The sequence below is a fragment of the Salminus brasiliensis genome, chromosome 5 (assembly GCF_030463535.1).
Source record: "Salminus brasiliensis chromosome 5, fSalBra1.hap2, whole genome shotgun sequence".
Classification (NCBI taxonomy): domain Eukaryota; kingdom Metazoa; phylum Chordata; class Actinopteri; order Characiformes; family Bryconidae; genus Salminus; species Salminus brasiliensis.
The window spans coordinates 7,088,588-7,157,000 of NC_132882.1; the positions used below are offsets into that span (position 1 = coordinate 7,088,588).

Below are 68,413 nucleotides of genomic sequence, written 5' to 3' on the forward strand. Positions count from 1 at the left end.
GGTGTGGGTATATGAAGGGGATGAAGACCTAGAGAAGCTGGCGTTACCATTATCAGGCTAATAGAAATAACTTAACAGGGCTAACATTTAAACCACAGCTACTTGTAAACATCCTAAACATTGTTAAGCATCATTATGTGAAACTATTATTGGCTGCCTTACGCTCATGATTCTGTGAAATGTGCTCTTTTATCTTAAACAAGCTAAAAACATGAACATGTACTGTCTGTTTGACCAGCAGCCGTGGTTGACTTTTCTTCTTTGTTGTACAAAGCCACACCCCTATCCCGCCCACTTTCCCGAGACAACCAGTTAGATCAGTGGTTATTATTATACCAAATCAATGTCTCAAAATGAGCTGTTTTTCACAGAAGAGTAAATGGCAGGCTAATATAAAACCCTGACTTATCATATAAACCCTTATTTAAAGTTTTATTGGTTTATTGGTTTCATGGGTGTTTCCCAAAGTACATAGGGAACTATAATACACTGGGAATTATAGTCTCTTTTAAATAATAAAAAAATGGCAGCTGCCCTTTTCACTGACCAATAGAAAATGTCCATTCCTTGGAAAATAACCTTGCATTTGTTTATATTAAACATAAATGCCATACCTTCCTGTATACTGTTGGACATTCCAGGGTTGTTTCAGCCTTAACAAATACATCCCCTTTCTGATGTCTGAGACACGGAATGTGGATGCATTCACTATGCCTGAGTGGCTTAACAAGTCCTGACCCTGCACTCTTTCCTCATTGCCGCGAGATGCTGTGATCAAGTCAGAGATCGGCCTGATCTGAGGCAGAGGAAACACACACTTACGCTGCTCTGTTCAGCCGGAGACAATCGATGCTCAGTGTCAATATCAGGTGGACTAATTTGCTGTTGAATGTGCCCAGTCATTTCAGGGTGAACACTCAATTTGGCCAGATGAGTACAATCCTTTAATCTCCTCCAGTCCCTTGAGTGCAGAACTACTAAACATGCTAATAAGAGTAGACAGATGTTGGGGGATCAGATTTGATTCTTTTAATTGCTATCTTCTCCTGTTTCCCCCTTTTGGACTTTAGTCCCTTAATGGTTTACAGTATCCTGTTAGTGTGTGTAAGAGTGTGCATGTTTTTAATACTTCTAATTGCTTACAATGGCTGTAAATGTGTTTGCTGTTGCTCTGTAATCCTTCCCCTGTCAGCTAAGCATCAAAGCCCATGACAACACATGAATCCCCAAAATGAGGGTTAAATAAAGACCTTGAACGCAGCACTTTCTTCTCAAAATGATCCTCCTCCTCCTCCTCGTCTTCCTTCTCCCGTTGCGGAGCTAAACTGGGGTACATCCTGCTTTGGCAGAACAATCCGTGACATTTACTGTTGCACGTTTTGAAGGGTGTCTCTGGCGATTTATGGGTAGGTTTGGAAAATGAATTCAAAATCATGGGATTATAGCACATGAATGTATTCTAGGACCCATCACAAGGGGGCTGACACTAAGCTGTCTCTCAATCTACCAAATAAAACCCACCAATTTAATGAGATCTTGAGCTGTGCCTAAAATATAATTAAAAACGTTGACACGGAGAGCAATAATAATGCACTTTGCTTCTCCATTACTCACAGGAGCACAGGAATTTCGGTTTTGATATATACTGTTAAAATGCTGACAGCATTGCTTAACAGCTCCTTCATTAGACCATCAAACCCAATGAGCATGAATCCACTGGGAGTTCTAGCTTGAACTACTGTATAAATGTACTGACAGATCATAGAATCTGTGTTAAATGAAGCTACAGTTGCAATCTGACTTATTTCACCATCATTGCAAATGAGGTTTATTAGCAAAATGAACAAACGTTTAATAAACCAATCAAACAAGGCCAATTTAAATAGCTCACAACACAACTAATAGAACAAGTGCTCTTTCCAAATTCAACACAGAATACCACTTTTAATGACGACTGCAGGCTCAGAGTTATTCAACCCTCTGAAAAGAATATCTCATAAAACACACATTTGCAAATAAGGTATCAAATCAAGGGCTTAATGAGTTGAAGATAAAACATCCCAAATACCTGGACTGGCAAGGGGTGTGTTGACTGTGATGGTTGACTGCATAAGTCTACTTTGCAATATTTCTTGCATAATTTTGATTGCAACTGTAGCTAAACATTTGTAGCTAAATATTTGACTGCCATATTCTATGCATATACACCTTCACAGCAATACATTGTCCACAAACTTGTTTTTCTTCTCTTGGACAATCTAGTTAGCCAACTCTAGCTAACCAGAGGATAACCTAGATGAACAAGCTGGACACTAAAAACTTTAATACTCATAACGTAAAGCTTAAAAACAGAGTTTGTTTGTCCTTCTACATGAAATTACTTAAATAGAACTTAGGAAACTTCTAGATTCTAGACCACTAAGCTAGTTAACAAAGTTAATATCGTCGCTGTCCAAGGAAAAACATGCATCTCCAAAGTGGTGACTTTACAGGAGAAGGTACATCTTTGAATGAAAGTTAATGTTAATAACAGTATATTCTAAGTAATTTAGAGTATTTCTATTGGTCTATTCATCCAGAAGTGGAGAAGTCATTAAATCATGGAGAAAACTAAAAATGAAGACAGAAATGAAGTGCATGCTTTCCTTTGGACAGCAGCCATATGATAGTCAAGGCTACACACAGATGTTGTGCAATCTCTAGAAAGAAAACCTTTTTTGAAGTACTGTATTATTTAGTTAAACTTTAGTTGTACACAGTTTGATATTGTAACACTAATAAAGCTGGAACAACGCTGCCTTCCCCATGGCAGACTGGGGTTCGACTGCCCACCTGGGCAAGCACACCATGCTACACCAATAAGGGTAATTGGGGAAGACTCTGCATTCATCTACCTGTGTAACCTGTGTGAGTTATCTGTAAGTCACTGTGGGTAACAAATAGCAGACAAATTCCATTAATGCAAATAAACATTGTGAATTAAAATTACATTCAAATTTGAGATATATTGGTAAATATGGAAAATTTAATTAATTAAGGCAACATTTTAAATTCTAGACCAAACCTATCCAGAACACTGGATTGCACTGAATTCACTGAAATTGCACTGATTTTCTTTTTGCTAAAATATTATTTACTTAGACAAAAAAAAAAGTCTGACATACCACAGCAGAGATAGATCCAGCAGATTCAGACATTCATCGCCTATGTAAAGGTTTAGCTTCTAGCAATAACGCTGGCCTGCTTTGACCATCCATACGGAAAAAAGACAAGAAAAGGGGAGATCTTCATGATGTTCATTATAATAGCCATACAGAACACTGAGAAATTTTTTTACCATGCAGTATATCAACACAGTGATTCGACGGGCTGAGTTCTCTATAGAGATCCCTATATGGCTGTTTTTCCCCTTAAGGTTGTTGTGTTGTGTTTGTCGTGTCCATGGCACTATGGCGCCCGAGCCATTCGACCCAAGGGCCGATATTAAGATATATATGGTGAAGTTTCACGGTCTAGTCTGGTCTCCATTTCAGTGGGCGATGGCCAGCACTTTTTCTGTGAGCACAGACATAAAGCGCATTGATAAATCATTTGTACACAGGCACCTCAGAGTTGCATCCAAGTCCATAAATCTCCATGCACAACAGAGCCGAGCCTTCGCTCTGTTTTCATTTTGAATTGTAACGCGTTCGAGACGGCTGTATCCAAGCCTCTGACGCAAGACGCTCTGGCCACTTCCTTCACATGTGCGGTTTTGCCTGCCCTCTCCGAAAAGGGGGAGATCATGTTGTTGCCAGTTTTCCTTTTCTTTTTATCCCCACAGTAATCACATTTCCGGCCTGGCCTAAACGGTAGAGACTCAATCATCTTTATTATCTTTCTTTTTTTGTCCTTGCCACTTCTGAGACCATGTGAACCTTTTCTTGGCATATTTACTGTCGTATATTTAGAAAAGGCCACTCCAGGCTTGTTAGTGGGCAGTGGCAGTCAGTTTCTCTCTCTCTCTGTCTCTCTCTCTCTCAGGCACGGCGGTTTGCAGGGCCCAGCGGGCGAGTGGGTGATGACAGGTCCTGGTGGCCGGCCAAAGCGCGCCTGGCGCTCAAAGTGCCATCACCCAGTCGCCTCCTGCCACCACCACCAGCCCATATGGGCAGAGAGATTGCTCTCCACTGGCGCTCCCCCAGTCATCCATCACCTCGGTCCACATGCCCAGCACGCCGGCCTAGGCACCACGCTGACTCCGATCCATCAGGATTTACTGTGAGTGACGGGAAGAGAGGAGACGAGCTCTCAGTTTATCATCTCATACAAAACAAACAAAAAAAATGCAGTGACTGTCATTGTGAGATCACACACAGCGACTCACTGACTGACTCGCTGCTGATGTATATGATACAGTACAATGGGACTTCATTGTGCGATTTCTCAGAAATTGCCCATGCGTCCTCAACCTAGTCGTTCTCCTTCACATACAATATAAACACATAATGAATGTATTCGTTTGTTCCACATTCAGATACAAATTTCAGTGCATATTCAACAGAAACATTAATATAATACAATAAATAACAACCATAAATAACATTAGACGGCTCTTCACCCTCAAAACGAACAATGACAAGACCGTTTAATCTAAACAGCTTGCTGAGAAGTCCTGACGAAAGGGAGTTCTTCAGGCTATTTAGAACCATGACAACTCAAATGACCATTTGAATGTTCTTCTCTATATATATCCCCAAAAAGGGTCGTGTGGCGCAACAGATAACACCACTACCTGGCACTGAGCTACCACCCCATGTGGGAGACTGGGGTTTGATTCCCAGCCTGGGTGACTATGCTGCACTACACCAATAAGAGTCCTTGGGCCAGACTCCTAACACTGCATTGGCCCACTGTAATACAAATAACCCTGTAAGTCGCTCTGGATAAGAGCGTCTGCTAAATGCCATAAATGTAATGTAAATGTAAATATAATACCACATTTTGCTTAGAGTGTACAGATTGAGAAATGAAGCTCTGCTTAACCCTGTTAGATCTACTGTAAAGTATACTGAGATGCTAACATCTTAGGAGACACGTTAATTAACCTGTATATAAAACATCCATAATAAACATCCTGACTTTTATTAGCTAAAGATTACTATTCAACCATTTGAGTGCGACTCAACTATGTGACTAATTCTTCAGTCAAATACTCTTTGTAGGGTCTGGTACCAAAGTCTGTATTTTTAAGGGTAACAAACGAATTATGCTGGGGATACTGTGCACCAATTCACACCAAATCAATCAGTGACAAATTTCAGTTCATAAAGTATAACATACAGTCAGGGCAATAGCGAGCCGAAAGCTCTCAAGTCTCAAGTGTGGTTACGTTTGTCAAAACCTGACACAGTCAGAGGTCTCTGTAATATTTGTAACTCAATATGCAAAGCTGGCCATGGCTACATTTCTAACCTGAGCAAACACCTGGTCGAACAAGTGTAGCAGCTCAAAAGTTTACTGAATTTGATAGTCTAAAAAGGAATTCCAGACAAAACTGTGGCCGCTAATGTTAACAGCATGTCAAACATTACAGCCAATGCTGAAGAGGGTGAATAGTCTATGGGCATGATAACAACTCTCAATTTCTTCGCTCAATACACATAAACCACTGTGTTTACCTTGAGCTGGAACTTTTCGTTTCAGGTCTCTGAGTCAGTGCAGACTGGTATAATGGTATAATTTGGGTCATTTAGACGCAAGAAACAGCAAAAATGCTTAGTTGATGTTAGCAACAGTAGACTAGCACACACACCCACAGCAGTTTTTGCTTCTGCCTGATGGAGGAGACTGTTCTCACTGCTACCACTCTTGGATTTCAGAAAAGTGTGGTTAGTGTGGTGCAACAGATGACACCACTACCAGCCAGGGATCTACCACACCATTCTCGCAGTCTGGGTGACTTTGCGACCCTACCCCAATAAGACTCCTTGGGCAAGACCCCTAACACTACATTGGTCCACCTCTGTAATACAAGTAACCTTGTAAGTTGCTCTGGATAAGAGCGTCAGCTAAATGCTGTGAATGTAAATGTCTTTTATGACTGAAATGACTTTTAAATTACAGAGAGAGTAAAGTACTACTGACAACTGAGAAGCTTAAACTCTATGGAACAGCGACTTGAATTCCTCACTCAAATGATTAGGGTTGGGTACTGGTACTGTTCACATTTGACTCGATATCAGTACTGGTACTGGTACCTGGAATTCGATACTGGTGCTGGTAAAGTACTGATTTGAGTTTAAATGTGAATGTTACCCAACCCTAGTGATTTGATTGAGGAATTCAAGTTCCATAGAGTTTAACATCTCAGTTGCGGCTAGAAGTCTTTTCGGAGAACTTCTAGTTCTTTTCCCTTTTTTTTAAACTAATTGGACCCATCATTTGGACAACATGTTCATACCAAATTCACAGTGTGTAATTCATTTTCCATACCTGAGTTTCCCCTTGCTCTACCTTCAGAGATGATTAATTTGAGTTGGCCGCTGATCACTTAAATGAAGGCCTTAATGCTTCTTTCCCTGATCCGAGCCAGGCGAGCTCTGAACCCAAGCTGCTCTTGCCTTGTTTTCCACTGTCTACATTAATATTTGTTAAATAACAGATTGAGAAAACAACATATGGCGTAAACATTCAGATTTTCCACTCAAGGTTGTCGCTGTGTCGACTTTCAGTGTGTTCCATAGCCTCGCTTGCCAAGGCGCTTTCCTTTTTTTGTCCTTTTTCCTCCCAGCAGTGGATTCTGACTAAGCCTGTACGAAGAAGGGAGTGGAAACACAGAGAGGCACACTCCCCGCCCCCACCCAACACACACACACACACACATGCACACATACCCATCCATAGCCCCTTACTGGACTGGCGGCCCCACTCTCTCTCCCCCATTTGAGCAAGCTGTCAGTTTGGATCGCTGGTAGTCACTGAGGCTGAAGCTTCCCCACTGACTGGAGAGGAGTCGTTGGCCAGGCTTTCCTTGTCACTGGAAGTTAAAGCAGTCACTGATCCTAATGCTTACACTGTTGTTGCAGCATTCCGATTTTTAATCGCTGCGTGACTTGTCAGCTTTAATGAGGGCAGCAGGGATAGAATTATCAGCATACCGATAACGAGGGTGTCACAAGCTGCCAATTATTTCCTGTTTCAGGACATTATTTCCACAACTCTTGTTTTTTTCACACCAGCTGACCTAATGAGGGGAAATGTCTCCCAAACTGTTTGGGTTCTATGGCATGAATTAGCTCGAGGCAGAAAGGCTCAGGCTAAGTTGGCCCTTCTCGGAGGTGTAATCAGTGTATATAGAGTATATAACCACTAGAAAACCACTAGGATTTAAGTAAGCTTGCTTAAAAATGGACAATCATATGGAAGGAAAAGGAAAGCACACTTTATCGCCTTTGAATAGCAGTACAATGGAATTCAAGCTCTGCATTTAACCCATCTTTGGCAGCGAACACACACCTGCACTCACACTAGTGAATAGGGCAGTGAGAACACACACCTGAAACAGTGGGCAGCCACCTCAGCCGTTCGGAGCAATTGGGGGTTAGGTGCCTCGCTCAAGGGCACCTTAGCCATGGATATCCCCCACTTCCTGGAAAATCCAGATAATTAAACCAGCAACCTTCTGGTGCCAAGCCCACTTCGAATTCGTCATGTTATATGAATTAAAGACAGTAATTGATAAACATATTTTTGATAAACATATTTTTAAGGTAGCTGAAAAACTGACAGCAAGACATTTTTTAAATGTTCTACAAACATGTGTCACATGGATACAATGACTTAATCAAAAAGGCTTTCAGTAAAGAAGCAGTGAGTAACTTGTTTGTTTATTTACTATTGTAATGCTTCAGACATGACAATGCTGTCAAGAAAGGTCAGTCCTCCCATTAGCATCTTAACAACATAAATGGCTAATGGCCTGTCAGTATTACAACAAACCATTGCTAGTGACTTGGTGCCATAATGAATAATGTCTCTGAGTCAATTCTTATTTAATGAATAAATTGTTATTTTGGGATGCCCTAAGATGACAAAAGTAGTTTTCTTGGTGTAATTGCATGATGAGAGTTTGATACATGGAAGTGACAAACCTCAAACTGCCGTTCCTCCTTCAATCTGGAAGAATCAATCCAGACCTGTAAAACAGGCCAATTCCAAACCCCTAAAACTGTTACATCACAGTCTTCACTCATTACATTTACACCCCCAACAATTACCTAAACCCCGCCCACTGGAGAAAGCTCTAGTCATAGCTGGTGAAGCTGTAAATTGTGACAGCAACTTCAGGAGAATATGGTGTTGTTGATACTAGAGAGCAGCTCATCACCTCCAGACTCTGCTAGTTATGGGAATAGATGTTGCTATGTGAATCAGGCCTCATGATCTCGGCTTGTGCTGTGCTAGTGTTCGCAGAAGGTGAGCTCAAACTCGGCATGTGACGACTAACACTAGCCTTTTACCATCTCTTCTCTCCCAAACATAAACTGGACCACCTCAGCTGAACCAAACATCAGGAGGGAAAACCCTTGTAAGACTCAAGAATGATAAACCTGGGGAAGTGAGTAGGGGCAAGGCCAAAAGCTGGCTGGCTACAATCTCTTCAGCTTGCTAACAGCACATTGCGCTGAGAGGACACAACCAGAGGACAGCATTTTCGGTAAGACTCGGAATCGACTGCAGTGTTTTTTTGTCACAGTGTTAAAACTATATTATAATAGGAAGGTTCTGTGAGTCGTCGTCAGTGCTGTGAACCAGCCAATTAGGGCAAAGCTTATTGTTTTTCTTTTCCAAGCCCTCCATAAAAGGAAAATCAACGTTTCATTCTGTAACAGGGTCAATAACAGGGTTGTAAATAGACTAATTAGACTTAAAATACACCTTATTTACCACATTAGACCAGTCCTGCTAACAGCTAGTAACAGTATGTCCACTTTCTCAGACCAGACGACGGCACCAGTCGTACTCTTTGCACTTGAAGGGAGAGGACGGAGGAGGATCTGATCTGATACCGTAGTGAGGCTGAATGTTCTCAATGCACAGGAAGAGCATGCTCTGAGACCATCACACGCAATCATGCTCTCATGAGGCAATCGCGTTTGAATGGTTCACCAAACCCACGGCTCAAACAATAACGGCGGTGCCGTTTCATCAGAGCTTAAAAAAGAAGGTAGAAAAAAGAACAAAAAGTGCTCAAGCCATGTCAGATCCTGTATTTAAAAGGGTCAATGAATGAGGAACATTCATGGCTCGTTTCCATATTTTCTGGTCTATTCGGCAGTGGTTGAGGAATCCCATCAGTGCATTTCATAATTGTGCAGCAGGTTTGTTCAACGCTATTTGGCCTTATCTTGCCTACAAATAGCGTTTTGGATTTGGCTTTTAAAGCTGTTGTTGATAGAAAGCTCAATTTAAGTCAAAATGTTATTTATTGCAGAGTCTATGATGGTGTTTATTTTGAACAGTCTAAAAGTTCCCAGGATAGATGAGTATATTATTTTGCCATGTATATGTGTGGACAGGACCTTAGCTTTTCACTAGTGGACTGGGTGTATGTAAAGTTTGTAAGTGAAGTCTGTTATAATATCTGTTTGTTTGGAATCAGCCTGTTTTGCATCTCTGTTTTGCTTATTCGGGATTTTCTTTTGAAGGAGGAACAACAGTGTTTGTCACTTCCATGTACCGAACTCTCATTATCTAACTATGATAAGAAAAATACATGCTAGGGTTCTTTAAACAGCCATCAGCCGAGTCTACCAATAAACATTTAATTTACTATGCCAAACACAGCAAATCTCCTTTAACTAGTCATTCAATTATCCACTTTTATTAAGCCAAACCATCCTCAAAAGTGGAGGTTGGGGTTCATGACCCTCCGGTTCATAACTCCCCCTAAGTTTCAAGAACCTTTCTCACATTTCTCTGTGCAAGAGGCAAAGACTGGACTATGGGATGAGTGTATCGACAGTTATATGACATCTACTAACCGAGGATTCAACATGGCATTGCTGACAAACAAACAAAGCCAACCTTCAAAATGTGCAAGATTTTCTGGGACCTTTGTATATTATCAGCTAATACGTACATCATGTCAAATTACATAAAAAATAACAGCTTCATGTTGTAAATATGTTTCTTCAAAGTTACAGCAATTATTTAATTTTTCTCACAAATCAGGTAATTTCCAGTTCGCATCCAGTAGCCAGGACTCCTCCTATCGCATGATACCACCGGTGCTAGGAGGATGGAGGCTAGCATGTACTTCCCAAATGAAGTCAAATGAAGATCCACAGCATCTTTTCAAACTGCAGCTAGCACAACATCATTAGACAGCTGAACACGCTTGGAGAAGATAAATAACTGCCAGTTCTGTTACATCAGCTAACAGACACCTACACTGGCTAGCAACAAACTGAGTGATGGGGGAGAGGGAGAGCCACCCTTCCCTATCAGAGAGAGCAAGGCCAATTGTGTTCTCACAATTCCAGTTGGTTCATCCATGTTATGGGTGGCTGTGGCATCACTATGAACTGGCAGCATTTTTTGTTTTAACCCCTTAACACAGAAAGGCTTGTTACTCACGAAGGCAGTAACACTATTCAGTTACTACAGAGACTTTTGAACAAACTGATGGGGCTATTCTTTGGTAAGAAAAGTTTGCTGGTGAGTCATAGGTGTTAGGGGTTAAGTCAGCCCATGTGACATTAGTCAATATCTGTTTTGGCTTAAAGTGGCAATGCAATATCTTTATGTGGGAGATTTTATAGAAACATCATGTTAACCACTATTATCAAAGATTACAGATGCTATTATTTATTATCTTTATGACAACCATGATGCAACCAACAATATTTAAAATATCCATCTGCACTTTAAGGCCATGTCATAATGTCACATACTTATTACCAAACCTTTGTGAGCTATGAGTTATCAGTTTGCTCAACCACGTTATTAGTTTTTGTTAGTTTTATTTTATTTATAGTTAAATAGATTTTTTTTATTGTATATGACACTACTCTACAATGACTTCTAATACATTATGAAGTTTAAGGCTACTAGGCTAAATATTGATGTGAAGTGCAGTAGTAAATATATATAAAATATAAAATAATATAAAAAAATAATATTAAAATACTAAAAGAAAACAACTGATGTAAATAATTTACATATTTTTGATGAGTTATGGCCAGTAATTAGACTGAATGTAAATCTGACAATCTTTTCTTAAGCCTGACAGATCTTTTAGCAGTTGTTATTAAAGACAACATTAAGAGGTCAAGGAAGGATGAAAGGTCAATTGGGAAAGCAAAGCCTATGTATAAAGTATATGGATCATATTCTTGCAATAATAATATTTAAACTACAGAATGTGTGACTGACTGAAAGGCCAAGCTTGAAGTTCCCATGCCGCAGATTTCAAAACACAGATGAGCTTCCTCATATTAACCCTTCTATTGTTTAAGAGGGCTACTATGGCCAATCAACAGAGATGCCTCTACAGACAGTTGTGAAGCCCCATGTCTCTCCTTGTAGCCCTGCTTCCACTCTCCTGTCTATTAGCTGGTTGTCTGTCTGACGTTGAGCTTGCGGACTCCCTCTGGTCTTCACACTAGAAGCTTTCTTCCCAGCAGGCCTCTCTCCAGCACTGAGTAATGGCTGAGTTTATCCGAAGTGCGCAGAAATGAGACAGAAAAATAGTCCCCCTCTCGGCTCATTTTTCCCCCTCCACGAGGGCGCTCCAGGAAGAGCACAGGCTGCATGTATTTTTAGGCGGGAGATCATCAGTCTCTGTGGCTCCATTTCAGAGTACTCAAGCAGGGGTTTGGCAAATTTACACATTTGCCACTATCCGAAAGCTCTCGATGTGCTGTGCTGTTTTTCATGTATAATAAAAGTCCAGAGTCATTCACAGTATGCCTTCATAGAGGAGTGCAGTGTTTTGGTTGGGAGGTACATTGTGTTGCAATGTCTTTGAATAATGAAGTTTCCTTGACTTTTATCTCTAAGTGATCAGTTCAGTCATGGGTTCGATTTTTCTTGAGTTACCACATAAGAGCATGTTCAGGTCAGGTTCAGGTTCTTTCTTTTTACTGGGTCTGCTCTTTGTTTTTACTCTTACTACATAACAAGATGAATAATGTAGTAATGTCTGAATAAAATCACTTTTCAAGATTAATAGTAAGACTAAAATTAGCTTGTGGTTTAAGTGATATATATAAAAGCAATATCCCCTATCCTGAGTCAGCGCAGATGAAAGGCTGTGTCAGAGGCCATAAAAGAAAGAAGAGGACACTGTATACAGGAACAGGGTATACATGACTTCACTGCTTACTTCATTCTCTAAGAATGACATAGCATATTACTTTACCTATTTAATCGTTCATAAAAATTATATACATAAAATATGATATATTGATAGAAATATGATCACCTGTGTGCTTAATAATCTAAGAATACACCTGCAGTTTATAAGAGGTTAATATCTTAGACTGTCAGACACTATAATGCAAAACATATAAATAGCAGTTGGGCAAATAGCGGAGTGGTCACCCTACTGACTTTAGACTGTGTTTAGTAGTGTCTAATCTTAGAGTTATCTTTAAATTATTAGTCTATTCTAACTAGCCGAGGTTTTTCTTGGGTAAATAGCAAAGCACTTTTGTAAGTCGCTCTGGATAAAATGCCTTAAATGTAAATGTAAATATCTGCAGTATACAAGCATAATGGTATGTGCTCCATTCCCTGCCCTTAGATAGCGTCCACATTTTAGGTGACTTACCAAATACATAATGGAGTTTTTTTTTTTTAAATATTAATAACTCTTAAGCTTCATAACTGAATAATAAGTCTGCAGTTGAAGAGGTTTGTATTTATTTCTTTTTTAATGTGTTGTTCAGTAAGTGCAGAATAAAGATATGTATATTTAAGAGCCCATAGTAGAAAGAGAGGGCACTGCATGGTAATATATGGACCCACTGCTTCTGATATATATATATATATTTTTTGTGACCTCTTTATCACAATAAGAAAAAAACTTTAATTAATTAATGTAACAGATTCAATAATTCTAAATCAATATTCAAAACTGGGTCTGGGCTCCTATGGGTGAAGCGTCATAACTAAAGAAATAGTCTGCAGGCTAAGGTATTCATATTAAAAACAAAGTCTATCCTTTATCACTGAGCAAATGCTGAAGCAAGACTGTGTCACAGGCCATAATAGAAAAGCAAAGAGGCACTCGGGCCAGTGTAGACACAGAAAGGTGAAAGGTCAGATAGAGGCGTCAGAGTTGGAGCTGTCTGCCGTCTCTCTTTGTATTAATACACAAAATTCATTAAAGGAGGTCTGGGAGAGCCCCCTTTGGCAGCATATTGCCCTGTCTCTTCCTGCCTTTGTGTGATCAGAAGAACCATGGTGATTCCTTGCTTGGCTCCCAAAGCTACAGGGGGAATTTCTCTCAGAACCTGCCCCTTCAGCTCAATTCCTCACCGCATTTCCGAAAGCTTTTCATTCGTATCCCCTGGAAACCGCTCTGCATTCTTTATACTCTGCTTCAAAAAAAAAGAAGAAGTAGGGGTGGGGGGGTTAGCCCTTACACGTTTGGCTATGCCCTTTGATCACTCGTTTATCTTTAAAACAGATGGTTGTCCACTGCGCTGTTTATGTCAACACATGCCCATTTGAAAGGGCGGCCCATGGCCGTGCGATGCCGCTCTTGAAACCGATGAATCGCAAAAAGGTAGGAAATAAAGGGGTGAGCTGGCGTACGTTAACAAAGCACTTCCCTTTTCTCAGAGCCCCGGGGCTGTTATTTGAAGCTCCTTTCCATAATATCCATGTCGGCAACCTGGTTCTTTACATAATATTTCTAAAACATTATACGCACCTCACAAGAATACAGTGAAGATTATCTGCTAATCTGATTATTGTTCAATTATGAAGGCTCTCTGGCCTGTAAATCCCCGGAGATTTGGTATTCACGTTTACAGTCCCCGAAAAATGATCTAATTTTGATAGTGCTTGGCAGCTATTGAATGGCATAAGGGAGTGTATTCTGCATTGCATATGAGCTGGAGGGTGTAATTCTACCTTAATAATAAAAAAGTGTCTGGGGAGTAAAGTGGGAAGTGGGTGGGTGGGTGGGAGTGTGATGGAGGGGGGTTAAGTTAGAAGGCAAGCGTAATCTCTCAATCCATATTTATCTGGGGAGACTAAAATGCTTTGCTGGAAATCAACGTCAAAAGATTGTCAGAGGCTGTGAAGCAAAGCGAGGTGTGTGGAAGAGACTTTGATGTTATGTGGAGGGGTTATTATTTTTACATATAGTATTTTACATATTTTTTGCGATCCTCAGAGGTCAGAGTTACTGCCGGTGGTGATAAACGTATGTTGTAATTTTATGTGAATTATTTCCCCCTCATAGTTCACTAAGAGATGTTGAGGAATTCTGTCAATAGTGTAGATTGTAGACTTTCAATTGAGCCTCTAAGTAGAAGAGGTAATATTTTACAATGTTTTGAATTTGATGGATTTGAATTTGATTCGCTATTTTTGTTGCCTTGTTAGATTATGTTTTTACACTTTTTATTAACAGATGGAAACGTTTAGATGTGTCAATGCAGACTGGAAATCAAACAGAATTCATTATGTCAGTAATATCAGATTTATGCAACGTACAGATGTATATTAAATATCTGTTATAATAACTGCTCCTTCCTTTTTGTTGCCATTACAGCAGATAATGGTATAATTGAGATATAACTGACATACGTTATAGTGAGTCTCCCAACATTCAGGACAGTACTGATTTCCTGCTGACTGAACTGTGCTGAATTCCACTGTAATCAGTTACAGTGATTACCATGTAAATTGTATGTTGACATGAGCTGTGCTGCTTGTCATAACCTGCTACTACCAATGATACTGCTAATGATGGTAAATCAGGTGAGCTGCTGCTGCTGCTGCTGTTGCTGATGGAGTTGAACACATCCTCCACGCTGTGCTGGCTGGACCGGTGGGGCGTCCAGGAGAAACCTGGAGGAACCGAGCTCCATTCTTCAGACTAGCTCACCGACAAGATCTCACTACTTTCTTTCTTCAGAATGAGAAACTTTTTTATGTTCATCTGCATCTGTTCTGATGGGATCTGGAGCTTCTACAGTAGAAACTCTCTTATTGCTGAGAGAGATGGGTTTAAATAATGTGCTTAGATGCCAAATGTCCGCACAGCACTGTATGCATGTATGTATACAGTTCTAAACCATCCGACTGTCACTCCATCTGATAGGATCAATGAGCTCTGGAAGAACGTTCGTTGAGGGTCATTAGTACATTGTACGTTTCACTATGTCTTCTTGATTGACAGTGCAGCCCTGTCAAGGACATCCACTCTATAGCCTGTTCTCCGGTTGCTATGGCGGTGGTGCAGGCAATTTAAGCAGCATCATATCCGCTGGGGGCGCGTTCCCGTCCGTAAGTGGCTTTGCGAAAGCTGACGCCTGCCAGCCTCGTCAAGGTTGTTGTCGCCGGTGACTCTTTAAGCGGTGACAGGAGGTGTCGGAGATGAAAGTTCCACTGGAAAGAGTGACAGGGGTAAGAAGAATTACGGCGGGATCGACTTCTACAAATGAGTTTTTAAAATGTTGCTTACACGAGAACATGCCGGAATATTACCTAATCAGTCAAATCCTCGCAAGCTGACACCTCTGCTGAAGGCCTGATGAGTCCTCGTGCTCCCCTCTCAGCCTTGCCTCAGCCCTCAGGGAGCACAAGAGAGACAGAGAGAGAGAGAGAGAGAGAGAGAGAGAGAGAGAGACCACAAAAAAAGAAAGAGAGAGAAAAAAAAGACTGGGGTCCCACACTGGCTAGCGAAAAACCGAGGTCTTCCCGATAGCCCTCCTCAATTCCCCTCCGCCGCTTTAGCTGATGCGCAAGGCCTGACTGTGCCGGGACACGCTCCCTTCAATTAACAGTGCGAGTGGAAATCTGCGTGTTTTGCATTTTGCAACAATATGTGTGTTAAACTGAAGGTGATTTTAATAGGATTTGCTTGCAGTTGGTAACCAGAGATTAGCAGCTTTACATTGCTGAGGCTCCTATCAACCCATGTTTTAATCTGGACCGGATTAGCAGGAGCAGGCTGTGGAAAGTGAAAAGACAAGGAATACACCCCCTCTCTTCCTTCCTCGTTCAACTGTGTCGCTAAATTAAACTTGGTATCTGACACTGTACACCCTCAAAAAGGTACCAGTCAAGGGTTCTTTGAAGACGTGCTGTAAAAAAACCCCATTTCAGGCACCTTACAGAAGAACGAACTCCAGTCCGTCCACAGCCAAACGTGAATCGTCTGTTTTACCTTGCTGTTTAAGAGTGGCTTCATGTTTGTTTTGTTCTCTAAATGTGCCGCAGGCATCAGGCAATGTCACGAGTCATGAGGTCCCAGAAGCTAGCTGAAGCTCTGATGGTCTAAACCAGCTTTGGCTTAGTTAGGCCCATCTCAGCCTTTCATTGGCGCTTTTGACAGTACAATAGCCAGCTAAGAGAAGAGAGGATGGAGAGTTACCTCTTGAACGGTGTAATTTGCATCTTGGATCCCACTTCAGCCTGCCTTTTTTGTAGCGGCTGAGATGCTGAAGCACCCTCAAAGTAAAACCTTCAGGAAATAATCGCACGTGGGCGCACAGCTGACGGCACCTTCAGCCGTGCCTCCGCCATACCTGAAAATCAGCCGTACTCCGGAGAAGTGATGGAGGGCTTCCTTGATGTACTGTAGGTGCCAAACAAACACAGGCTGCTGATTTCATCGTCCGCTGATTGGGTGTCTTTGCGTCTTCAAGGCAATCTGCAACAAACAAACAGTCGGTAAGCTTTCCTTAAAGTAGGAAATCAACAAAAAAAGAGGATGTCTCTTGTGACTATAAAGCACAGGAAGTAGGCAATCAAATCCTCAAATATGATTCCATGGTTCCGATTCTGATTCTGTGCATGCCAATTTGCTTTCACTGACAGGGATTTCCGAACAAACGTTTGGCAGGCTTGATTAAAAGCCCTAAAATCTTATTGCATATTTTTTCCGCAAGCTGAATCCGGATGGGGTCCTCTCACGGCTGTTAAATATATAATTCCTTCTGTAATCAAATTTCCACTTGTCACATAATGACAGGTAATCAAGTGTAGCCTTTTGCATTTTAGATGCTTGGACAGACTTATCTAACTATATTAAACTCTGCATAAAAGATTCATGATATTAATGATGTTTCGATTAAAAAAAAATCTCCGCTCTCCCACAAATGATCTGGAACACCTACTGTTTATTTGTTTTTGGTGAGCTATAGATTGTTGCCTGGAGCGTTAAATAATTATGATTAGGGAGGGAGGGGGGCAGAGGAGGGGAGGGGAAAAATTTGATAGTATTAAGATCAGATAAATTAATTTGTAATGAAATGCGCTCGTTTTGCATGACAGCTGGCGAGGCCCATTCAGAGGCCATTGAGAGGGAAGCCTTGTGACGGCAGACAAAGGGGACTATCATCCACAGCGTATATGGCGTTCACTCTCAGAGAGAAAGGCCAGAGCGTGCAAGTGACACACCAACAAAAACCTGAGTGCCCCACACTGTCTGGGTCAATTACCACTGATTACAAAGCCTTGGACATGTGTTCGGCCCTTTAACCATGTTTGTACGTCCCTGTGTGTACCTGAATGCTCATATTGGCCGACTCGCCAACATCCCTGCTTCCAGTTTCATAATTGCATGTGTATGTGTTCGTACAAACAAGTATAAGAATTTGCTTCCCGTTACTCAGTAGGTCATATGTTCACTTTTGCGTCTGCAATCCCATTCTCTCTTAAAAATAAAGCTTTGGAAAAGGAAAGTTTGAAGAGATGCCGTAGCAAAACCATTGTTGTCTTTTTGACTTTGTTTACTCTTTCAAAACGACTCTTTATGGATATTTAGGAGGAAAATGACCTGAAACAGTTACAGTTACACTAAATAGACAAAAGTATAAGGACACCTTATTATAAAAGTAAATAGGACACCTTCTAAAAATCAAGGGAATTAAAAAGAGTTTATCCTGCATTTGTTGGAGTAACTGTCTCTACTGTCCAGGGAAGAAGGCTATCTACTAGATTGTGGAGATTTACTGTGAGGGTTTATTGTTGATGCCAAGCAGCAACAAGAGCGTTAGTGAGGATGTTGGATGATCACCACCCTACCTTATCCCAAACTCATCCCAAAAGTATTGGATGGAGCCCCAACCATCATTTCAGACAACACAGTGCTACTGCTCCACATCTCAATGCTGGAGGCTGAACTGAACCTACTACACCTAAACCTAATTCTAAGCTAAACTTATCTTAAACCTAACCTAACCTACACTCAAACCTAATTCTAACCTAAACCTAACATAACCTTAACCTACTACACCTAAACCTAATTCTAACCTGAACCTAACCTAAACGTATCCTAACCTACACCTAAACCTAATTCTAACCTGAACCTAACCTAAACGTATCCTAACCTACACCTAAATCTAATTTTAACCTTAATCTAACCTACATCCCAGCCTAAACCTAAACTTAACCTACTACACCTAAACCTATTTTTAACCTGAACCTAACCTAAACGTATCCTAACCTACACCTAAACCTAATTTTAACCTTAATCTAACCTGCACCTCAGCCTAAGCTTAACTTACTACACCTAAACCTAATTCTAATCTTAATCTAACCTACATCCCAGCCTAAACCTAAACTTAACCTACTACACCTAAACCTAATTCTAACCTTAACCTATCTTAAACTTAACCTAACCTACACCTTAAGCTAAACTTAACCTACTACACCTAAACCTAATTTTAACCTAAACGTATCCCAACCTACATCTAAACCTAATTTGAACCTAAACCTAACCTAAACGTATCCTAACCTACACCTAAACCTAATTTTAACCTTAATCTAACCTACATCCCAGCCTAAACCTAAACTTAACCTACTACACCTAAACCTAATTCTAACCTAAATCTAACCTAAACTTAACCTACGACACCTAAACCTAATTCTAACCTAAATCTAACCTAAACTTAACCTAACCTACACCTAAACCTAATTCTAACCTTAATCTAACCTGCACCTCAGCCTAAACTTAACCTACTATACCTAAACCTAATTCTAACTCAATTTGTCTTTTACTACATGACAGGCTGGGTTTCATGTATTTGGCAAAACAGCGCCACCAGTGGACAGGAGGTCCTCGTAAATCATAAAATACGTACAAATGTTAGGAATTTCTAGGGGAGCACTTGTGGTATATGAGCAAATTCTATTAAATCTGGTTTCTTGATATAAAGCTTTTAGAATACACTTCAATCAAGTCTTGATTGCTTCATTTCAAACCAAAGGGTGTACAAGAGCGAAACTGCAAAAACAAATGCAATCTCTGTTGAAATACTTATAACCCGGACTGTGAACTCAAGCTTCCCTATCCTTAACCAGTTATGATATGGATGTTGACAGTAAAATGTAGGTGCAGTGCTGTTTTCACAGTGGAACAGTGCAGCTGTGACACCACATTTACAGACTCATCCTTACTCCCGCACGCTCTTTCGAGACGAATTTAGCATAAGCAATGACCGGAAGACTTTCTGACACTGGAAAGCTAAGAAAAACAAAAGGCTGGAACTGAAGTGACTTGTATCATTATTGCCCCTAATTCCTAGCCTCATTGCACCCCATCCTAATTCTGTCTGCATCTGTGGCGAAACCATGTCCTCCCCGTTTACCAGTCATTCTGGAGGCCTCAACGCTTAGCCACTCTGACGAGATGGACCTTCCTGGTCTGTGCCCGGCAGAAAGGGCTTTCGCCTCAGCTCAGCGTCAAACCATAACCTTTCTCAACTTGAATTACGGTGAGGAAGTTCGGAGTGTGCTGTGGCGCTGTCTCCCAGCTTCATCCCTCCACTGCTGCTGATGGGAAGACCACATGTGTGCCCAGTCCCCCGCTGACCGCTGCCACACACTGCACGCTACGCAGTGCTGATGTACCTTAGCGCACACACACACAGACAGATGTGCATATACCCATGCATGCATGCACATACACACACATTCAAACACACACAGGCACATAAACACATTAAGCAATGCTGCAGAAGAAAAAAAAAAAAGATATGTGAGGGTGAAGAGCCTTTAAACGGTTTGATCTAAAGGTAGGTTAAACACTCTTTACACTCACACACTTCGTTTTGCAATTAATGTTGGTTCCTTTGTGGTATCCCTTTGTAGCATCTATTTTTTAAGCATGTAGGCCATGGCAATTGGCAATTGGACCTACAAGATCTCATAAGGTTTGTACATATATGACTAAAGTGTGAACCAAGACATTCATAACATTTGCATGATTCACAGGAAGCTCAGCTTGACATGTACTCAGAGGATTGAGTAAACAGAGGCACACCAGCATTCTGCTTTTCTTCAAACAAGGAACTAATGAAACCTTCAGTAAGATTTTCACTGTCTACTTTTGTATGTTTAGGGTTAGACCTGAGTTAGGTTTAGGTTGAGGTGTAGGTTGCATTATATTTAGGTTAGAATTAGGTTTAGGTGTAGCAAGTTTAGGTGTAAGGTTAAGTATATGTTGGGTTAAGGTTAGAATTAGATTTAAGTGTAGTAGGTTAAGTTTAGGTTAGGGTAAGATTAGAATTAGGTTTAGGTGCCGTAGGTTAAGTTTAGGTGTAGATTGAGGTGTCGTAGGTTAAGTTTAGGTGTAGGTTGAGGTGTATGGGCTTAAGTTTAGGTTAGGTTAAGGTTAGAATTAGATTTAAGTGTAGTAGGTTTATTTTAGGTTAGGGTAAGATTAGAATTAGGTTTAGGTGTAGTAGGTTACATTTAGGTGTAGTAGGTTAAGTTTAGGTTAGGGTAAGATTAGAATTAGGTTTAGGTGTAGTAGATTGAGTTTAGGTTAAGATTAGAATTAGGTTTAGGTGTAGTAGGTTACATTTAGGTGTAGTAGGTTAAGTTTAGGTTAGGTTTAGGTTAGAATTAGGTTTAGATGTAGTAGGTTACGTTTAGTTGTAGGTTGAGGTGTAGTAGGTTAAGTTTAGGTGTAGGTTGAGGTGTAGTGGGTTAAGTTTAGGTTAGGTTAAGGTTAGAATTAGGTTTAGGTGTAGTAGGTTACGTTTAGGTGTAGGTTGAGGTGTAGTAGGTTAAGTTTAGGTAAGGTTAAGGTTGGAATTGGGTTTAAGGTGTAGTAGGTCAGGTTTAAGTTTAGGTGTAGTAGATTAAGTTTAGTTCAGGTTAAGGTTAGAATTGGGTTTAGGTGTAGTAGGTCAGGTTTAAGTTTAGGTGTAGTAGATTAAGTTTAGTTCAGGTTAAGGTAAGAATTAGGTTTGGGTGTTGTAGGTTAAGTCTAGGCTTAAGCTGAGATATAGCTTAGGTTACGTTTAGGTTAGGTGTAGGTTGAGGTGTATTAGGTTAAGTCTAGGTTAGGTTAAGGATAGAATTAGGTTTAGGTGCAGGTTAGGTTATGTTTAGTTTGGGTTAAGTTTAGTTTGGGTTAAGATTAGAATTGGGTTTAGGTTTAGTAGATTAAGTTTAGATGTAGGTTTTAATAATTGATTCAAATATTAGTGTTTTACTGAGCAAATAAAACCTAGGATTCCTAAAACCTTTGCGCAGTACTGTATATAAATCTATAAACTGTCATTTACAAAACTTGGTGGAAGTAGCACAGGAGCTTGGGCGAAAAAATAGTAATGCTTCTCTCTGAAAGACTAGACTGGGAAACGAACACTTTGGAAATACCAGCATCTACTGATGTCTAGGAGCCACAGGTTTATGGTAATTTGTCCAGTTATTCATGCCATGTATAAAGCGGGCTGGGAGTCACTCTTTTAATGCCCTCTAGTTAAAGGTGATATTCTGAACTTTATTCCCAGAGTTATTGTTTCACTTCAAATCCAATTTGCTTGAAAAACAGCAAAAACAGCAGAAATGTGCTTTATGTTCCTACAAATATTAATGTTTTCTTGTGCCATTCCAGCATTCATATAAAGTACATCCATAAGGTAGTAAATTAGAAAAGCACATACCAAAGGTTAACAAGCCCTAGTGGGGAGAAATGATTTGGTCGGTAACAATAACTTCATGTCAATGTGCCATTGGTGACCTTTTTAAGACAAGAAGTTACCTGAACTTCGGTGTGTGTGTGTGTATGTGTGTGTGTGTGTGTAACAAATAACAAATAAGCATGTATTAAGAACCTTGAGACTAATTAACCTCTCCACAATGCAATGGCAGTGTGTCAAGACAAGTAATCTCTCACTGTGCAGAGCTAGTTTTCACATGCTTCTTGCAGATTGTGCCAGTACGCCTGAATTTTGCTTCACAGATAATGGTATACATCATAGACATTTGATCTGTGCATCAGGCATTTTCAGAGCCAGAAAGGAGGACCTCCTAGGATGGTTTAAGCCATGGAAGAACCCTCAGAGTCTTCTAAGCCCTAAATGTCTGTTGAATAAGAACAAACATGTAATTTTAGATTGAATTTGTGCAGTACAGTAGTAATTATCTTATTTATTATGTAAAGTATAGTTAAAAACAAAAAGGTTGAAACAGTAATCAAGCAATTGATTTTCTTCTCTCGCTGGTGTCTATGTAGATACAGCTAAAAGAACTCTCCTATTGGTTAGGCCTACAGACACTGGACACATCATAAGCTCCCCAGACAAAAAATTAGTCACCTTGCATGTTAAAGGTGGTGGTAACTTCAGCATTCATAGATTGAGACGAGGTGGTACAGTGCAGTGAGGGTCTTGTTGGATGTTCTCAAAGCAGATGTTAATGATTGCATTTGGGCATGCCAAAGATCATAGTGTGAAGGAAGTAGCTGAGTCTGCAGGTGTGTGGAAGCGTACGGTCATACAGGTCTACCAGCAGTGGCAGAAATCCCAGTCTACAGGAAATTCTCCTGATTCTTGAGCAGAAATGAGCAAAGGCCTTTTGTGTACAACCCCATATGTTGATGGTCTGCAGTTCCCTGCGGAGTGTTCTTTCAGAAATTGGTGGCGAAGAACCTGCGCTGACTTCTGTGAAATCCCTGTGTGGTCCCTGTCCAGCCCAGTTATGCCTTTAGGCCACAATTCTGAGAAGAATTTCCTGTAGACTGGGATTTCTGCAACTGCTGGTAGATCTGTATGACCATAAGCTTCCACACAGCTGCAGGTTCAACTACTTCCTTTACACTGTGACCCAAATGCAATCACTCCTTTTAGCCAAGCATTAACTGTGCTTTGCGACCTATTTTCCACACATCCAACAAGACACTTGCCACACTGTACCACCTCTTCTTAATCTATGAATCCTGTGGCACGTATTAATAGCCTGATCATCATTGTACAGCGCCATCTGCAGGAGCCTGAAGTTACTACCACCTTTTCTTTCCAGAATATTATTTTCCAATACACGGGACCAGTGGTGCCCTTCTGTGCAGGACTCTTTACTTAACAAGTCATTGTAATATACAAGGTAAAATACAGGATATGCTAATACGTCTAATATAAGCTTCAAATAAAACCAATGTAATCACTTTCACAATCGTCAAATATCCAAACCTTCAACATCTATAGTCAAAAAACACATTATTGTCATCTTAGCGCTAACAAACTACTGGAACCCATAGAGACAGACTTTGTTCCCTCATTTCTAATCTTTGGAGGTACAGTATTATGGTTGAAGCTACTGAAATTTCGAATGGTGCTTTGATGTATGTTCATTAGTAACATCTTGTGTTCATGCAGTCCTTGTCCATGTCTTTTCCAATCCAACCGCATTGATCCATTGGTCCTTTATGGCTTGCCTCTAATTCTTCTCTCCTCATAATGGACATCCTTTTCAACATCCTCATTTTTGATGATGCATTAAATTTCCTAAAATTGAGCTACTCCGCTAACCGTGTGGCCTGCCAATCACTCGCAATCAGCGTTTTTTTCTGCTCCCTCGTTCACTCATTGCTGGATGCGTGGAGATTAGGACCCTCTCTGCAGGGGGGCGCGGGGCACTCAGCGAGAACCAAGAGCCTGGAGGAAGTTTTGCCTCTTCTGTTTGGAAACTTCTCCACGCGCAGCCCATCACTTCTTCTAACGACTTGTTAAACACAGCTGAGAAAAGCTGCCGTGTTCAAGAACCTAGCTGCTTACCCTGCTCCATCATTAGGCACTAGTGCTTTGCATCTTAAAGCTGTAGGATACATCACATTATAGCTGCGGATGCATGATATGGTGTTTCAGGTCCTGAGGTCAAGCATTAATGGACTTGATACATGCTAGAATGATAAGTGAACTATTTAAATATTAATTTGAGACCTCCACCACCTCATGTTTGGTGGTGTAGACTGGAGAGACCTTTCCACAAAGCTGAGAGTGCTTTCAAAGAATAAAAAATAAACAAGAACAAATAAACGAACTGTTAAATGGAATTTAATTAGGTCAGTTCTTTTCTATCATCACACCCTTCCCTTTTTTTAATTCAAATGTAATAAATTAGTGACAGTGCATAGGCTACTTGAAAAGCTCTATTATACTCCCATACAGTTAATGGCCCTAATTCACCATTAGTAGTATATTTTCCCCTACGAGTGCAAAAAAAGGGACCATTCAGCATCGTTTCCCTTTGCATACCAAAAGTCATTCAAACGAGGGGACCTTTAACCAGGACCAATGCACCATTCATGCCATTTTAATTACAATGTTAAACCATTATTTGTTTCAACACCTGGTTAAGCCATTCAGGCTTGTTTAAATCCCCCCTTTTTTATCCCAGGTGTGTAGGAAAGGCTCAAAGGGGTGAATAGGTCTGCCACAACAGGAACATAATCAAGTCGGCGAGCTCGCTGCTGAATGAGCTTGTGGGATGAGATCAGATGGAACACACTCCAGTGCTTAGAGACAGAGTGTGAGGTGGATTATGCTTCAAAAGAGGATTTAGTCAAGGATGTGCCCTCAACTTTTTTTTTTCACTCTTTCTCTCTTCTCATTCTGTCTTTTTTTTTTTCCTTAGTGGTAAGCGTCATGAATAGCACCTTTTCTCATCTAGAGCAGTATTAGGAAACTCAATTGCTAGCTTAAAAGCCGTGGGCTTTGTTGTGCATTTCTCTGCATATATCTGTGTCGCGCCCAGGCTGATTGGAAGCGAGCAGCCATGCTGTTTGGTCACTGCCGATGGCTCTGCTTTTGGAAAAGGTCTCCAAATAGCGCCCATTCTCCCCCTCACCTCACCCTCTTTGAAGCCTGCGCTACACTCCGGCAGTGTGCCTTTGGAAGTTATGATGTCATTAGCGGGGTTATATTGGAGAACTTGACCCCTGCCGAGACTTTGTTTGCACCAAAGCTAGCTTACCTGGTTAAGGTGTTTGTTCGAGGATCATCCCGTCTCAAAAGGAGCCATCAACCGGAGAGGCAAGAATAGGACACAGAGTCATGCTAATCAAAATAGAAATGCAACGTGGAAAACACATTAGTGTCCTTAATACACCCATTCAGAGCCTGCTTTTCTTTATGAGTCACTACCTTTTTCTGAGGGTCTTACGCTCTTTGTATACCTCTCACAACCCCCTCTCGCACATTATAGACGAGAACCCACACAAAGTTCTGCTTAACGAATTAACGTCCGCTAATAACCCTTCACCAGCCTCTTGTAAATGGATTAAGCTCTTCTTTGCACTTTCTTCCAGCAAAATTTAATTAAGATTTAGATTGGGTTTGGAGAATGTCTTGGCAGATCCACACTACACTCATGATGTGTCCTCAATTTTGGCCCAAAATAAGTTAAGCTGCTTGGCTAATAATTAGGCTATCTACATTTAAGTGATTCCAAATGATGCCTCATCCGTGGGTAATTTAATAAGCGGGTTCTGGTTTATGGCCATGGTGGAACTATCTTACCACATTTGAGGGGTCATGCTAAATTGCAGGAATACCAATCTATTGAAACTATGTAGTAATTATGAAGACATACCGATTGCCTGTGTGAATCCTGTAATGCTTAATTACATTAAGAATATGCATATAATGGCTTTTTAGGTCCAGGTTAAAAACAAAAAAAGCAAACAAACAAAAACTGCTCTCTTGACTTGGCAAATTCATTAAGCATCCGTGCCATGTCGGAGTTTTTCTATCTTTGCTTCTTTTTTTTTAACTCATTCAAAAGGTGTGTGTAGGGGGGGAACCGCCAACCCAGTGTTAATTTACTCAAAGCAGCAGGGGAAAGCAGGCTGGACACTGACCATTACACAGTAGGAATGAGGTGTCCAGCTGACTGTCCTTTTAATCGACAGCAGCAGGCTTAAGGAATTTAACAGCATGGGCTTTTTACCACAGTTTTAAAACAAATAATGTTTATGGAAGATTTACGAGGCTGTGGAATTGTTGAGGCTTTTCTCCCCTTTGCTTCATTTAATTAGTCCCTCCTAAAGCCTGCCTTAAGGAGGCGGCCGAGCCAGTTGGAGGTGTCATCTTGATTATTTTAGCGGGCGTATTGTGGAATGTTTTTTGTGCTCCGATGTTTCCCCCGCATTTCTTGCACCAAAGGTCTGCAGTTAAACAGGTTAAAGCAGCGGGGTTGATGTAATATTTCCCTCACCTGGCGACGTGTTCCACCCTCAGCCATGTTAAAGTGAATCATGGGCCTGCAGGGTTGCGTTTGGATTAGATATGAAACCCAAGCTATGTGGTGCAAATCGAATAAAGACGCAGAAAGAGGACATGCGAGCGTAGGCCTGCAAAGGTCACAGAGCACTTAATAGTGTGTAACTAGAGTGGTCTCTCGCTCTTAGCTCTCCTGACTGCTGCTGCTGAGAACCAGCCAAGAACCACAGTACAGTCAGCAAAGGAAGATCCACTCCGTAACAGCTCCAACAAACAGCATGGGAATTATCAGGATGTCCTTGTGGTGAGGACAGGCCAAAGAAAACCACAATTGTGAACCTATAGAACCCCCAGAATGACTTGAGGAAATCTGCACGTATGGATCACAAACTTCAGAATTTATTTCCCATGCTTGGCCAGAAAAGAAGTGTAACTTGGTGAGCTCAAACGAATGGACATTTCCGTGTAAGTTGTGATCTATGAGTCTGGATTTTGGGCTGTTTCAGTTGTTGGAACATTGATGTACCAGAGGTTTTTGTAAAGCCATGTTCAGATGGGATTAGCTTTACATGGGGAGTGATGTAATTCTACTGCAGGATGTCTGTAAAAATCTTTGACCACATCTAAGGGGTTAAGAAATGACCGAGATGGGAGTGGCTACTCTCTTCATGCACTGCCATTACCTAAATCACCATTACCAAAAAAAAGTGATGATAACCAATCATAACCCACTTCTAGTAATGATGAATTTTTAGTTTGAAAATAACATACATTTACATCTAAGGCATTTAGTAGACGCTCTTATCCAGAGCGACTTACAAAAGTGCTTCACTATTTACTAAAACCTCAGCAGAGTTTGAATAGACTAAAAGTTCAAAGATATCTTTAAGTTCAGACTCTACTAAACACAAGTCAAAATGGAGAAAATTAGCAGCTACATGTTCGTGGCATGTATGTAGGCTATAGGCTATGCTGCCACAAGTATCACCTCTGAGAAGTCCTTTGGTCTTCTGGATTTGTCTAAGGTTTGCCACAGACTTAATTGACCTGAGGTCTCTAAATACCTCTTCAAGCGCCTTCATACTTGAGACAAAATGCAAAAAAATCTTATTTTCCACAAAATAATGACAATAATATAACTAATATAATAAATATAATATATATAAATATATAATAAATAATATAACCTGAGGTTATTTTATGGTTGGTTTTACAGAAGGTAAAAGGCACCGGAATATTTACTGATATGGCAGATTGGGACAGGACTAAAATCACTGAGAAACTCTGGTAATAATTACATTATCCCACCTGTACCTCCTCATGTAAAACTAATCCCATCCCAATAAGTCTTAGGACTTAACTACTAATTTTGGTTCTGGAAAGAACCTTCCAACTGAGTAGTTTACTCTGGGGCAGCCATGGGTTAAATATTGGAGAACCTTGTTTGGGACCAGAAGGTTGCAGGTTTGATCGCCTGGACTGGCAGAAAGTGATGTGTGGGAATGAATAAACAGTGAGTCCTCCTTCCTCAACATTCACAGATGACATTTACATTTATGGCTTTTAGCTGACGCTCTTATCCAGAGCGACTTACAAGGTTATTCGTATTACAGAGGTGGCACAATGTAGTGTTAGGAGTCTTGCCCAGGGACTCTTATTGGTGTAGCACAGCATAGTCACCCAGACCGGGAATCAAACCCTGGTCTCCCACATGGTGTTGTTGTAATGCAATGGTAGGTGGTGGTGTTATCTGTTGCGCCACACCAACCACGAGGCACCCTTGAGCAAGGCACTTGCTACCTGAGCACTGAGGTGGCTTCCCACTGCCACAGATAGGAACGCCAAGGAAGGATGATCTTTTTTCTTCTTCCTAAAGAACCACTAATTTAAAAGGTTCTTAAAGTGGTTCTTCTGTAGCAATGCTCCAAATAACTCTTTTAGCTGCTTGTAGAGTTTAGGTCTCCAAGAAGTGAAAAAAAAATGAAATGGTTTTTGTATGGAGGCCTGGTCCAAGAGTCAAAAGTGGCTCTTCTTCCGGATTCCAAAAATGAGCTGTGAAGTAGGCATTATGGATGATTGGACTAGGGCCGCTGCTGCTGCTATTCTCCTTCTCTTGCCAGACTGGGCTCGTCTCTGAGGAACCCCTGCTGACAGCGCTTTCCCAAATCTGTCCTGATGCTCCTAGTCTGTCTCTGTTTGCCCTGGGGCTAGCAGACCCCTGCTCGGCCACTGATCCCTCTGCCCTCAGCTCAAAGCCCGCTGAACCATGGAGCAACCCCCAACACATACACACACAATATCACAGTGGCCACGGCGGAACCCGGATTGACAGGTCGCAGACCGTGGATGCTTTGGCCACCAGTCAACTAGCATCAGCCTCCACTGGTTGTAGGGCACTGCTGGCATGAATAGGACAAGACCCACATTGCCCGTGCTGTAGTGTGAGTCAAAAGCAGAGACATAGCAGAAAGCTCTTACTCTGATTAAGGGCCATTGACCTTATTTCATTAGTGTCTCATTTACCATCATTTCTGCCTAGTTTTTTTCTTGACCTGTGTTACTTTTCTTAAAGTTTTCAGGGTCTAAACACTGTTGGAAAGTAGTATGCTTATCATCTACACTCTAAAACGATGAATTTTATACTATGGAGGATCTGAGGAACAAAGCATGCATGAGTATTTCTAGCAGAATACTTTAGCGCTCTATAACTTGTCCTGTGCAGTCTTAATGACAAGAAAACCTGTAAGAAAAACAAGCCTTGCTGTAGGTTTCATTTCATATAAAAGCTCTATACATTAGTGTCAGAAGTAACTGGACGATGGTATAGTCTTAGTCAAAGAGGACCTCGATTGCTAAGGCTGACTTGTGACCTGCATCTCCACACACCACACATTCACTCATTCACTCAGTTAGCAGAATCCGTCCATCTCAGAGACCTCAAAAGAGAGGCATGTGCCAAGCAGAGAGGCTGAGAGACAGAGAGGGGTCCCACAGCTCCCATTAAAGCACACTGGGGAGTCCTAAGTGTCACCCATGAAATCAAGATGTTAGGGTGTGACAAACAGGGGAGGGACCGCAAGTAATTCTCATTATTGTTAAGTGCTCTTCGTCCTGCCCACTGCCCAGGCCTGGCTGGTTATCTACATACAGGGGCCAAAAGGGGCAACAACCATATGCCACTCATTGACACATGCCCACTGAACTGGATGTTCACTTGCAGATTCCTGCTTTTTTATACACTGCAAAGTGTTTGAACATGCCCTTTGATTGGCAATTAGATGACTTTTCAACTGCAGAACACGAGGGAGAAAAGACCCTCATGCATAATGTATGAATTTAAGACTATTCCCCCACATCTCGAGACCTCATTTGCTACAACCAATGCCCTCACCAGTTCTCATTTGAATAATTACAGAGCACATAAAATATTACCATGTATGCAGATTTCCGATAGCCCAAAGTCGTTTGGCGATTAGGTCCTGCTGCAGGTCACAAAACAATGTGTCAGCAATTAAGCCAGAGGAATTCTATTCCCCTTCTCCTGTCTTAATCACATGCATGCGTGCTCCGGCCTCTTAGGAGGCGCTGGCAGAAGCAGACGAGCTTCTCAGTGGCAGCTTCCTTGATGGCCATAATGGCTTAATGTCGGGATTTGACAGCGATATTGGAGAGAAGCGGAGTGACTCTTTGCGCTGCAGCGTGGCCCAGAGGCTTTCGCTGTCACCGTTGATGACAGTAACTTTGTCCATGCAGATTAAACTGGTGTTTACAGATTTGCTCCCGCAAACCCCACCCCCCCACCTCCATACACCCCCCCTCCCGCTGGGACCCAGTGACACGGACTGATGACGGATCCCAGACAGCACCAGCCTGTTCAGACAGCCAGGCTTGCGTCTTCAGCACATCAAGACAGCTAGCGCTACTGCTAACACCGCTGCCACTCTTTTCACACCCTACAAAGCCTTGGTTTATGAGGCTGGAGCATAAACACTGAGAAATCTGGGGTTCTGTACTGCAGCTCTAACAAAGTTCCAATAAAAAAAAAAGAGAAACTCTTTGCTGCTGTTTCTGAGGACGTTTCATTAAAATATAAAACAACTGATTTCAGAGGAATGTGAGCACCTTCATATTGTCTGTTTTGTAGATTGTCACTGTATCTGCAAAACAGCAACTTTAAAGGAAAAGGAAAAAACCTTTTTAACTTTTAATGGAAGTCAGTGTAATTTTTGGAGCATTTCTATTGGTCTATTCATCATACAATTGGGGCACATTGTAAAAAACAGCGTCCAGATAAAAATTAGCAAAAAATACACATACAAGGTTTTTGCATAACAGCAGTGACATACTTTATATAAATATACAGTCTTATAAATTAAGTCAGTAAAGCTCATCTAAATATATAGAGATTAAACGTTAATAAAATACTTATTTCTTTCCTATATTTTGTCACATATGTGGCATAGGTATCATAGAACACATGATCTTTACTCACATTTAGAGGATTCACAGCATTTAAAATGAAGTCTTCTGGCTGTTTAGATGGCCATTGTTCAATGGAGGTTGTTACAGCTGGACTCTGGGGGTGGGGAAAAGTGTGGTTAAAGTTTAAAGCCACTGCAGATTGTTTTCACAGATGCTTTGCTGTTTTTTTCTGTAGGTCCACTTCAAAAAGCAGTGGAATCTGATGCGCAGCGACGAAGACTGTGGCTGCAGCCTGAAATCAGTGAGAATCAGCTGAACATAATATTTAACTTTGAAAAAACAAGCAAAAATAGACAACACAGAGCGGGGTATTTTCTGTCCTGTCCCAGGCCAGAAGAACAAAGAGAGGTCACGTGGTCGGGCCAGTTAACCTTTTGACCTGAAGCGAGTGATTGGGCTTATAATAGCAGGGATGGATTGTGCTCAGCGCATCCCTCGCACGTTTCCGATCAGACTGCTTCCACCTGTTCAAAGGGGAATGTGCACTGTCCCACACTCTGGCGTGACCCCTGGGAACAGCCCTCGGAACTACACAGGCCAGGAAAACAAGTCCCTTGAGTACCGTTGGTTGAAATCTGACCTTACTTGTAAACTCTTGCTTTCTGGCTGTGCTGTGAGGTGCTCCTTCTACCATGTAGGCCGTGTAAGAACGGTGTGGAAGATCTTATCAAAAATAAATTTTAAGGGAGGGGGTGGGGGGTTGCCAGATTGGCCTGAATTGTCTTATTGAAAACATGCTGCTTTGAATGAAAGCTCTACTGTAGTCTTCATCAGCACTGCGACTCAGCACACAAAACGAGAATGGAATCAAAACAAAGGCAAAAGAGAAATCAGCTATGCAAATTATGCCAATTAATCAAGAAACGAACGTAGCCCACAGAAGACAGAAGCTCGGGATGCAACGTGAGGCCGAGCGGCAAATGCTAAGCCGTGCTATTTGCATTTATTAAACTTTAACTTTTGAATTGAGCGTGGATTATGCTGATTTTCTAGTGCTGATCTTCATCCAGAAAGGCTACTCCATCTAAAGAACACTTTATTAATTGAAATTTGCTATTTGTAAAACTCATAATCTGGAGTGGTGTTTCGCAACTGCAAATTGAATGTAAATGTGATATCCAGAACAAATGTTATTCTTTTTTTTTTCTCAGCAAATCAACACCATGCAAACATGCATTTATCAAAAGGCAATCCCCTCTCATTTCTCCATGAATTAACATAGTCGTGCGCCACAGTACCAGCACTGCTGATTTGATACAGCTCATTATGAAGGCAATGAAAACATGCTTATTTTATGATATTAGCAGAACGAAAATTATATCCCTCTCCTCAACAACAACAAAAAAAGCACCCACTGCCATTCTCTGCACAAACTCAATCTAGCTATAGAGGGAGAGAGAAGATAGCGGTCGAGAGAGATAGATGAAGACAGAGAGAGAAAGAGAGATAGAGAGAGAGATGGAGAGAGAGAGGTGTGAGAGGGTTTGTATGAATTGGAGCAGAGCGCTGTCTCCCTGCTCTATCTGGGTATTAATTTCATGCCACAAACAGTAGTCTCTAAGCGCAGCGTCGTTGGAGCTGTGGCCCCCGGCGACGGATTGATCCACTTCACCGCCACAGCGGGGGGGTGAGGATCTGGAGGGGATCAGCAGGGCTCCAAATCAATAAGGTTAATAGATGTGGGGGCCACGCAGTCAGAGGTGAGCAGCCTGGCATTTTCCGTGCCAATGAAGAAAATTCCTGATGACGAGATGTCACATCCAGGGCCTGCATTAACGTCAGCCTGATTACCTGCAGCCGCAGTGTCAGTTAGTGGGTTAGTCAGGGGCTGCCCATTAGCTGGAATTATCCTTACCACAAGCCACCGTCCTTAGACCACCCCCCACCACCACCACCACCACCACCACCATCATCCCTCTTTCATCACACACACACATACACACTTCCTACAGGACTTGACTTTGCCATCACTTCCTCTGGCCAGTCCCCTCTAAATTGCCCAGCCATTTTCCACTCCTCTTTATAGCACTGATTTCTATACTACCAACGGTTTCATAATCACTTGATGCGTAATTTGCTCTAATTTTGAATTTGCAGTTGAGCACCCCCCCCCCTCCCTCCCTTTAAAACACTCACACTTAAAAAGCCTTTGTAGGAGCTTTCACATCCGCTTTTCGAGAGGACATAATTGGACTGAAAATAGGAGGGTTAAAAAAAAGAAACTATTGTGGCTTGGGCTTTAGTTCAACAGCAAGCCAAGACCATAGCGAGGGGTCAATGGAAGTTTAAACAGAAGCATGACTAATGACTTTGCTGTACGATGCTGTGCTGTAGTTGTAAATAAAGTGTCCTGTTGATACCTCCCTAGAGAAACGCATGAATTCACCATTTCTGCCCTTCATTTCCCCGAAAATCTGACAGTAGCAGAACAATTGTCCCATTCTTTTAATTAAAATTAAGAATAATAGAGGAAAACGAGCTCATTTAAAGCTGTAAACAGCGACTAGAAATGAAAAATAATCGCAAGACACAGGAGAGAATGAGCTCGCACGCCGACTCGGCATAATTGTTAATAAACTGAAATTATCCATTCATGTTTGCGCCCCTACATAACGAACTCACAGTGTGACGATCACTCACCTCGTGGCAATTAAAGGCTAGCCACCATAGAGTTTGCCACGCAGGAAGTTTTGCAGTCACTCCTCTCTCATTGTAATGTACACAATCCCATTTGCATGTTTGAATGGGGCCTTTTCATGTGTTTCAGAGGCACATAGTTCCTGGGCCTTGAATGGGTGGAAATGCAAATTGGATGCTTGCTGCTCTATTATGCCTGCGATTCTGCCTCCTCTACCTGGCTGAAGTCTACACAGAGGCCTGTTGTGGCAGTCTGGAGGGGGGTGACATGCCTCTACCACACCTTTCATTATTGCTTGCTAGATGACACAATAAGAACAAAAACCAAGTCAAGCTCGCTGGTAGTTGTGCTTGTGGTTCTCCTAATGCTTTCCTGGATTTTCCTAAAGCCTGTAGAAAACAGGAAAATGGCCAGAGAAAAGTAGCTGTAGAGGTAAACCCTCAAATTCCAAACCAAAACATTGCATTAATGGTATGGCAAGTTCTGCTATTTCAGCATTTTTTGCATTTCCTGTCCCTCCACCAGCAGCACTTCGTGGTGACTTTGGTCATTGTTATGCAGTGCCCTCCTCTTAAATAAATGCTGTGGGATTAAAGCAAAGCCCAATAAAGGGAATTCATTTGCCTGTGACAGTCGTTTCACAAGCGTCGCCGATTTCAGAGGATAATCGCTTCGCCGGTTTATTTAGATAGCATGTGTAACAATCCACGTCTTTGAACTTTGCCTGCCACTGAAGTTTCCGAGGTTTGCTGAGAGGGAGAAATAAAGGAAAGTCATTCTTGAGGGATATTTGGTATCTCAGACTCTGTGACATCTTAGAGTCTTCTCATGGCATTAAGGCGAATGTCAAGTATTATTCATTAATCAAAGGTCCTTTGAAGTATGGAAAAATGGCTGCCTTCATTCTGTAATGCTGCCTATCCAAAGAGGCATGGCACCAAATGAAGAGGGACGTTATCACGCCTGGCTTCTGTTCTTTCAGCTGCCCCTCCTCATGTACAACAGATTTTAAAAAATTCCTGTTAGATTGAAATATAGTATTGTGTCGTTTATCATTGCTGGCACACAAACCCTTGTCGTTTTTTTCTTTTTGACATAATTTTAATCTGACAGTGTTTTCTTTTTACATTGTGTGCAAATCTCATGATGAATAGACCAATAGAAACACTCCAAAATGACATGGAATTACATATTTTTACACTGATGTCCATTGAAAGTTAATAAGGGTTTTTGCTTCTCCAGTAAAAATACCATTTTGGAGATTGGAAAGGTTTTATTTATTTGTTGTTGTTTTTTTATGTAAAAGCAAAGATATGCGGCTGTAATGTAATATAATGATGTCAAATTTCATAACATGACTCTATCCAGCCTCAAAAGTGTACAAATTAGGAAAGTGGAATGCAAATCACATTTCCGTGGTTACAAATTTCTTCATTTCCATAAAGAAGACAGAATTCCTGCCTCGTTTAACTCAACAAGCCGTAATAGGCGACCGTTAAATTTAACAAGGCCGTGTTTTCTCTGTTCTCCAAGCCAGTCCATGTCGGCCTCTCCCAACGGTTTGTTTAGTCTCTGTGTGTGACTGGAAGCACTTCAGAACCAGTGACCAGCAGCAGGTGAGGACCGCAAAGTGCTTTGAAGTCCAGGCTCCTTATTGATCGTGTGCATATTCTAAAAATCAAAGAGGGCTTCAAAGGAAGATCTAAATTCTTAAAGACCCCCACATGCCCGAAACAGTCCAGCAGTGACGGCGTGAACGAGCAGAGCAGGTGCTGCTCGGAGAAGAAGTCCTTCCCCCGTCCCCTCTGCCCTCACATCATGGCCTCCATGTCCTCTGACTCCAGGCCATACTGCTCCATTTGACCGGGGCACTGCGGTTGTCGCTGATGGCTAATTGTGACAGTACCAGACTCTCTAAGTGGACGCCTCACAGCGGTGTTCTCATTGGCCAACAAGCCTTTAAGTCCCAGAAACATCAATGGTTTGCTACTGCGCTTTGAATATATAGGAATGCAAGCTGTATTGGATTAGGAGATACCTGCAGTGTGGTCACAGCTGTAGTAAGACAAACCTTGGACAGTGGTCAATAGGGAGACTGACTCTTTTGCATAGGGCGCACAGTGTTACTCTGGGAGCCATGGTTGTGGTACATTTTGGACACCTTGGATGGACATTGTTACACTGTTAAATGGATCTTTTAACAACGCTATTGAAAAACATAGGAGAACCACTTTTCACATTTCCTCTCTGGTCAACAGTATGATTTCCTGGTCTGAATATGGTGAATCTCCCACTCTAGAAACCCATTTTGAATGTAGGAGTGAAAATCATGATCTTACTGCCCCTTTGGGCCAGATAGATGAGGCATAGATGAGGCAGATGAGGTATGGGGCTAGTTCCAATAGCCAGTGTCATTGGGCTAATGCAGATGGAAGCTAAGTATCTAAGATAACTGCTAAGAGGCTTATCTCATTGCAGTCATATAACTTAACTGTTCAGATCATCATCTCAGAGCACCTCAGTTTCACTTTTCTCTGGCTGACAAATCCAACTTAAATGTAATGGCATGTATGTAGTATTGCATATTTTAGATTTTCTTTAGAAATAATTGGTCTATATTTTCTGAAATTCAGATTCTTTGATAACAAAAAAAGTGAAAATTTTTTTATGACCTACAGTTAGTGCACATGCACATTTTTGTATTTGTTGTATCATTTACTTCCTATGCACCTTTATATTTTCATGTCTTGTTCATTCATATTTTCTTTTTGCACTATAGCATCATCTATTGCAGATGACACAGCAATAAAGCTCAAAGATTTTTCGGCCTCCACTGTACTCATAATGTGCCAAATGGCCAAAACTTGTGGAATTTGTCAATAAAATGCAGTTACTTTCCATCACAGTGGACAAATGTGACACTCTAAAGTCTCTGCACATAGCTTACAGTGTTGGATTATTCATTTTTCCCTGGCATTGCTTTTCTCTTTACATTTGAAATGGCATATTTTACTGGTTAGCTACATTACAGCAGGGTCATGTGATGAAATGTGACAAGTTGTTTGAAAGAGTGACTCCCACAGCATCAAAACCCATTTCAAACACTGTGCCGGCTACTGCTGAACAAAACTGTGGGTATTTTGTAGTTAGGCACGATTATCATTATTTTGGTAAGTATTTAGAAATTGTAAGATCGAAACCAAAAAAGCTTTACTTATTTAATTTTGGGCTGTTTTTCCTGCTTCTAGAGGGACTTCTAAACACCTGACCTAAGTAGATTTAGTATATACAAAAGCTAAGCATCTAGCAATGATGTCAAAGCCACAATGGATATTATATAAGTGGCATAAAACACAGCATTATGTAAGAATTTGTAATTCACTTTTACACCATTGTCACAAATTCAAATCACGATTTGAGCGCCCACTTGTGGACATCTGTACACGTGCATTTCTTGACGAGCTGAGAAATCCAGAACTGGAACTGAAAGAAGCATGTGGACTGAGGCGGTTACAGGATTTTTCATAACTATTACCCCAAGTCCCATAGCGCAGTAGCAGCACTCCAATCCTGAGTGGCAATGACAGAGACCCCATTCTCCCTCTAGACCACTGAAGTGTCCGTCATTCTCGTTATGCCAGTATTTTATAATTTGGTTCTATGCTGGATTTTCAGTGGAAGAAATTCATAAAAATCGCTTCCATGACATTCTGTGGTAAATTAATATTAATATTAATATTAATACAGAATGTGTATGTTGCTCAGTGTACATTTTCCACCAGTATATAACTGGATCATTTGCATTATGAGGTCAATAAAGAGTCAAAATATGCATACTGCTACATGCAAGCTAATGCATTAAACTGACGTCATTAGACTGGCGGCCTCTAAAAGAACCACACAAACCACTAACAAGTTCAAATTGAGAAGCTGTTGTTGACCACTAGTCCATCAATATCAACCCCACTTGGCCACACTGATAGACCAACTAAACCATACAAAACTCAAATGAAATCACATGAGGTGCTGCTGGTCAAGAGCTAAGCTGCTCAACCAGCTTGTTTACCAGCATGCTGGGTAGTGTAGCCTGGATGAGAAGCTTTTCAACCACCTTGACCATCAAGGACAAGTTTAGGTCTTCTGGTGTTGAACTGCATTTTCCAGCAGGAAAGAAATGTAGGTTATGAGGCAGTTATCTGTTCTTCATCTAATACTCACTGAAACTCGACAGAGCTTCCCTGACCTGCACTCAGGCTACACTGCTCAACATGACCAGACTGAGAGTGGTTTTCACATCTTCCAATGCTTTTGTGGTCGTCCTTAAAGAAGGCTGACAAACCACAATGCAATACAAGCCTTTTTATCTCAGTGTAGCTTACTGACATCTAACTGATGGGCAGTAGCATTAGCTTTCATGTAGCAATATTAGTACTGCAGCTCTTAAACGACCTTGTAATGCAGAGGAGAGAGAAAGTGACTCATTCCTGCCATTTCCATCAAATCCAGCTTAGACCCGGAGTGCCAGACACAACATGGGCATTACAATATGGCGACAACTACAACATAACGACAAAACTTCAGTGGTCTATCACAGTCAGTGGAGCATCTACAAGCTTCTGAAACTGATATTTGAAGGTAGAATTGCTACTGAGGGCCCTATCTTACACCCTGCACAAACTGGAGACATTGCTATCTTGGCAGTGTAAAACACAGTGTGCCACTGACTGAAAACTACCTAGGCAGACGTCAACAGTCAGACGTTCATTGCTATCTTGGCAGTGAATTGTCAACACAGGTGCGTGCCCAACGTACACCCTCGCTCTGCGCCATTAAAATAGCAATCTGCCAAAGTCAGATCACACTTAAAGGGAACGGCGAGAGACACGCTGATTGGTTTATTGCACGTTACGCCCAAAAAACCACACCCATGATTAATTAGTACATTACTACAGTTACTTAGTACATAACTTTTGCTCGCTTCGAGCTGTGTAAGGCGCCCTAAACACACCCTAAATCAAGCGGATCCAAAAGATGAGCCAAATGATCTCTAAAATAGGGCCCATAATGGTGCCTTAAATTGGGAATGCACCTAAAAGTTACAATATCGGAATTTAGACACATTTCTATGTAAAATATTGGGTAAACAACTTTGTTTTGGTCTGGTTTTGTCAGAATGCATCTGATGAACAGATTCTAAAGCCTAAAGTCCAGCTCTTCCAAATCTGTACAACACTGTTGTCACCAATGAAGAAAATGACATCTTCTGTGTTCTAATGTAAACTAAATGAATGCTATTTTAAACTGGTTGTGTTGAACTCGATGGGTGCGAGGGCTAACCCCAGGGGTTCTTCATTCTCATTTTACACACTGAAGGTTCTTCGTGGTTCTTCTTTACCCTTTTTTTGGCAATGTTGTTTTGGTGTATGTGTATGAAGTGGTGTGAACGGGTTTGTATGTAAATCTGTTTACTAGTTTTAATTCTGTGTTGTTCAATTGTACAGTGTTGGAGCACCAGTTTACAGAGTAGCGTCACTCCCAGTAAAGCGACTGCGGTTCTGATTGGCAGTGTTCATCCGTCTAGTCACTCTCTGTAGCAGAGCATCCATGTGCTCTACTAGCTGAGGGAGAAAACAGCAGGACGTACGTCTCTGCCCCACTGTCCTGCGGCTCTATTAGCTTCCTTGCGTGAGTATCTGGTCTGGCTGTGGTGACGACGTCATCAGGCCCTGATTTAACTCATTCTCTGCAGCCCACTCGTCCTCCTGTCATCTTCCCTCAATCCTCAAAACCCAGCTAAGCATTTGTGAAGTGAAGGCACCCTAATCCTCCTTTCACTGTTCCAAAAGATTAGGATCTATGTGTTTTTTTCTTTTCTAGGGTTATGTGATTATTTACTTCTGATGTATCCAAGGGTGCTAATCTTCCAAGCATAATTTAGCTGTGAGCAAAAAAGCACCTGCTAATGAACATTTTAATTTATGTGTGTGTATTTGTGTGTGTTTGTGTGTGTTTTTAATGAAGAAAGATACATTTTGCTAGATGTCTGTCTACTTACGAGGAATCTTTGCAAACAAATGGGAAAAAAAGGGATGCTGCATTCAGGGGAGAAGATGTAGGAGGTTTGGAAACGTAGCTTGGCACTCATTTGTCAGGAGAATCAGCATGCTAATGCTAATGCATGCTGCTCAGGCCGCGCTTCTCGCTTTAAGCAGGCTCAAAAAGAACCTGTACCGCTGATCCTAAGCGTAATTGTAAGCCAAATTTAACGTCCCCTAAAACAGCAGGGGGGGCATTCGATTCCTGACTATATCTACGCACCCTTCCAAAATGCTCCCGAGCCACAAAACAAGAAGAAAAGGGAGAAAGAGGGAGAAAGGAGGAAAGGCAAGAGAACGAGTGAAAGAGAGACTGATTTTATGTCCTTTCTGTCTTTTCTCTGAGCTTCTTACTCAAAGATTGCGGCTTTTGCTACAGACGGCCTTCAAAGCCATTCAGTGGACTGACTTATAGGCCTCGGACAATCCAGGTTTTGTGGAATGAGTTGTAGGCCTCCTCACAGAGTGTCATCTACCCTTAAAACACATGTAAGTAAATAAACAGAGTGAAAGTAAAGCATGTTCCCGTGTATTTAGCGCTCCAGTGAATGGCCGTGAATGAGTGATAACTTCTACACAGAGGCCACGGAGGACGACAACTGACTTCTGGGTGGGGGGAGTCCGAGAGAAAAGTTCATCCCGTCTTTTCTTAAGGCGCTATACAAAGCATACAATGAACTTAGTGACCCCCAAAATCCTCTTTGATAAGGTCCAAAGGCTGTTGTCATGCTTTATTGACTGTTTGGTTACACAACTTGGTCTTACAGAGAGACTTTTTTGCTAGAAGTCACATGAAAGTGCGGAGAGTTGTAGCAGTGATATGGAATATTTGAAGCGAATGATTAGCTACGGCTTCTTTGATATATGTATAAACGCAAATCATCGCTGTTGCACAAAGGCCTGAGAAGTAATAACAAAAAGGAGAAGTAATAACCTTCTTATATTTCATTGGAAGCCAATATTTGACTTCCATATTTGATTCCAAGTCATTTTGGAACATTTCTATTGGTCTATTCATCACAAAATTGTAATATGAGTGTAATATAAGACTTATACTGTTTATCATCACTGTATATATATATATATATATATATATATATATATATATATGAAATGGCAATTTTCAAGACAACCAAACAATTCAAATTTATTTTCTGCAATTTTAGCATAATAGAAAAGAATAAGCACTTAGTAAAGTTATTAAAAAGTGCCTTGGAAATCTATTAATAAATCAACAGCTGTTTTAAGCTGATTTGAACTCTGACAGGCCCGGTTAGGGCATGCACCAGTAATGTTGGCCCCATTACTGCACATCCCCTTCTCTGATGTTTGTGGTCCATGTCATGTAATTATAACTCAAACACACAAGCTATTTTAAACAGGTCCAGTGGAAGACATACATTTACTGCTGCCTTTTTATATAGAAACCTACATGAGTGAGGCACCTAAATTGGCCTGTTGGGGAAAATGGCCCAAATGAGCTGTGAATGTTAACTTTCAGTCCCATAAAAAAACGATGTTTTTTTTTATAGACTCCGGCCACAATAGTTCGCAAAAGGACAATTGGGACATTTAGGAGGGGTGTGAAAAAGTCCTGTGTCCACAGCCAAAAGAAAGCGCTCTGGCAGGCTGGAGAGCGTGAATGGGCCTTTTTACAGGTCACGGACTCCATTCAGCTCCGTGAGACTGTTATTATCTGACAGTCATGGATGTGGCTAATTAATATTCCAATCATATGCTGCGGGAAAACTTTCATCAGAATTATGCAGCAGACGTTACTTTCACAGCCTTTCAGATTTTTTTTACTTTATCACACGCGCAATGTGTATCAAGTGCTCTTTTGTTCAAAAGGAAATCATTAACTTGCCAGTTCCCCCATAACAAACTCACTCCAGCCCACTCACTCCTTTTTTATTCCTTTAGTCTCTTAGTCTTCTTAATGCATAGTGTTTCTGAAAATCTTATGTAGAGATCATAGAGATTTGTTATTATTTTTTTTTTTACTTTGTAGTCTTTTGGAGTGGCTAAAGTAATAAAATAAATAAATAAATAAAGGAATTTATTTTCCAGTTAGTTCTGTTAAGGTACATTGTCTATAACTGTGTAAATATGAAATTCTTCAATTCAAAATAAATAGCATTATATAGGCATTAAGTATAGATTTTTGTAGCACCAATAAAAATATGCCTCAAATCAATATGTTTTTCCATTTATAAATAAATATCAGTACTTTGCAACTTTGGCCTTGTCCCCAACACAGACTTTTAAAACATTTGTACTTATGATATATATGTCAAAAAGGAAATATTTAATATTTTATTTATTTTTTATTTATATTTAAGAACTTTGATATAAATAGAATGAACGATTATACATATATACAACTTGTTCATATGTTAGCAGTCTAAAATTTCTGTACATTAAGTTGCTAATGTAAACATTGTCTTGACAAAATTCAATTGTCCTATTGTGTTACATGTAGCATTAAAGCCTATGTTCAGTATTCCTTTATTGATCTTGCAGATGCTAACATTACTCTCTATATTACAACTCTAGATCTATTACTCACCAGTTAGTTTGTACACTTTAACTTTACACTTGTCTAATTATTGAATTATAACTAATAAATCAAAATATTTTGAGACACAACATATTCCAATTAGAATTATTCAGTTATGCCTACAAAACTAATATCTAGCTTATATCAATTGAGGAGAGCAAAGGAAATGTGGGCCCTCATATAGGCCTTTGGGTTTAAAGGGTTAAGCTTAAAGAGACACTCCAATCCAACATTTATCAAGATACCAGTTTTGTACCATGGCTTATTTTATCTATATTATCAATAACATTTTCTATTTTGACTTTATTGTGGAATCTAAGAATAAAACCCCTCCCCCAAACAGCCCACCCACTCCTGTCAGACTGAGCAGTACCGAACAGTATTAGTGCCTGTCACCGACGTCTAATATCAGCTCTGGTAGCGCAAACGCACTTCCCACAATATCATTACGCTGAAAATCAATTTACTGAACCGCGAGGAACGTATAACGTGTGTGTGTATTTCATTACTGTGACCTACTGACAAACTACTGCCCCTCAGACTGGCTTTTGCGTGTTGACTTAAATACTAATATTCCCATAATAATAAAAATCCATCATATGAATTTGTCAGTGTGGAGGCCCCAGCCCCGAGGCACCGGGTTATTGCTTTATTCTATTAGTCACTTATAAGCAGCTTTTCCCAGAGAACTGCACTCACGCGCCGGCTCTGCCATCATTTATCAGGCCGAGTGTAGCCACGTCGGGAACAGATGACGGCTGCTCTCTCTGTTTCTGCTCCGGGGCTAACAGGACGGATGGGCTTTTTCTCTGTCCACAATACTTTGCCATACATCTGTTATGGGTCCACACCTGAACCTGCCAGTACTTTCTATCTGCCTTTGTAACCAGCAGCTGCTTCTGTAGCCACCACGTCAATAAAGGGCTATTGCAAAGTGGCTTTATTGACACACTCCTCTACTAAAACCTAAACTTGAGACTAGATGAAAACTGCCAGTCCTAATGAATAACTGTACAAATCCTAGGAAGAGAAAAGATGACCATTAGTCACAATCATCGTCCATGTCCTGCTAATGCCTTGTATCTCCATTTTAGCCCTTTTTTGTAATCTTTTGACATAATCTGGCAGTCACTCTATACACTGTGTCCGAATGCATGATAAATGGGCCAAAAGAAATGATCTAAATACTAGAACCTTTTACATTGACATTTGGTTTTTGCTGTTTCTGAGATACAATGCTTTTTATGAAAGCGATAATAAGAAAGGGAAAAAAAAAGAAAAATGATCTCAACAGGTCAACACACTTACATTAACACACACAGGATAAGAGCACTCCTGAGTGTCCCTGTCCCCTCAATTATAATTATCATAATGCAAATTATATGTAAAATAGAAGATCAAATACATGACTTCTGATTCACTCTCAAAATTATTCAAATCAAAGATATCCATATGTCTGTGGTTGGTCTTTGGCATATCAATACTTAATGCCAATTACTAAGCATAAAACCATTGGATGGAATCTATCAATATGGCTTTGTGTCTAGGTAACATGGTGTTGTTCAGCTCCGATGATCGTGAGCGGCTCCACTCTGGTGGCTCCCACATCTTGAAGATGATCACTTATCTCATCTTAAGATCTGACCTCAAGTTCTTATCTAATGACACTGTGTCCTTCTCCGGAAACAATCAGTCAGTCTCAAATAATCTTCAGGTGTCTGGAAGCTTCAGAAAATGAGCCTTAGAAGACATGAGAGGATGGAAAAAGGTCTTTACACCATGCAGAACATGAGTACTGGTAGGAGGTTATGAGCATGTCGTCCAGATAGCTCAGTAGCTTCTTGTCCTGTGGATCATACTCTTTCGGCCTGAGCTCACTTTTTAAGTTTCTGTTCTGCCCAACACAGCAAAAGCATCCGGATAACAGCTCAGTCCCCTGAAGAACAATACCAAACACCATCCTTCCAAACAAACTCCAAGACCTGGAATGTCACTGTGACACAGATAAAGAGATTGCATATTGAAGATCATGTATTCCTCTAAACTGACATGGCATTTTTGGCACTTAGATCTTATCTAGAGTGCCTTACAAACATGCCCAGTCATTTATTCAGAATTTTCAAAGCTATACCTAATGCAAACAATCTACAGCAATCCACAATTTCTAGAATCTGAATGTAGATACAATGGCAGCTTTATTTTAAACCCTATACATAGGCCCACACTCCAGTACTTCATCCTCATAACCACATTAGTCGTAATTAACAAGGGTTTGGTATCACTTGGTCCATGGTCCATTGTAGATAACTTGTAGATACCCACCTAACATTCAACTGAACTGAAGTCGAATGCGAAGGACAGTCTATTAAACATAACACTACACCTACCCCTAACCCTAATCTTCTCCCCTGAATCAACCCTAAATCCTAACCTTAACCTAACCCTTAAATCTAACTCTAAAAGAGTAAGGATAAGGTTAAGACAAGGTTTGGGTGCAGGGTTACATTCAATAGACAATTATTAACATTCAGCTAAGGGTTCATTTACCTTTGATAGACATTCAGTTGAATGTTAGTTGAACATCAGGTAAGCATCAACAAGGCATCTACAATGGACCAGCAAGCAAAGTAATACCAAAGCTTCATAGGCCCAAAAACAGCACCTCGTGGGACTCCACAAAGTATGCTTAATCTGGTTACCAAATATTCAACAGTAGTTTGTATGTTCAGATTAATAGCAGAACAATGAACCTAGGGTTCAGTAGGTTAACAGATTAGTAACAGAGCAATATTAGTGCTCTATTAAGTGCTCTTGAAATAGGCTGGGTCTTCAGTTAATCTTTGAAGATAGCAAGTGATTCTCAGGGGGAGTTCGGAAAGTCAAGTCAAGTCAAGTCAAATTTATTTGTATAGCGCTTTTTACAACTGTTGTCGTCACAAAGCAGCTTTACATAATTATTACTTAATAAAGAACAGAGACAGAGAAGAAAGAAGAAATAACATGAAGCGTCAAAGACCCCCGTGAGCAAGCCAACGGCGACAGTGGCAAGGAAAAACTCCCTCAGAGCTGGAGGAAGAAACCTTGGGAGGAACCAAGACTCACAAGGGGGACCCATCCTCCTCTGGCCAGACTGTTTTAAACATTAATGATAAAAATTACCAAACCAGGTACAACAGAAAGTTAATAGTTGTGATATTAATAGTGTCAGACAGGCACGAGTCCATCTAGGTTTCAGCACGGCCACCAAACAGGCAGCAGCGGCTGGCGGGTGAGCCATGGGTGGTGGCGGGTTGGGGGGGACCCGCTGGCTGGACTGGTAGGTGGCAGCTGGTTAGATGCAGGTAGAGGGGACCTCAGCGGGCAATCTTCCTGCAGATCGGGCTGGGTGGCCATTTACTCGGGGAAGGTAAAGAGAGAGAAGTTAGTTCTAAGAGGAATTTTATGGAGTGCAGAGAATGTTGATCATCAGCATCTGGGTATGTCTGATGACTCCGGCAGGTCTGATTATCACAGCATAATTAAAAGGAGAGAGCCAGAAGGTAACACGGACACGGGTGCACCCTGAGAACACCAGCATCTATCTGCTCCACCGTCAACAAACCTGAGTGATCGCGTGTAAGCAGCGAGACGACAGCTCCAGCATCTCAGAGTACTACAATTCCCTGGGTCCGCGAACCCCTGGACCTGCAGCCCTTATCTAAGAAACATTAATTACCAAAAGCTAAACTAAACATATAAGTTTTCAGTTTAGATTTAAAGATTGAGACTGTGTCTGAGTCCCGAACATTATCTGGAAGGTTATTCCAGAGCTGGGGGGCTTTATAGGAAAAGGCTCTTCCCCCTGCTGAGGTTTTCAGAATTTTGGGAACGCGTAAGAGACCAGCACCCTGAGATCTAAGTAGTCTTGATGGTTCGTAATATACTATAAGATCCTGCAGGTACTCAGGAGCGAGGCCATGTAGGGCTTTATATGTTAATAAAAGAATTTTGTATTCAATACGGAATTTAACTGGGAGCCAATGAAGTGCTGATAGAACTGGACTGATATGGTCAAATTTTCTAGTTTTAGTAAGGACCCTGGCTGCAGCATTTTGCACCAGCTGAAGTTTATTGAGGTTCCTGCTGGAACAACCTGACAGTAACGCATTACAGTAATCTAGCCTTGAGGTAATAAAAGCATGTACTAGCTTTTCTGCGTCTTGTAGTGATAAGGAGTTTCTTAGTTTGGAGATGTTCCTAAGCTGCATAAAGGCTGTTCTACTAATATTAGCTATATGTTGCTCAAATGATAAATCTGAGTCGAATGTGACGCCAAGATTTTTAGCTGCTAAACCAGGAATGATGGGAGAATCTGCCAAGTCTAACATTAAGTCTGATAGTTTATTTCTAGAGTCTTTTGGACCTAAAAGGAGAACTTCGGTTTTGTCACTGTTAAGGAGAAGGAAGTTATGTGACATCCAGAGTTTTATATCCTTTACACAGTCCTCCATTTTCAAAATGTGGATGCTTGTTTTTCATGCATCCTAAGAGACAGCTCTAAATGATTAAGTAATACATTATTAATTTGAAAACAATCAATGTTAAGAGTGTTTGGGGTGGATGGTGGCTTGTCTCCAATCACCCCTTCAACACGTCATACCTCAACTCATGACTAAGCCGAGTCAAACCTCTGGCCCAGCACTTTGTCCTTTACGCCCACTGTACGAGAGAATCAGCCCGAGGCTATTTACACCACCATCTACAAAGTAATTACCAGACTATTTAATATAATACCCAGGCAATCAGAAGGTGATAACATGCAATTAAGATGTGTTCCGAGATTAGAGAAGCAGACGATGTACCACATAAGCGATCTTCCACCGACGTCCCCCAAGATAAAGTGCCCATTGCACAGAATGTCAAACTGTAGTGGTTTAATCTGATTATTTTCAATTAATATGCATGTCTCCCCGTCCTGTGTTCAGTGGCGTTATTGACATTGATAAATTGAGCTCATCTTGGCAGAATTTGTCCTGAAGACACTCCATTTCGTCAAGTGTTCGCTTTCACCCTCTCTCTCTCTCTCTCTCTCTCTCTCTCTCTCTCATCTTACACTCCCCCCTTCTGCCTCCGAGCTGTTCCTGATCTAAGTCATTGCATTCACCTCTCTTTCTCTCACAGCTCCCTGCCTACCTTCCCACCCACCCAAACCATCTTTAGGGGGTGTTATGTCAGACTGGAGAGGGCACAATAATCCAAAAGGGCACAGATATAAATAGAGCACTGAAATATAATTGTTTGTCACATCACCCCCCCACTCCCCCCCCCCCCCCCCCCAACACACACACACATACACACACAGACCCCCAGCACCCTGTTTGAAGCAGGCAGACAGCCGTGGATGACAGCCCCACTCTCACACTGGGACACACACACACAGGATAACTGACCTACCCCCCTTTTTACCACCCTCCTCCCAAATGTACTCGCTTTCATAGCTACTGTTGTGAGGTTGGACAACCTGTACCATCATGTTTACATTAACTTGATTAGCTGAACCATAGAAAAGCTACACTGGGTCTATCCTAACAATGTGACCTTACTTATGCATACACATAATATACACACCTTTCATAGTTGCTATTTGTGAATGTATTGGTGGGAAGAGTATGGGATGTTCATGTGGTTGAGGCCTCTCGGAATGATGAAAATGTCCTCTTTGAGATTTTCACAACACTGCATTTGTCTGAGGTGTAAATTCAGTTGTACAGGTTGGAGGATGTACAGTTAGGAGTCTAGCTCACTACACTACCATCCAAAATCAACATCTTCCATGCAACATGAATTTACATGTATTACATATATATGTAGCTCTACTCACACATACACATGTACATACACTATATGCAGAAACGTATTAGGACACTTACACAGTACACCATCCTATTCTAAATCCATAGGGAGTAATATGGAGTTGGTCTCCCATTTGTAGCTCTAACAGAAGGTCTGGAACCGCTGTGACTTTAAGCCTTTGGGCAGAAAGAGCCATCTACCCACCTGGAGAGAGCACAGCAAATTGTGCTCTCACCGGCTCTGGCTGCTGATGGCACAGTGCTGCTGATGATAGTAGCGTATTAGACCACTGAGCCACTCTGAGCCACCGCTCTTCAGTAATACCACTCACAGTTAATGGTGGAATATCTAAGCAGGCTAGAATTTCACCAATTTACCTGTTGCAGTAGTGGTGTCCTTATACAGAACCACGCTGGAGTTCAGTGAGCTCTTAAAAACCAGCCATTCTGTCACTAATGTGTGGAGAGGCAGACTGCATGGCTAGGTGCTTGATTTTATACACCCGTGGTAATAGTAGTGAATGAAACACCTGAATGCAGTGATAAAAATATGTGTCCTAATACCTCTGTCCAAATCGCTGCTGTCCAATGAAAAACACGTATCTCCATTTTTGTCAATTCATAGTTTTCTTCATGATTTGAACCCTGTAGCTACTCTCAAGTCAAGTCAAGTCAAGTCAAGTGGGTTTTATTGTCATTTCAACTACGTACACAGTGAAACGAAACAACGTTCCTCCAGGACCATGGTGCAACATAGACACAGTGCATACAGAACACAAGTGCAACACAGTACAAGTGCAGACAGACAACACAACACAGTACAGACAGAGAATAATAAATAATTAGGGGTAGTGTGCAAATTATGCAGTGTGTAATAAATATTGAGTCCAGTGAGGTAGTAAAGTTATTAGTGCAACACAATGTAAATCATTCTGGATGAATGGACCAATAGAAACGCTCTGAATTTACTTGGATGAAACATTTATTTTACATTGACTTCCATTCAAAGTCAATGCAAAGAACATTTTTGCCTTCTCGTGTAAAATCACCATTTTGGAGATGGTGGACATGTTTTTTATTAGACAGAGATATCGTGTAGTAAATGACACTCTACATTTACAGATATACATTATATTTTCATTTATACTATTTTTTTGTCATTTTTATATTAAATAGCTACTCATTCTATTTATTGCATAATATTGGACTGTACATACACTTTTTTCACATTTTTGCACATCTGAACTCAACATTCTCAACATACTCATACTAATATAAAGTACTATTGTACTTGCATTGCACATTAACCCCTTAACACTCTAAGGCTTATAACAGACTAAGGTGTGTTACTCAGTAACTTCAGGGACTTCTGTACAAACTGGTGAGGCTATTCTTTGCTAATAGAAATTTGTAATAACTATTTTTAGGCCTGCCAGTGGACCATTGGATATTTAAGGGGTTAAACGGCATTTTTAAGCTGTACTTTTGATTCCAGACTAAATTTCTATGTATTTATGTATGCTTATGCCTTTCTTATATATATATATATATATATATATATATATATATATATATATATATATATATATATATATATATATATATATGTTCAATATTTTTCATTTGATTAGACAGTCAGCAAAGCTTTTGGTTACATAACCAAATGCACTTTTTTAATTAGGCTTACATTCTGTATCAACAAGTCCGATGGAAAGAAACAGCAATAAAAATGGCAGTAGAACTTGATAGGGTTGGCTTTCTTACCTCAAAACAAGCTAAAATACACAAAACACAAGTTTCATCAATTTTACCAAATTCTTAACAAGCTATTCCTCCTAAAAATGTGTTTAGTACAGACAGCAAGGTAAGAATCTGCATATCATCAGAATTATTAACATTCACAATAACAGTGACTTTTAAGGCTTACCAATTCTATAGTCCATAAAGACTGAAAATCCTTTAACTCTACCCCCACCCCTCACCAAAATTAACCTATATTGCTGTCAGATAGAGTAGACAACCCCAAACACACAGCGTTCCTTCTGCAGAGACTGTCTCGTTTTGCCTGGCTGCGAGTGTGTGGTGGAAAAGCAAGTGTGCCTCGCTTACCAGCAAACAGCTCCAATCAAGCCTCGCTCTGGAGGAATATGTAGATCTGAATACAGACGTATGGCATGGCAAAATATAGCTGCAACATTTTGTTTCACGCACGTGCTCATTATAAAACACTCGAGTGGGCCTTTCGAGTCTGTCCACTTGCCCACAATTTGGAGTTGTGTGAATTCATTTTGCTGATGAATGGTGGTTTCTACAGCTGGAAATGTGTATCTGTGAATGTGTGTGTGTATGGGAAGTGTGTGTGTGCACTGTTTCGGGGCGACACGACAGGCTGCACGGTCACATTTGAGTGGGCCGTACCATTCAGCCTGAGGGGCTACAGTACTCACCGCTCTCAAATTGAAACATCCAGTGTGGTTTTCGTGCTTGCCTGGCTGCTCCAGGCGGAAGGACGAGGGAAAAGGGGGGCTGAAATATGAATTGTGTTTGCCCCCCCCCGCCCCCTTGAGCTGATTATCAGGCTGGGGCTTTCAACAGCCTCCCCTGTTTCATGGTGGTCCCAGGAACAAGCCTCCAAAGAGGCCAAACGGGCAAGCCAATGGGATCAGACGCATGTTGTACTTGTGTAGTCAAGCCATTGTTCCGATCAAGCACAAAGGGTGATGCTTGGCTGAGTCCTTTTTATATATATATATATATATATATTTCTCCCTGGATGTGTGTGGTTTGGTGGAAGTGGTTTTGTCTGTGAGTGTGTGTTTGTGTCTGTGTGTGTGAGCATGTGTGTCTATGTGTGTGCTCCCTGCCTCGTCAGCAGTTGCACCAGCAGATGAGATGCCTCAGAAAGGCCTTGTTCTAATGGAGCTATTCGTCAGATGTGTTGAATTCAGGCCCTGTGCACCATAGGCCCTTTCCATTTACCGCCAAAGCTTAGAGCTTAAGCACTGCTGGCGGAGGCCATTTGTCATGATGTTCCCGACATTGAGACCTGTTGGTTGCCTTTACTTGGGCTTGCATGCAAGTTATTTTTATGTGAGTGGGATACAGTCATAATATGAGTATTCTAGGAAAGGAAGCACAAGAAAGGGAATGTTCATTTGTAGGACAAATGTCATACATAACAGTCATTAAAATTCAGTATAAAGTCATTTAAAATGTCAGTGTCTTAAATTACTAGTACTAATTACTAATATTTAATTTCAGGTTCTATCTATCTATCTATCTATCTATCTATGTTATTTTTTAATATATTATAGTAAGACTATTTCGCACATGCAGGATTTTTGTACCTTCCTTTCTTGTCTGCACTTCTTGATTCTTGACCTGTATCTCAGTGAATACATTCACAGAGCTGACTAGCTTGTGGATCCACATGAGTACCAGATCAGCTGAATTTAGATGTTTCAGTAAAGTATTCAGACACAGACAGTCAACAATCAGTGGTTCGCTATAGTCGTGCATCATGGGGGTATTCTCCTGAAAGCCTCAATCATCTACATTTTTTGGAGACTTTGGAGCTCAGCTTCAAGTTGCTCTCAAGGCTACAAAAGTCACAATCCTAATATCAAGCCTCTCCTGAACCAGAGACAGCGCCATCAGTGTATTAACTGGGCTAAAGAACTTGTGCCACAGTCCTCTTTTTAGAAGAAGGTCCTAAAGAGGTCTGCGAGAAGAGTGAAGGAGCATGGAATCAAATCATCCTATCCACTGCTGGGCTTTCTTAGCGATGGAGGGATATGGGATATGGGATGTAGGTTTTTCTTTAGGTTCCTAGTTATTGTACTTTCCAGAAATGTGATCGACCCCATAGAACACTTTAACCTTGCCAAGGATAGTAATTGCTGGCAGTGGAGTGATGGGGGGCATCTCCTGAAGTCCATCGGCCATCATCTAAACTGTTTTGACTTTGAAGTTCAGCTTCAGGTTGTCCTGACTGCTCCAGAGTGAGGACTCCTGCCTCTGGAGGATTCCCACTGCTAGTAGCCAACTGAAGGTTTATTACATACAGTATGAGTTTTACATTTGAAATACATTTAATTGTTAAATAAAATTATTTTTAGCCCACCCATCAATTCATAATTTATCAGCCATCCTTTATTCCATCCATCAACGGAAAGAAATCGCCATATGACCACTTATGTTAGTGTATGACCATATATTATGAGTAGTAGACCGCTAAGCTGAGAGTGGTCTACCAATCAAACATATCCAAAACAGCCAATAGTGGTCCTGTGGTCAGAAACTGGCCGCTGATGAAGGGCTAGAAGAAGACTGGCACAAACTGTGTATGGAAAAGGTGAACTATAGCCTATAACTTTCTACCCACAAAGTGTGCCAAAAGATGTGTGTGTATTCAATAAAAAGTCTTCAGCATGCACAGTGTGTAAAAAACAACCAGCAACACTGCACCAGTGCAACACACACACTAACATGAATGTTATCCTACCATGTTTTTATTTTTTTATATATTGTAGTAAGAATATTTCTTTTAAGCAGAATTTTTGTACCTTCCTTTCCTGACTGCACTTCTTGATTCCTGATCTCTGATCTTGTATCTCATTGTCTCAGTAAATACATTAGCAGAGCTGACTAGCTTGTGGATCCACATGAGTACCAGATCAGCTGAATGCAGGAGAAGATGTTTCGGTATTCGTTAAGTATTCAGACACAGCCAATCAAACCATACAGGCATAATGAAGCACCATTTACAGTACCTGTTAAACATTAAACGTGATATTCATTTTTAGAGTGGTCATGCTTATGTCAGCATACCCCTGACCAATCACAACGCTAACAAGGCTCTGCCCTCTCTTCAAATTTGAGCAGAGAAGATAAGGCTTCGGTCGTAGTGACCTGGCAAGCTAAAGCCAAACCGAGCTAAAGGTTCGAGCCATGAACTGGAAGAGTGTCTGGGGATCTGTGGCCTGCTGCCCACACTTACTGCTCCCTACTGGTCATGGTGAAGCGTAGAGGGATGGGATGGATGATGACCAAGCTTGTATCTATATATGGGCTGGTAACTCACTTCCAGATATCAGAACCTCAGTAAACCCTAAGGATCTGTGAACTACAACCACAGGTCAGAGTAAAAAAATAGAAACCACAACTTAACTGTCATAAGGCTGTGTGTGTTGCCATGGTAACATGAACAAATTTTGTCTGACAGTAATAGTAATAATAAAAGTAAGACCATGTCCAGACCATTCTCAGATCTCAGGCGATTCTCAGGCGATTTTTGAGGAGCGTTTTATCATATTTTTGCTTTGTGTTTTCTATTTAAACTTCCCTGAACACCCACGTTTAGTATTAATACACAAAATTCAGTATATCAAAATGTGTTCCCAGGGGCTTTAAGTAAAGTGTAACTCAAAATCTCAGTCCACGACTGTTAACACAGCATCACCACTATTTCAGGAGCTTAGAAACTTACCTACTATGCATTTTACTGCATAGTGATTTAGTGCAAGTGTTTTAGTGCACATAAACAATGTGGTTTTAGTATTTGCAGCTTGAATTTAAGGTCCACTGATTCAAGACTGGGACTCACAACAGTCACACTAAACAGATACACTGACATTTTGACATTGTTTTTTTTTGGGGGGAGGGTGGGGGTAGTGTGGACTTCTGGGAGCATTAGGTATTGGAGAAACATCTGGGGTGTGAGGTTACAGTGCTAAACTGTTTGGTCTATTAATCATAATCAACCCCACTATAGCCCATAACCACTTCCTCTCTCAGTCTCTACCTGTTACTGAATGAGCTTGTAGTTGCCAGTCTGGGCTAAGAAAGAGAGCAAAGAAAGCTTTGCCATGCTGAAATATCAGGATGAGCATCATACCACCGACACCTAAATACCAGATCTTTCCAGACTCCATTTGGAGTAAAAAAAAAAAACCTGCCTTGAGGAGACGTTCTGAAGTTCTTGAAGTTTTCCACATGTGTTTCTGCTTGTAGACGTGGAGAGATACAAAGACAGATAGGGTTAATAAAAAAAAGTGCTTCAGTGGAACCATTTCACACTTAGAGGTGAACCCCTTTGCACATTGCATTATGGACTTCTAAGATCCGCCGTGCTTTCCCATGTGATCTTTTTCCTTGTTTGAAGAAGCCCTGATCAAAGTGCTCTCTCTTGGATCTCCTTTATTAGATTTTACACTTGCTCCGCAGGGGAGAGGAGGAAACAATACTAAACACTGCGCTTTGAGTGAATTGATATTTATTTTCCCACAGATCGATCACGCCCTGCACAAGTGCAACAGACAGACCCCATAGCTAATTTAAATCAATATGTCATGTGATGAAAAAGAAAAACCCAAAAAACAACAAAAACACCGAACTGCTACGGGTTAATCCATGTGTGTTTGAAAAAAATATGTATTTGCGGATGACACAGCAGGCGATTTTTCCGGCCTGACTGACAGAGTTGTAAAGTAAATCTCCTTACTTGATAATTGATATTATTCCAAATATCGGACGTCAAAAAAGAGGAAAATCAACAAATACACTCTGCAATGTCAAGTCGTAATAAGGAGCTGGGAGGAGTGGGGTGTTCGGAGGAGGGAGGGAGGAGGCTATGGGTAGTTCATTAATTGGTTGGGTAGAAGTTGGCTGTGGGAAGAGTTCTGCTTGAATGAGATCTGGGCACGGAGCCAAAGGAAAGAGAGAAACCTTCCTCGCTTCCCCTCTGACGGCCTTGCCGCTCGCTCGTCATTAGGCGAGGCATGCGGACGGTTCCAGATTTGATTTTAATAACGTCAAACGTCTTCATCCTCCTCTCTCCGCCTCGGTGCCTATAGCCACGGGGCTGATAATGCACGCTTCCTCGCCATTGTGGGATTGTCATGAAAATACCTCTTCCCTTTTGCGCCTCGTCTCTCAAGAGCTATCAGGTGTGTGTGGCACATTAGCCCCCAGAAGCTTGCTTCATTAAAGAAGCCTCTGGTTGTCTAATCAAAGGGCCCTTTATTGCCTCTAAATTACCCCAACGCATGAACTCTGTCTCGCAATGCAGTCCTCGAGGCTTTACGGTGTTGATTATGGCGTTGTTTGCAAGACGCTAACATCAGGTCACAACTGTGGACGTTAATGCAAACATGGAGAAAGAGTAATAAAACCTTATTTTATCTATACACGACATGTCCAACAGCATCCATCCACCCATTTTATTAGTCAACGCCGCTACCTTAAGATGCACCCATTGCTGACGCAGCCGTTCAATTCCTCACACACAGCTTGCACCATCTCCATAAAAACCGTTGCCATTGTACAGTGGGATGCTCCGGAGCAGCCATGCATGAGTCCGAGATTTTCATGATGCATGCCCAATGCCAAGCATCAACTAGAGGGGTATATAGCCCTGAAGCCCTGGATTGGGCTGAGGAGCACTGGAAGTACATTGCCTGGAGTGATGGAGCTCCATCCAAAATCTTTGAGATGGGCTGGGGCTTTACCAAGCTTTACCAGAAGGGCAATGCCATAGAAGAACCACTTTTGGTTCCAGAAAGAAAACACATTTTCCATGTGGTAGAGAACCTCTACATCAACTGCAAGGTTCTTCTCAATCACACACATCTTCTCAAAGACCCCTTTGTAGCACCTATGAACATATGAAGGCAAACTCTGCTTTAATACTCTTGATTTCAGGAGAATGGATCATCTGGATAAGCAGACATCTACAGACCTTTGGACCTTTGGACATTGTGTGCCTATGTCTCGGTAAAAGAGAAGGATAACCCTCAGTTTAAACAATTAAATTACAAGAGCCTACTGTATGTGGGTCCACTTACTCCCCCTTTAACTGTAAAACTCACAAATCATCGGCATAAGATCCACAGACAAACAGTTAGCCACACTGCGCGTTTAAGGTGGTAGTAACTTAGCGCTGCTACAGATGGCGCTGCATGAGGATGATCGCCTATAAATACCTGCAGGATGTGCAACAGGATTCATAGATTGTTCGATGTGTGGGAAATGGGTCACAAAGCAAATGTTAATGATTGGCTAAAAGGAGTGACTGCATTCGGACGTGTTAAAGGCCATAGTATAAAGAAAGTAGCTGAATCTGCAGGAGTGTGGAAACGTACAGTCATACAGGTCTACCAGCAGTGGCAGAAATCCCAGTCTATAGGAGGTTCTCCTCATTCTTGAGCAAAAGTGGGCAAAGGCCTCTTGCGTGCCATGTGTTGATGGTCTGCAGTTCCCGGTGGAATTTTTCTTCAGAAATTGGTGGCGAACAACCTGTGCTGACTTCTCGAAGTAAGTCTTGTCTGAAAGTAAAGCGATTTTCATTCACAAGACATGAAACATGCCAGAGGTCCCTGTTCTGACGGATTTCCTGTAGACTGGGATTTCTGCCACTGCTGGTAGACCTGTATGACCACAAGCTTCCATACTCAGATTCAGCTACTTCCTTCACACTATGATCTTTGGCCACACCCAAATGTAAATGTACCCCTTAATGTAAATGTACCCCTTTTAGCCAATCATTAATCATATCTGCTTTGCAACCCATTTTCCACACATCCAATGAGACACTCCCTGCACTGTACCTCTGGCACCCCTGTGGCACACCCAGCATGTACCACCTTAACCATTTAGAGTGACGATTTATTTGGGGAGCTTATAAGTTACCATAAACTTTATAGTCATTATTTTTTAATGAGCCATAAGATTTGCAGGGCATTTACCATGTACAGTAATGTAGTCAAAGTACCAAAACCCCCGGACTCAAACCACACTTCGTCTAGAAGCACTTGCTCCCTGGTTTCTATTTTAAGTGTGTTTAAACTGTGGGGTTTATGTTCTTCCGTCCTAAGTACAGGGACATTATTGTCCATGGTAATTTACTTTCTATTACAGATATGGCAAATAGATATTAGGTTGCAAAATATAGGAATATTCCTTTAATAACTGAGTAATACTCCTGGGGTTTATAGAGGCCTTGTCCTTAAACCTTAGGTCTGCCTTGGTTTCTGCTGAATGCCAGAGGTTAGCCTGCCATTTGCTCCCTGTTGCTGTATCACCATGACAACGGATATAGAAATTACAGCAGTTGCTGTGGATCAGAGCAGGAGGGAGGACGACTTGGTGACACACACACTGCCACAGTGCTGATGCATGAGTGGCATCTGGTTCTACAATGGCAAGGGCCTCCCAAGAGACGACACAGACTCTGTATGACAGTTTATTGGTTATACTCGCATACAGTGTGTTTTCTAGGAAGGAAGCAATTCCCAAAATGTACTATTTGATGGGACATGAAGCAGTGGTGTCGCGAATTGTGGGATTCTTTCGAAACAACACTGTCATATCAGATTATGACCACCTACATAGTAGTCAGAATAACCACCCTTGGCTTGGGTACACTAGCAAGACTATGTGGCCTGGACTGTATTAGGTGACGGAAGGTGTTCATTATAGAGGTTAATTGGTCTGCAGTGGTTCGTCAATTGCTCTTTGTTCTTTGTCCACTCTCACATTCATATTAGAATATTATATGACCACCCCTGGTTTGGAATGAACACAGCCCAGGATGTCACAGATGCCACATGATGGGGTTTGCTGCACAGGGCTGCAAAGGGTTTGCTGCACATCAAGGATTCAAGGATTCAAGGAGACTTTAGACGTCATTTGCATCACATGTGGTGCATGTGGAGATCTCAAGGTCTTAGTTACACCACAAATTGAATAAAACAATAATAATAATAATAATAATAATAATAATAATAATAATAAAACGTAGAATATAAGAAGGGTAGACATAAATAGGAAAAAGTCAGCAGTAGCGAGTGCAAAAAGATCGTCATGGGCAAATGACTCCATTTGACTAATGTCTGAAAGGGCATGATAATAGGGTACTGGGCGAAGGGCAGTACTGTCTCTGAAATCATTACCTTTGTGGGATGTTCTAGAGCCACTATAGTAAAGGAGTTCAGAGAATGGACTTCTCGCACATTTAGAGCCTCATAACAGCATAACAGTGGTGCCCCATGGGCCATTGATGCCAGAGGGGAACGAAGACTCCAGCGAGTGGTACAGAGCAATCGACCCCCCACTATGGACCGGTTAACCTCTATAATGAACACCTTCCATCAGCCAGTACAGTCAGTCCATGCCACAACGTCTCACTGGTGTCATCCGAGCCAAGGGTGGTTGTTCCCTCTACTAGGTAGGTAGTGCTAATATTCTGATACTGAGTAATTTTGTTGTGAAGAACATTCCTCCATGCCTGGAGTCTTTATTTCATCAAAAATAATGCTACAGATGTGGTAGATTCGTCCAGTACTATTAACTGGGGCATTTTACTACTATAATGTTTACCTGTGAAGATTGAAAATACATGAACTCTGTTGTATGATATTGTCTTCAGTGCTTCATTGCTTTGACTGTAACATCATTTGGAATCATTATAGGAAAGACTGCAGAGGCAGCAGTAATTACTATTACACTAAATATTACTAAATATTAATTAATATTATTATGAAGTCTTACATTCTTATACCAATACATGTAAAGCAAAGCACTGGACTACAGCATGCATGCTTTGTTGGTTGCTGTTGCATCATTGTTTGTGGTTGGAAGACTCACCATTTCAGACAATACCTAGGTTAACACCACTCCCACTGCGTCTCTGAATCACTGTCATGGTCAGTTCTTTGACCGCAGTTCTGTATTATTGTGTTAGTGCTGTAATATCTGCACTCATTAATGAAAATCTTGCATTTATTTAATAACCCTATTAAAAAGGTTTCATCAAGGGTCGTTTTCCTGTAAAATTATTTTCCACACACAAAGAAAATCTCCTCCATTTGTATGTTTTATAAAGTAACCATTTCCGTTACTATGCAGATGCTTCTTTTTGCTAAGAGTGGAGGTCAATCTATGAGACAATGCTTGTTTTGTAGATTGTAGATTGAAACTATAGGTTATAGCTTCAGTTGTTTGCTCATTTTATATGAGTTGTAAGAAAGGGTCTACAAAATAAGTAAATATAATATTATAATATGTTTCTCTCTGTTTAATTATTTGTGATGTCATGTCTCTTGCTTTATTGTGGTTCATGTGGTCCAGGAAGGAGGAGGTGAAGTGAGCATTTCACTGCTATGGTCAAAAATGGTAAATAAACCACTGTTGAAAACAAGTTGTACAAAGCATGGGAGGCCTCTACTGGCCACTGAAGTCCTCACAAGTGTGCCAAGGGAACCTACATACTACCTGCAGCTGGAGCCAGAGTTACAGGGTCCTGACCAGTGGGGAACTGAGGGAGATGCACCATGGCCAACAACAAAGTCAGGATGCATGGTGACCAGCGACAAACTAAAATGAATGCCGGCCTCGCCTCTACTTTATTAAAATTCCACAGATCTTTTCGATTTGAGAATTCAAACGCAGTTTCCCTTATCTACCATCTTTTATTTCTTCTTTCCTCCCCCTCCTCCCATCGCATTAAAGAGCGAGCTTCCGCAACACACCACTTGCACCGCACACTTTCAGAACAGTATCTGTTCAATAAACCTGTCAAATACTTCACACGGCTCGTTGAACAATAAAAATCGATACCATTAAACACTTCTGAAAAACAAACGTTAAAGCCTTCCTCCGGAGACCCGGTGGGCTCCCATGTATTATATATTTTTTACACTTCTGTCAATAAAACATTCTGGAGATCTTAAATACTTCATTACGTCTCGGAGCCCGAAGTTCTCTCATGTTATTCTCCCTTGTTTCCTCCAGCGTCTCCCGTGCCAACGTCTTGAGGAGAAGACCTGGAGGTTCGAGCGCAAGGCCGTACACAGATGCACACATACATATTTCATGGGCGCTCATATTTACAACGTCCATGTCGTTCTTAAGTCCTTAAGAAGTAGGCCGAGAACGATGGTGAGCCAATCAGGGCCTTCGCTCATGTGCTAGGCATTTGCCCGAGTCTTTGTTTCCTCAGAGCATTCCAATTCATTCACAGACGTATAAGCAATTTTAACAGTACTTAGGCAGAGGTGGAACTGCTTGACATAATCTTGCGGAAACACACTCCTCCGTCGGCTGGGTGACAGGTCACATTAAATCCCTGGCAGAGCTCAGGCGCAGGGTCCAGCAAGCACAGCTACACGGCTACAAAACAACTGCAATCGTCCTCTCAATCTTCACCACGTAGCGCCAGTGTTCAGGTCTACTGCTGGGCACAAAGAACAACAAGAACAGCCCATACAAATCAGGTTAGATCTTATTTACTGCATGACTGTGACTAGATTTACATGGCACTGAATGCCAACCAGTGTAGCACTTTAACTTAAGACATAAGTCAGTACATGATTTCGGGGGTAAGGGGTGGATGGGAGGAAACCTTCTCTTCTGTCAAAATAAATAAATAAACACTGTGTATGTGCTGCATTCCTCATTTCCATCCCATTTGGCTTCATGCTGGTATAAAATATCTTTCTAATATGTTCATTATGAACAAACATAGATTTAAACTCTGTTACATAGTATTACTATAGTAACTTAGTGTGGACCTTAATCTTTCAGCCTTCATGCGCATATTTGTATATGTTTATATTTATTGTATTTCTTGTCTTTTGCACGTTGTACTTGTTGTCTGCACAACCTGTCTCATGTTTTGTCCTTGCACCAATACCATCTCCAATATGTTGCCATACACTGTAAGTAAAATTGTAACTACAGCTACTGCTTACAACTGACCCCACCTGACCCATAGTCTCTTGAGCCCACCAATTGCTGTTTGGAAGAAAGCAGAGTACAACAAAAGAGTTTCACCAAATTTGACATTTTTTAAGCAAGTAACCTGCACCTGTCTGCTACAAAGACTATTCTAGAATTGGGGATACATTTTATGTCTGCCAAATAAACCTTTTCTTACTTCTCCAAAACAAAAATCTATTTTGAATAATAAGACAAATTACATTAATTAAAAGAGAATTAAATATTTATTTTTCATAGAGTTCATTAGTACATTTTTAGGTATAATCCAAAATATGAACAAAATGACTCCTAGCCCACATATTATTGACTTTCTTCACCTCCTGATTCACACATTCAGTTGGAATTTTACATGAAATATGTCTTAAGAGTCTACATGAATCAGTCTCTTGCATTTGTTGTTCTAACTCTATTAACAGTCATGAAGTAAATTACATAGAATATCTGTTTACTGTAGAATATGTCATTTCAGTAATAAAAGTATATGTCTTATGTCTGTCCCAATGTTCTGGTCAACTTTGTTACATCTGACTTAAAACTGCATTAAATCATGTGACCTGCACCCAGTGACGTCTTTTCCTATGGCAGGAAATGTGGAGTATGTCAAACTTCTGATCTCATTATTCTGCATAAAATGTAAAAAAAAAAAAGCAAAAAGTATATGAAATATTTTTCAAATGTTATTGTAATATTTTTTATGAATATAATGTTGAAAACACATAAATATTCAGTTTTTAGTGCCATGTAGAATCTAGTTTGAGAATAGAACATGGAGTTTAGGCAAGAAATTATCAAAAATCAGCTTTATCATTGGTCTAAATGGTTTAACAGGTTAACGTTAACAGAGTTGACTGATGAGTCCAAATCTTTTCAACCTTGCCCTTCTGGAATGATGGCAAATGTTACAACTTACCCATGGAGATAAGCACAGTTACTTGAATACAGTCCAATATGTTGTTTGAACTCAAACAGCTTTCCAATCTAAATACATAAACTAGAATTAGAATTAATAAGATTAGTTGGGTTCTGCCAATTAACCCACACCTTGCACTAGCAATGCTCCCAACACTAGGAGGGTAAGGATTTCTGATACATGCAAAGTCAGCCAAAACTTCTTTTCAAACTGGCACCAATGCAGCATTGCCAGGCAGCCAAGATGCTCAGTCCCCAGGTCTGCTGCACCACCCGGAGAGAGCACAGTCAGTTGTGCTCTCTCAGACTCCGACATCTGATGGCAAAGTGGCATGGCTCGGGATAGGACCCAACATTGTCTCTCAGAGTGAGTTCTTGACTTAACTAGATGCTATGATGCTTTTTTTCAAAAAAAAAAAAAAAAGAATTATGCATTCATCTACTTGGTCTAGTTGTCTCCAGTGGTCCTCCAGGCTTTTTGTGTTGCTAAGCTAATGCTGGCCTCCTTCAACTGCGTAGAAACATCTTTGGACCTCATATTGAGACTTTCAATGAACAGATACCAAATACATCAAATTCAACACTTGTACTCAGTTCCAGATCTTTTAAGTTGTTAATTTGTCATGAAATAATGAGGGAACAGGCCTTGACTGGCCATGACATGGCTTATCAGTCAGCTGTACTATTGAGCCTGTAGAAATGGATGGACTTTGTAATATGGCTATAATTTTCTTATTGGTCAATGCTATATTTTTGTTAACCCCTTCAACACCGACATACATTTCCATACTTACCCCCTCAAACACTGCAAATGGGAGTGGGATGTCAAAAGGTCACAGTTCAAAGGTATATACTGTAGATATACACATACATAAACACATGTACATATGTATATAAACAAAGCCTACAACTCACGCAACCATTGTTAGCTTCTATGTAGTGGGAATAGTTGGGAATAGATGGATGACTTGCACCTTAAAGGTAACGCAAGCTATAACAACCTAGAGGTTGAGAAATTCTTTGTAGCGGCGTGAGGTCACACCCCCACCCCCGCCCCCAAGTCTCTCTCTCTCTCTCTCTCTCTCTCTCTCTACTCCAAGGCGCTTTTCTCTATTAATCAGAGCTCACGGCTCAAAACTGGTCTTCAACTTCCTCCCCAATCCGTGCTAAGCCTGTCATTTCTGGCTATTATTTACTTTAATGGGCTTTGGCTGATCCGGGCGCAGTGGCAGAGGGGAGAAGAAAGCGGCTGAGGGGCTGAGGGTAGCGGGGCCTTAGCCGCCGCGCCCGCCGCTCAGCCGCTAGATTAGCCATGGCAGATGGGCTTTCCAGGGGCTTCCTGTGAGCAGCAGCCTTGATTGAGAGAGGGTATAATGAGAGAGATGGTGTGTCCTTACAATGAAGCTAAACCACCTCACTGCACCTTCAGTGTCTAAAACAACCCCCCCACCACCATTCTCCAGGCTCCGGCGCTTCTCAATCTTTGTTCCCCTGCGTCTTTCTTTCTTTCTTTCTTTCGATCTTTCTTTCTCCGTCTCTTCCTCCCCTATTTCTTGCCTCATAGGAAGTCAGAGTGCAAGGAACAAGCACACAAAAGCTACTGTAAATAAGCAGGAGTGTGTTAAGCCTGCATTAATTGGCCCCCTCTTAAACTTTGTGTGCACTTTTCAGGGAGTTAGGCCATGAAAGAAAAGACGCCAGTTTTATTGTTTACTGCACAAGTAAACGGGCGAGACACAAAGTAATACTTTATTCTAAATAATTGTATTTTTTTTATATATTTGAATAAGATTCATATCTTAACAATTACCTGAACATCTCTACAACATCGCTACACCCCCTCAACAGCCTCACTGTGAGTTTAACACTAAGCAAAGTGTTTACAGTTGTACAACTTACCCCATTTTTGAGGTTCATTGTAAAAATGTATAAGGTTTGTTGGAACAATCACTAAAATGTGTGGCAAGCTGATACAAGCACTACTATTAACTCAATATTGTGCTAAATATTTCAAATCAAATGTTTTTCCAAACTAAATGCTTAAAAATACTCCAAAACCTCCAGGCTTTTTGTGTTGCTAAGTTAATGCTGGCCTCCTTCAACTGTGTAGAAACATCTTTGGACCTCATATTGAGACTTCCAATGAACAGATACCAAATACATCAAATTTAACACTTGTACTCAGTTCCAGATCTTTTAGGTTGTTAATTTGTCATAAAATAATGAGGGAACAGGCCTTGACTGGCCATGACATGGCTTATCAGTCAGCTGTACTATTGAGCCTGTAGAAATGGATGGACTTTGTAATATGGCTGTAATTTTCTTATTGGTCAATGCTATATTTTTGTTAACCCCTTCAACACCGACATACATTTCCATACTTACCCCCTCAAACACTACAAATGGGAGTGGGATGTCAAAAGGTCACAGTTTAAAGGTATGTACTGTAGATATACACATACATAAACACATGGACATATACATATAAACAAAGCTTACAACTCACGCAACCATATTAAAAATACTCCAAAACCCAAATAAAAGAGGCTACAACAAACACTGGCACATTATTTTTGACCACAAGAACAGAACCTTGTACAGGGGATATGGATGTCTCCCATTGTTCCTCTTAGTTAGGCTTAGTTGTAACAGCATATTTAACTAACCCCCCTGTGCGGAGGCCGTACTTTAGCCTGGCTAGCTCTTATTATAAGTTTTTACACACCATAATCACACTATATACTCACTATAAGTTGTTTATCTGTCCAAAACAGTCCAATATTACCAAGATTATATCTATGATCTATAAAATAAACACAATATGGAGACTCTTACAATGAAAAAAAAAGTTTTTATATCTTTTTTAGAAAAATATTTGTTTTTCACAAAATTCACAAAACAAATGTTCCTGTAAAAATATGAGATGACCATTACGATATTCTACTTTGACCTGTTGAACTACATTAAAAAACAATTGGTGTTACATTTTACCCCGTGTTAGTTTGTGTCTACACTACATGCCTACTAAGTCAAATGTATCTGAAATAGATACATTGTTTGCTTTCAGTTACATGACCTAATGTTGTTCCAGTGTTATGTTCAGAAAACTACAGAATTGTGGGTAAATGTTGTTTATTGTGAATAAACAGTCAAATATAGGCCAAATTCATTTAATCTTTACACATATCCTGTCGTGTTTTGGTTCATATCAAATCTCGCGTGCCCCTTGAAGGAGTGTTAACAGCGCGCAGGCGCGGCCCTCGGCTCACAAACCATTGAAGCCTGTCAGTGTCCTCGGGTCAAGTTTGTGTACAAGAGTTGAAATTTCTGCATGTCCGACTCTCTCTGTCCTCCACAGTCTGAAAGTTTCCACACAAGAGCTGCTACACAATCCACAGCCACCAATTATCCCCCCTCCTCCCCGCACTTTTAGCAACTTTTTCAAAACTCCTTTCACTCGGCTCTTGTCAAGCGATGAAAGAAAAACTAACCACCATGTCAAGAGAACTCAGCTGCCTGGCAACGGGGCTACAGTTTAATTCTGATTTGCTTCAGGTTTTGAGTAATGGAAATTGACAATGTTAAGCCAGTCACTAGCGTTGTTTGTCACCTCTGAAATGCAAACAAAACTCCATTGTTTTCCGCAGTATTGAGCATGATTGATGTTCGGAGTCACAATGGCATCATTCATTTCTCCCTTGTGTTTTTGCAAGGATTGATGTCATATCTTTTCATGGCATATTAAATGTTTTGGAGGAGCTTGAGGCTGCCTGGCTTTTCATCTCCAGGCGCAGCGCGGCAGCTCTGATGCATTCCTGTAACTAGCGAAGTTTAATGATTCTATTCAGGTTGTGTGTCCATTTCACCCAGAAATAATGTAATAAGAAATGTGGCCCTCCGAGAGCCCCCCAACACCCGGCGTAATCTGAAAAGAAAGGATAAAGGGAACTTGAAAGGCTTGAGTCTTTAGGATGAAAGTTTTTCTCCCTCATTCTGTTCGTGACATCGCTCTTTTGTTTGCTGGGCCACTTTGTGTAGGGTTTTGTCTTTGACACACTTTGCCTATAAATATTTTGATCAAAGAAGTCGCAGACAAATAAGAAACACTTAGGAAAACTTTACTAGAAATGAACAAACTGTGGTCAAGATTTAAACTGAAGAGCTTTTAGTGGAGCATACTGTTTGGAAGTGAAATTTGTAGCTAAACTGGATGCTAGTTTCTTTTTATTATTATTACTAATGATGGATTGAACAGTGTTTCCTTTTTTGCAAGACAAAAAGAAAACTAACATAAATGACTTATTTAGGGATTAGGATGTGCTTACATTTTCCAAGCAGTTTGTAACATTAGACCTGCTGTGGATCTTCAGGAGGCCACTGTGTAGTCTGGGTAGTGTGGTATTGGGTGTTAATGCAGTGGCACTGAGGCAAAATGTGTGAATTATGCTTTCTTTTCCTTTAAAACTCTAAATGGGACCAAGATCAACCTATATATTGGAGATACATGGTTTATGTGTGACTGTTTCTGTATATATACTAATATATAACTTGAAACCTTCACCCAGTGTAAAAATATTTTATTCCAAGTCAATTCTGCAGCATTTATATTGGTCCATTCATCAGGATATTCTGAGACAATATAAAGAACAACAGCCAGCTTCACATTATGTCAAAAACTACATACTACAACAACGATATTTTGCACAATGTGTAATAATTGGAATAATGTGTAATAATGATTGGATAGATAGAAATGGTCTGAATGTGCTGCGTACTGCACAAAGTGTTACCTCAACTTTTCTTAAGATTAAGTTAAGATTTTTTATTTTGCTGTAAACATGATCTTCATGTTGGTGTCAGAACAAAATCTTGCGTTTCCATTTTTGTTCCTATTCACTTTTGATATCATTTAAAAGCTCTAATCACACTTTTTATATTGTGTCAAATGCGTTGGTCCGAAATTATCTACTAATCCTATTTCATAATAAAACTTAACGTTAAACATAATAAAACTCTATTTAATAATTATGCTTTATATATAAAACATATTATACTTGGTATCTACCATTTATATATGTCATATCATACAATACTCTCAATTCTATACGTACAGGCTTCAATACATGAAATAGTCTGGAGCTTATAAACATATGACATAACACTGATTATATTGCATGAAATGTCAAATAATTACATAAACAAGCCCAAAATGAGGAAACACCATTCCCACTCTCAAAATCTTGCTTCCAAGAGCTGGGAAAAGCACACGCTTTGTTTTTAGTGTATATTTTAGTGTATAGCTTGTGACTAGCATATTATTATAATGTTAAGATGCTTTACTTAACCGTAGCATAAAGTAACATAAAGGAAGTGTATTGTTGTACTGAACAGAATTGTATATATATATATATATATATATATATATATATATATATATATATATATATATATATATATATATATATATATAGTGGGACATGTTTAGATGCAGTGTAAAATCTCTTAATCATATGTTGAGAAATGTAAAAGGCTCTAAAGAGCTTTATTTTTGGGGGGAAGACACTGAATTAAACCTTTGGACATACTGGAGGGCAATAATATCACTGGGAAATGATCGATGGTAAAATAGTTCAACTCCAGTCAGACTGACGTCTTTAGGAGCTCCTGCCTCACTGTGAAGATCTGAATGAAGATCTAATGTCAGGAAACTGTGTGCTCAGGCTGCTGATTGCTCCAACCGAGCAGCGGATTTGTATGATATGGAAGCTGGCAATTTCTTCTGCTCCACAGAACATTTTTCAAAGGCCCAAATAGCACAATAAGAAAGCCATCCATCACAAAGGCGGGAAAATTAGTGTAGAAATAAATGGCGCTCTTTTTTTCTTTTTCTTCTTCCCTCCCTCCCTCCCTCTCTCTCTCTCACTCTCTCTCTCTCACTCTCTCTCTCACTCTCTCTCTCCCGTCCCTTCTCTCTCCGTCTCGCTGTGCCGGCTGATCGGCGCAGGGCAGACAACAGAGAATAGACAACAATAAACATGGTCACATCAAAGTCCCAGACGGTGGCATTGGGGTAGGCCTCAGTGGGTGAGAGAAGGACAAATAAACGCTGGCGCCCAACCTCAAGCTATAGAAGCGCCCCCACATGAACACACACACACATATACACATGCACACACACACACACACACACTCTCTCGCAGGGCCCACTTCTCTTACCAGGTTGGCCCAAAGACGGAAATGTGGATTTGTGTCGGCGGGTTTGCGCCCAAACCTCGGTGTGGCTGGTGTGCTGCCACCTACGAGAGCTTTTAACCATAATCCATTGGGTAAATAATTTTCCCACCCTTGGTTATGGCAGGCCGTTGCGATAAACCGGCTTCTCTTATCTGAACGGGACACGACACAAGCCTGTACTGCCTGGGTTTAACGTTGTTAATTGT

General features: G+C 40.9%; 1 long non-coding RNA gene across 1 annotated transcript; it reads right to left on the reverse strand.

Annotated features, from left to right (window-relative positions):
• Positions 1-14,578: 14,578 nt before the first annotated feature.
• Positions 14,579-31,249, reverse strand: LOC140555451 (uncharacterized). Its single transcript, XR_011979663.1, has 5 exons — positions 31,174-31,249; positions 25,435-25,517; positions 19,821-20,082; positions 15,712-16,879; positions 14,579-15,612 (listed from the first exon to the last, which is right to left on the reverse strand). It is a non-coding gene; the product is annotated as an uncharacterized lncRNA (long non-coding RNA).
• Between the last annotated feature and the right edge of the window lie 37,164 nt (positions 31,250-68,413).